The sequence below is a fragment of the Dasypus novemcinctus genome, chromosome 15, assembly GCF_030445035.2.
Source record: "Dasypus novemcinctus isolate mDasNov1 chromosome 15, mDasNov1.1.hap2, whole genome shotgun sequence".
Classification (NCBI taxonomy): Eukaryota; Metazoa; Chordata; class Mammalia; order Cingulata; family Dasypodidae; genus Dasypus; species Dasypus novemcinctus.
In genome coordinates, this window is record NC_080687.1 from 95,374,649 (window position 1) to 95,446,737 (window position 72,089).

At 44.1% G+C, this 72,089-nt stretch overlaps 1 pseudogene; it reads right to left on the reverse strand.

The window, feature by feature from the left end:
- Positions 1–19,666: 19,666 nt before the first annotated feature.
- On the reverse strand, positions 19,667–56,658 carry LOC131273504 (thrombospondin type-1 domain-containing protein 1-like; annotated as a pseudogene).
- Positions 56,659–72,089: the final 15,431 nt, after the last annotated feature.

The following is a 72,089-nucleotide window of genomic DNA, read 5'->3' on the forward strand; positions in this document are numbered from 1 at the left end:
CATGGAAGGGCAAGGGGCATTGGGAACAGCATATGTGAAGTCAAAGAGGTGGGAAAGTGCGTGGCTTGTTTAAGGAACTGAAAGCAGTGCACACAGAATGGGGAATATCTTTGTAAGGGTGGAAAATAGGCTGGATCTTGAAGGGCCTGTGTACCATGCTAGGAAGTCTGATAATTTCTGTGGACAGGGAGAATCAAAAAAGAGTTTCACGGTCAGATAGGCATTTTTGCAAGAATGCTCTGGTGGATTAGGGGAGAGCAAGAGAGAAGCAGAGGACTATTAGAAAGCTAATGAAACCATTTGGGCCATTAGTGATCAGGCAGTGCCACAGGGATAGAGCAAGTGACAGAAACTGGAGACTTACTGGATGCAAAGATAATGGGAAAAGAATTTCAAAGTGCCTCCTATGTTCCTGACCTGGGGGACTGGTTATGTAGAGTGGCTTCACACCTCAATATAGAGCAGTTTGGAGAGAGAAGAGGATCCAGATTAGAATATCCATTTTTGAAGTACGTATTTGAGAATTTTCATCTGAGCTTGGATAAACTTGCCTGGAAGTGTATGTGGCATGACTAGGGAAATGTAGTGACAAGACCAACATGACTAGGAATACTTGAGAGGCAAGATGAAGTGATGCAGCCAAAGGGAAGCAGAAGCAGACTACAAACAGGAGAGGACGCCAGGAGAGAGCTTGTCACAGAAGCCCGGAAAACAAGTGCCACTTGCCACTGAGAGGCCAAGTGGACCAGGATCTGAAAAGGAATAATTTATAGACTCAAGTAGGTGAGTGTATATTAAGCACCTGCTAGGTGCATAGAGTGTTCAAGGCAGTGAGGATAAATTAGTGAACAAATAGAAAAAAAGAAATCCCTACCCTCTAGGCTTACAATCTGGTGGGGGACAGAAATAAATAGTAAAATTACAAAATATTTTTGGATAAGCGCTATGGAGAAAAATATAACAGGAAAGGACAACACCAAGTTGGGATTGGGAAAGATGTGGATATGACTGAAAATAGAGTTATCCAAAAAGGCTTTAAGTGAGTAAATGCAAAGGCCTTGAAATGACAGCAAATTTTACTGGAATCAGTTTCAGTCTAGCAAGGGCGAAAGCTAGATTGTAATGAATTGAAGAGTAAGTGGGGAGGGGATGTAAGAAGAAGAAAAGAGCAATGAAAGTGAAGGAAATGTAACACAGAGAGCAAATAACTCCCCCAAGCAACGTGATTCGAAAGGGCAGGGATGAGATCCATAGCCCTGGTTGAAGAGACAGGGAGAAAGTAACAAAAGAGGTATGGAGCAGGCAGGCTTGTAGGTTGAAGGCCAGGAAGTGAGGCTGCCAAGCTGATGACTCCGGGGGCACCTTCAGTTGTGGGCCTGCTCCTCCCTGGAGTCGTGAAATGAGGTGTCCAAACCCACTCCCTCCATTAACTCCAGTCTTGTTATGAAATAGGAAGAAAGAATATCTATTCAAAGTACAAGGCTATCTGATCATCAATTGCAATGAATGTATCACACTGATTAAAGAAGTTGTGGATGTAGGAGGAGTAGAGGGGGTGGGAAGTGGGGCATATGGGAACCTCCTATATATTTTTTTAAGATTTATTTTTTAATTTATTTCTCTCCCTTTCCCCCCCACCCCCCAGTTGTCTGCTCTCTGTGTCCATTCACTGTGTGTTCTTCTGTGTCTGCTTCTATTCTTGTCAGGGGCACAGGAATCTGTGTTTCTTTTTGTTGCATCATCTTGCTGTGTCAGCTCTCTGTGTGTGCGGTGCCATTCCTGGGCAGGCTGCACTGGGAGGCTCTCCTTATGGGGTGCACTTGTTGTGCACATCAGCACTGCACAGGGGCCAGCTCCACATGGGTCAAGGAGGCCCAGGGTTTGAATCACAGACCTCCCATGTGGTAGGCAGATGCTCTAACTGTTGAGCCAAGTCCACTTCCCTCCTATATTTTTTTAATGTAACATTTTGTGTGATTGATGTATCTTTTAAAAATAAATAAAAAACATATTTTTAAAAAAGTACAAGGATGTCATCAGGCGGGGGTAAGGGTTGGGGTTGACTGGTTAGGACAAAAACAATAAACAAGGGAGTTCTGGGAAGATGGCATAGGAATAGGCAGGCACAGCTAAAATCTCTCACAAAAACAATGGAGAAAGAGCCAAAAGTTGCCTGAGTAACCTGCCTTGGGAATCATCAAAACTCCCAGGAGGGTGAAGGACAGAGAGACAAAGAACTCAAACAACAAACGTGAGTTATGAAACCCTGGCAGCAGCTGGGAAGGCTCCCCTCCTCCACCACAAAGATATTAAGTTTGGTAAAACCCAAGGCTCACTGCAGCTGACTGAGAGGGGAAGAGCCATATTCCTTCCTGCCAGCTGTTACAAGGGAAAAGGGAGGGGAAGGCGGGGGGCTTCTCTTCTGTGAATTTGGCCAACAGAACCCACTTTGAATCACTTTGAATCAAAGCAGAAAATATAAGAAAACAGAGATACACCTCTGTGGAAAGGTGCATTGAGGAGAGCCATCTGCTGACTGGTCTGGAAATTTCATGGACAAAAATTGACAATGGGTTTCTCTGTACCCTAACCCCTGTTAGAAAATCTGTGCCCCATTCATCAGCCCCTGGCCCAGTTTTGATAACTTAAGCTGGGAAGTATTAAAGACTTAGAATACCAAATATCAAATAAGAGCTGTGAAAAAAAAAATAGGCAAGTGAAATTCGCCATCAGAGTAAAATCACCAACAATATTCACATGCTTAGACATCAGCAAACAATTACAAGCCATACTAGGAAACAGGAAGAGATCACCCAGCCAAAGGAACAAACCAAATATTCCGAAGAGATATATGATTTAAGACAATGAATCAATGATTATCACACAACTCTTCTAAATATGTGCAAAAATTTGAAAGAAATATAACTAAAGAGATAAAGGATATGAAGAAGACACTGGGGGAAAAAGAAATGGCTCAGGCAGTTGGGCACCTGCCTACCACATGGGGGTCTTGGATTTGGTTCCTGATGCCTCCAAAAGAAGAAGCAAACTGGCATGGTGATTTGCCACAACAAGATGATGCAGTGAGATGATGCAACTAAGAGACACAGCTAGGAAACACAATGAGAGACACAACAAGCAGGGAGCAGAGGTGGCTCAAGGGATTGGGTGTCTCCCTCCCACATGGGAGTTCCCAGGCTCAGTTCCCAATACCTCCTAAAAAGAAGATGAACGGAGAGCAGATAGTGAGCATAAACAATAGGGGGGGGGGGAATAATCTTAATTTAAAAAAGAAGACACTGGGTGAGCATAAAGAACACTGAAAGCCTGCAAAGAAAAGTAACAGACCTTATGAAAATGAAAGACACAAGAATGATATTAAAAATACAATAGAGCCACGTAAGAGCAGATTTGAGGGAAGTGGCTGTGGCTCAAGCAATTGAGCCCCTTTTACCATATGGAGGACCCAGGTTCAACCCCCAGGACTTCCTAGTGAAAAAAGAAAAAAAAAGCTTCCCAGACGTGCATGGAGAGGCGCAGGTCCCTGCATGGCATGCCCTGATGCCGCAAAGCAATGCACCAAAAAGACAATGACACAACCAAATGGAGGGGTAAAAAAGAGCAGACTTGAATTGCATAAAGACAGAATTAATGGTTTTGAAGACAATATCTGAACTAGAATAGGCAAGAAAACAGAAAAAGAAGAGAATGGAAAAAATGGAACAGGGTCTCTGGGAACTGAGTGACAACATGAAATGTACGAACATGCACATTATCAGTGTCCCAGTAGGAGAAGAGAATGGGAAAGGAGTAGAAAGAATATCTGAGGAAATAATGACTGAAAACATCCCAACCCCTATGAAAGATATAAATAGCAATATCCAAGAAGGACAATGCACCCCAAACAGAATAAACCCAAAGAGACCTACCCTGAGACACCTACTTTACAGAATGACAAATGTCAGAGACAAAGAGAGGATTCAGGAACTGGCAAGAACAAAGCAAAGCATCACATACAAGGAAACTGCAATAAGATGAAGTACTGGGAAGTGGACTTGGCCCAATGGATAGGGCGTCCACCTACCACATGGGAGGCCTGCAGTTCAAACCCCGGGCCTCCTTGATCCATGTGCAGCTGGCCCACATGCAGTGCTGATGCACGCAAAGAGTGCCCGGCCATGAGGGGTGTCCTCCGTGTAGGGGAGCCCCATGTGCAAGGAGTGTACCCCATAAAAAGAGCTGCCCAGTGCAAAAGAAAGTGCAGCCTGCCCAGGAATGGCACCACACACATGGAGAGCTGACATAACAAGACAATGCAACAAAAGAAACACAGATTCCCGGTGCCACTGATAAGGACAGAAATGGTCACAGAGGAACACACAGCAAATGGACACAGAGAGCAGACAACTCGGGGGGGGGGGGGAGAGAAATAAATTTTTTAAAAAATCTTAAAAAAAAAAAAGATTAAGTACTGACCTCCCATCAGAAACCATGGAGAAGAGAAGAAAGTGATATGATGTATTTAAGGTACTGAAAGAGAAAAACTGCCAACCAAGAAGTCTGTATCCAGCAAAATTGTCCTTCAAAAATGACAGTGAGTTCAAAGACTTCACAGAAAAACAAAAACTGATAGAATACATTACCAAAATCAGAATTACAAAAAACTTAAAGGAAAAAACAAGGGGGAGTGACTTGGAGAAGAATATAGGAATGAAATGAAGATTATGAGGAATGGTAAATTAAGGGGTAAAAAGAAAGACAGCAGTATGAAGTAACAACAGAAAGTCATAGGACAAAGTAGATGAAGTAAGTAATGCCTTTACATTAATAACACTGAAGGGTAAGGGCTTGAGCTGCCCAATCAAAAGGCATAGACTGATAGAATGGACTAAAAAATACGAGCCATCTTTTAAGTTGTCTACTAGAAACCCACCTCAGATATAAAGACAAAACCAGGTTAAAAGTGAAAGGTAGGAAAAAGATAGTAAAAATAGTAACCAAAAAAGAGCTGGAGTAGTGATACTAATATTGGACAAAATAGATTTTAAATGCAAATCTGTTATAAGGGATGGATGAGGTCACTATATACTAATAAAAGGGACTATTTGCCAAGAAAAAATAACTATAATAAATATTTATGCACCTAACCTAAGTGCCACAAGGTACATGAGGCACATACTGGCAAAAGTGAAGTGAGAGATAGATGTCTCTACAATAATAGTTAGAGACTTAATACACCTTTTCTCGGTATTGGAAAAAACATCTGGACAGAGATAAGTAAAAAAACAGATTGAATAATATGGTAAATGAACTAGACCTAACAGACATCTATAGAACATTGCACCATGTAACAGTTTGATATTACTGATGAATTAAAAAAATATATATTGGATTATGTTTGTAAATTGATTTTTTCCTCTGGGCATATAAGATTATATTGGATTTAGTAATTAAGTAATCAGGTAAACCTCTTCTGCCAGTAGGACACTGAGTCCTCACCCCTTGGTGGGTGGGAGACTCACAGATAAAGAGCATGGCAAAGGACAGAGTTAGGGGTTTTTGATGTTGGAGTTTTGATGTTGGAGTTTAGTGCTGAAGCCTTAAGTTGGAGCCCTGGGAAGAGAGGAACGCTAAGCCTGCAAAGAAGCAAGCCCTAGGAAGAGAGGAACCCAGGAAGCCTGAACCCCCACAGACATTGGCAGACATCTTGCTCCAACACGTGAAAACAGACTTTGGTGAAGGAAGCAACTTATGCTGTATGACCTGGTATCTGTAAGCTCCTAACCCAAGTAAATACCCTTTATAAAAACCAACCAATTTCTGGTGTTTTTTATCAGTACCCCTTTGGCTAACTAATACACACCCCAAAATAGCAGGATATACAATCTTCCCAAGTGCTCATGGATCCTTCTCCAAGATAGACTATACGTTGGGTCACAAGACAAGTCTCAATAAATTTAAAAAGACTGAAATTAAACAAACACTTTCTCTGATCATAATGGAATGAGGGAAGCAGACTTGGCCCAGTGGTTATGGCGTCCGTCTACCACATGGGAGGTCTGCGGTTCAAATCCTCAGCTTCCTTGACTCATGTGCAGCTTATTTAATTTTTGGCCACTTGAATAGAGCTCTTTTTAGAATTTTTTATTAATTTATATTACCATCCGGAGGTATCAAAATATACACTGACATTGAATGAACAGACAGACACAAAACAATTACAGCACATTAAAGGAAACACAGTTTACAATTAACCCATAATTCTTATTTTCTTCGTATAGCTGTTTTTAAGTTCTCCGTTATATCACATCTTAGATTTCACTTTTTAAGATTTCTTCTGGAATCCATGTTGTCTGTAACATGCAAGCTTGTGCTTGGAAACATTTTTATTAGTTATCAGCAGTCAGTTAAGATAACTTGAGCAGCATAAATGTAGTTAAGCTCTTATTTAGCAGTTTAGACAGACCGCTAACACACATTTTTGGATTATTACTCTGTAAGACTATACTGAGACTTGAAGTTCAGGAGTAAACTATTGATTTAAAACTGAAAATTCCTTTGTAAACCTTGATAAAAATTTTGTACTAATTTTATTATCTTGGTTAAATAAGCCCAATCAGAATTAGCATGGAAACAAAACAGAACACCAATGTTGCCATGTTTTTCTCTCTTTTCAGTGGCTTAATTCTATTAACCCCCACTAGCCCACAGCTACATTGTCATGTAGACAGCAGGGGGATTCAAGAGTTGCTGCCAGAATAGTTTCCTTATCTTAATTAACACTTTTTCAGAGAGTTTTCTTACAAGCCTGATTTCACTAACAAGGACTGTATTTAGTATTTTTACCTGTTTTAAATCTTTCAATAGATTAAAAGGTTTTGGCTCAGGATGAAACTCGACAACCCCTTGCAGATTATTTGTATCTGGTGGTATCACATGTAATGTTACGGGGAAAGCAGATAATAATTGTTTAACATAAGGCAAAGCATCGGCAACATCTGAAAACATTCTAATTTAGACTTAGTAACAGAAGACAATTCAGTAGGTGCAGACGGTTGTACTGGATACACAGAAGGTATTTCATTAGGACACCTCACTGAGCTTTTGTTGATGAAAGGGTTAATATCAGGATGAGGGGGAAAACCTAACGGTTCTCCATTCACTGCAAGCTCCTGTTCTTGTTCCAATTTACTTTCTTTTATTTCAGATTTACTTATGGGCTTAGGAAATACAGTAATTTCATCTTTCTCTCCTTCCTCAGACTGTAAAGGATCTAAGGCTGCCACTATCTGGTGGCATAAGGCCCATACTGATAATGGAATGAATTCCCTTTTTTGATATGCTCTTTGTAAAGCTTTCATTACACATTTCCACTGTTTCAAATTTAAAACATTATGCCCCTGAGGCTGAAACCAACCACAATACTTTTGTATTAAAGCAAACAATTCTACTAACTCACAACTTTTTACAGGCACCCCTCTAGCTTTCAACAAAGTTTTTAACACTTGCAAATATGCTTCCACATGTCCCATTTGATTACCCATTACCCTGATGACTTCGTGGAAATGTTACTTACTTAACCTTGAAGACTCGAGTCACTCTGCTTTGGACATCACACACGACCCTTGATGAGGTCTTTTTCCATGCTCCCAATACTGATTTGGAAGCCTCACTAACTTCTTCAGGCCTGACGTTGGGCACCAGATGTCAGAATCATGGACCCGAAGGGTATCGGGAATGAAAGACAAAGAGAGATTGGGATCAGGGGATCTGAGAGCTTTGAAGCCTCAAGCTCATGAGACAAGTTTATTAATCTCAGGGGCTTCTTCATATACCCCAAGGAATTGCGAGAACCAGCAACTAGTCTAGCTAACTATTCCCATTACCTCAACCTGTGTAACACAATGGATTAAATGCTATGATTATAATACAATGTTCAAAATTACAATGTTCTGTTACATTGTTGAGAAAACATACCCATAAATCTTGCTGCCCAGGTTGTCCTGTTCTACCGAGAGTCCTTGTTCCACCTGAGCATACACATCACCTTGCTAGATTTATGACCTGCACATATAGCTATGGAGACAGCATGACTCAGTGGTCAAGGAAGTAACTTGCTTCCATGGAAACAACATGCCTTTGTTTCCCACATACAACAAAACAATCACAAGTGAAAAGATCGAAACGGTCATCAAAAACCTCCCAAAGATGAAAAACCCAGGACCAGATGGCCTCACAGGTGAATTCTACCAACAATTCAAAGATGATACAATGCCAATCTTACTCAAGCTCCTCCAAAAAACTGAACAGAAAAGACACCACCAAACTCATTCTATGAAACCAACATCACCCTAATACCAAAACTTAATAAAGATAGTATGAGAAAAGAAAAGGCCAATATCTCTAATGAATATAGATGCAAAAATCCTCAATAAAGTACTTGCAAACTGAAACCAAAAACACATTAAAAGAATTATACACCATGATTAAGTGGATTGTATCCCAGGTATGCAAGGGTGGTTCAACACAAGAAAATCAATTAGTGGAATAAACCACATTGATAATCTGGAGAAGAAAAATCACATGATCCTCTCAATTGATGCAGAAAATTTGACAAAATGCAGCATGCTATCTTGATCAATATACTCCTAAAGATAGGAAAAGAAGGAAGATATCTCAGCATGGTAAAGTAAAAAAAAACAAAACCTATAGCTAGCATTGTACTCACTGGTGAAAGACTGAAAGCTTTCCTGCTGAGAGCAAGTAAAGGACAAGGATGCCCACTGTCACCACTGTTGTTCAATATTGTGCTAGAGGTTCTAGCTAGAGCAATTAGGCTAGATAAAGAAATAAAGGGCACAAACAGGAAAGGAAGAAGTAAAACTTGCACTATTTGCTGATGATATGATCCTATATCTAGAAAATCCTGAAAAAAATCCACAACAAAGCTACTAGAATGAATAAATGAGTTGACCAAAGTGGTAGGATACAAGATTAATAAGCAAAAATCATAGCATTTCTATACAATACTGATGATGTGCAATATGAGAGGAAATAAAAAAAAATTCCACTTATAATAGTGACTGCAACAATCAAATATTTAGGAAAAAAACTTAACCGAGGACATGAAGGACCTGTATTCAGAAAACTACAAAACATTGCTAAAAGAAGCCAAAGAAGATTTAAATAAATGGAAGGATATTTCTGTGCATGGAATGGAACACTAAATACTGTTAAGATGTTGATTCTACCCAAACTGATTTACAGATTCAATGCAATCCCAACATCCTTTTTACAGAAATGGAAAAGACAATTATCAAATTTATTTGGAAGGATAATGGGTTCCGAACAGCAAAAAACCTTTTTAAAAAGAAGTTGGAGGACTCTCACTTTCTGACTTTAAAGCATACTACTTAGCTACAGTAGTTAAAAACAAAACAAAACAAAGCAAAGCAAAAACAACAGCATGGTGCTGGCATAAAGACAGACAGATTGACCAATGAAACCTAATCGAGAAATCAGAAATAGACCCTCACATCTACAGTCAAATCACTTTTTTTTTTAAAAGATTCATTTTCATTTATTTCCCTCCCTCCTCCCCCATCGCACTTGTCTGTTCTCTGTGTCCATTTGCTGTGCGTTCTTCTTTGTCTGCTTCTGTTGTTGTCAGCGGCACTGGGAATCTGTGTCTCCTTTTTGTTGTATCATCTTGTCTCATCATCTCTCTGATGTGCAGCCACCACTCCTAGGCAGATTGAACTTGCTTTCACACTGGGTGGCTTTCCTTATGGGGTGCACTCCTTGCATGTGGGGCTCCCCTACACAGGGAACACCCCTGTGTGGCATGGCACTCATTTTTGCATGCATCAGCACTGCACGTGGGACAAATCCACACGGGTCAAAGAGGCCCTGGGTTTGAACTGCAGACCTCCAATGTGTTAGGCAGATGACCTGTCCATTGGGCCAAGTCCAAAGGCTGTCAAGCCCCCACCAGCTGGGCCAGAACAGTCTATTCAAGAAATGGTGCTGGGTGAAATGCATAACCATCTCCAAAAGAAAGAAAGAGGACCCCTATGTCACACCTTACACAATAATGAATTAAAAATGGATCAAGGACTTAAATATAAAAGAAACAACCATAAAATTCCTAGACAAAAATATAGGAAAACATCTTCAAGATCTTGTGGTAGGCAGTACTTTCTCAAACCTTATACCCAAAGCACAAACAAGAAAAGAAAAAATAGATAATGAGACCTCTTTAAAATTAAGACACTTTTGCACCTCAAAGGACTTTGTGAAAAGGTTGACAAGGCAGCCAACTTGATGAGAGAAAATATTTGGCAATCACATATTCGATAAGAGTATATATATATATCCATTATATATAAAGAGATCATACAACTCAACAATAAAAAGACAGTCTACATGATTTAAAAAATGGGCAAAAGATTTGAAAAGACAATTGTCCAAAGAAGAAATACAAATGGTGAAGAAACACATGAAAAAATGTTCAACATAACTTGCGATTAGGGAAATGCAAATCAAAACTACACTGAGGAAACGGACTTGGCCCAGAGGTTAGGGCGTCCGTCTACCACATGGGAGGTCCGCGGTTCAAACCCCGGGCCTCCTTGACCCGTGTGGAGCTGGCCCATGCGCAGTGCTGATGCGCGCAAGGAGTGCCATGCCAGGCAGGGGTGTCCCCCGCATAGGGGAGCCCCACGCACAAGGAGTGCACCCCGTAAGGAGTGCTGCCCAGCACGAAAGAAAGTGCAGCCTGCCCAGGAATGGCGCCGCCCACACTTCCCCTGCTGCTGACAACAACACAAGCAGACAAAGAAACAAGATGCAGCAAATAGACACAGAGAACAGACAACCGGGGGAGGGGGGGATTTAAATAAATAAATAAATCTTTAAAAAAAAAAACTACACTGAGATATCATTTCACACCTATTAGACTGACCACTATACAAAGCAGGTATGTTTTTTCAGGAGGCACTGGGAACCAAACCCAGGACCTGAACCCAGGACCTCTCATGTGGAAGGTGTGTGTGCAACCACTTGAGCCATATCCACTCCCCAGTTTGTTATTTTTTTAAATTATTCCTGGAATAATGAAAATGCTCTAAAAATTATTGAAGTGATGAATGCACAACAACGTTTGAATGATTATACCAAATATCATTGATTGTACACTTTGGGTGGATTTATGATTTATGAATATGTATCAATAAAATAGACTTGTTAAAAAAATAAGTAGATAAAATTCATCAAAAATGCCAAAGTCACAAATGGAAATGGAAGCTGACTCTAGGGGACAAGCAAAATGGTGACCAAGGGGCACTGAGAACTCAGAGGGTGGTCAGGCCACACGCTGGGCTGCTCACTGACATGATCTCACCTAAGCTAATCAGCAGTCTGGTAAGAAGGGATATTTTTATTTTATAAATGAGTAAACTGAAATCCACAGGGGTTAAGTAAGTATAAACTCATGCAGTGGGAAGTGGTAGAGCCAGGATACCAAAGACAATGAGTTTCTTTCTACAGTGCAATCCTTGAAATACAAAGAGAGGATCGCTCTCAAATCTCACATGCTATTGGAAAAACAGGCCCATACATAACTGTAAAATAGTAAGATGAATGCTAAACAGGTTTATGAACAAAGTCCTGTGGGAATACAGGCTCGTAAACTCTCCCAGGCAGAGAGGGAGAACAGGAATGCCAAAGGCAAAATATTAATAGATCCTCATGATGATACCAAGAGTATCCTTCACTGTTCCCTTTTTTTTTTTTTTTCCTATTTTGGGCTTTTTTTTAATTGACTTTGTAATAATATTACATTAAAAATATATATGTGAGGTCCCATTCAACCCCACCCCCCCACCCCCCCCTCTCCCCCCCCCCAACAACACTTGTTCCCATCATCATGACACATCCATTGGATTTGGTAAGTACATCTTTGGGCACCTCTGCACCTCATAGACAATGGTTCACATCATGGCCCATACTCTCCTCCATTCCATCCAGTGGGCTCTGTGAGGATTTACAATGTCCGGTGATTACCTCTGAAGCACCATCCAGGGCAGCTCCATGTCCCAAAGACGCCTCCACCTCTCATCTCTTCCTGCCTTTCCCCATACCCATCGTCCACCATGTCCACTTTTCCCAATCCAATGCCACCTCTTCTATGTACTGTTCCCTTATTTTTAAATACATATCCAATATTTATCATTTAGAACCAGTAATTTGTGAAGTTTGTAATAAGTGGGCTACTATGGGGAAATGGACTTGGCCCAGTGGTTAGGGCATCATCTACCACATGGGAGGTCAGCGGTTCAAACCCCGGGCCTCCTTGACCCGTGTGGAGCTGGCCCACGTGCAGTGCTCATGCACGCAAGGAGTGCCCTGCCACGCAGGGGTGTCCCTGCGTAGGGTAGCCCCACATGCAAGGAGTGCACCCCATTAGGAGAGCCACCGAGTGTGAAAGAAAGTGCAGCCTGCCCAGGAATAGCACCACACACACAGAGAGCTGACACAAGGTGTTGCAACAAAAAGATTCCCATGCCACTGACAACAGAAGCTGACAACAGAAGTGGACAAAGAAGAACATGCAGCAAATGGACACAGAGAGCAGACAACTGGGGTGGGGGAGTGAAGGGGAGAGAAATAAAATAAATCTTTTTTAAAAAGTGGGCTATTATGATCCTTTGTTGCAGATTTTAAAGCAGAATAAAAGAGTTTGAGTTATACATTTAAGTGAAGTCCTTCAAGATACCAGTTTTACATTTTGTGTATGAAATGGGGGAATGAAACCATAAATTAGATATAGATATGACATTTTTACATAAAGAAACACTGGAAGGACAAATCAGAAACCTCTGAGATAAAGGTGTGAGGAATGGAATAGAGAAGGTAAGGATGGAAGCGAGACTTGAGTATATCTTCCTATGAAGTTTTTATTTTTTTGATCTAAGCCACACTAAAACTGAAAGCAAATTGAAATAAATTAACCAAACATGTATCAAATTTGTAAGCTAGCCAAACAAAGAAAAGAATTTTGAATGACTTTTTGAGCATAGTACTCTGATCATACATCTTAGTGCTATATATTCTGAGGGCAAAATGAATTTCAAAAACTAAATCTTAAACTTCGTTCTGTACTTTTGTGTTTAGTAGTAACTGCAGCACTTTGAGTTTGAGACTATTTTGTGCATATTGCAGGATAAAGCATTTAAGTAAATATTTTCATATTATTATGAACCAAGGTTTTTAGTGTAAGAAGACAAATGTCAGATCATAAAAGTCAAGAAAAAAGTGGTAATGTTAAATCTGAACTAAAATATCACTATATACACATGGTTTTAAAATATGTATATATTTCTTAGTGCTGTCCTTTGAAAAGGCCAGAAGAAAGGGCATCCCATAGCATTTCTAAATACTATTTCCCACCAAATAAAACAGGATTCCTTAGAGAAATGGTTGATTTCAGCTCTGGGCAAGGAAACGGAATAAAAGGTAGGACATCTTAATGTGTCCAGAAGCAAGAAAGCTCTGAAAGACTTAACTGGGACATGTCAAAAGGACACAGAAGCCATTTTGAAGATGCTTCCACTGGCCAAATTCAAACAATGTGGACATCTAAAGAAATAACATGATTGAAAAATATTAATTAAAAAAAAATCCATGTGTGCATGGAGAGAAATTATAGCACTGCCTCCTTACTCTGAAATTTAATAATTAAAGGGGAAGAATTAAGCATTTACTCTATCTTGTGAGAAGAAACTATAGTTCATTCCCAGTTAATGAGGGGAAGTCATACTTTACAGAAGAATGCAGTTAATAACAGAATAATAGAAACTAAATCCCCGGATGCTGAGACCATTCAGTAAAATGTGGGGGAATAAGACAGTCACACATCGGAAATGCATTACCTGAGGATTACTTATAAATTGCAAAGGAAAACGTATTGTCAAGTACTGTGAAGGGTCTGAGATTTCACTCTAGCAAGTTGACAGGTTAGGCTGCAAAAACCTTCATGAATGGCAGTAAAAAAGCCTAAGACCCCTGGCTTGGTGATTGTTTCACTCACAGCAATATTGATACCCAGAAAATCATCAGTTTTGTACTGGACCCCAAACCCAATGGGGCAATGTAAAGAAGGCCAGTTAACACCTGCACACACTGGGTTGGAAAACAGGAGAGGAACCCTGAGATTCAGGGGCCCTAATCTTTTATAATTGGCAGAAAACATGCCTGCCCTTTGCATAGGGGAAGGTATTATCTTTATTATTCTGGGTAGCAAGTCTGTGTGCCCTTTGCGCCAGGAGAGTCACCACCTCTGCCTCCCAGGGCTGTGTGCTATCCAAGCATCCTTGAGAAGACAGTCCAGGAAACAAAGGAGAGTCAGTGCCTTGCTCACAAAAGCAAGAGACCCGTGGAGAATTCTCTCAACACATATACCCTTACAGTACAGAGCTCTGGCAACTGCCACCCTCATCAAGGGTTCAACCCTGGGATCCTTACCAATAGGACACCTATACTTCCTGATGTGATGCGATGACACAGGGAAGCATTTGAGGGGAATGCAATCAAGTCTTTAGACTTGACTTCCAAGTTACAAGAAATAGGGGAATAGGGGACCAACCCAGATAAATTTACATTCTACAAAAAAACTGGCACAGTCAACTTAAAAAATCAATGCCTCAGTTGGGCTCCTGTCTACCATATGGGAGGCCCTGGGTTCATGTCCCAGGGCCTCCTTGTGAAGGCAGGCTCGCCTGCACGCCATGGAGAGCCACCCACCCACAAGTGCCACAGAGCACCTCCCAGCCCTCAAGCACTGCAGAGAGCCAACTCAGCAAGGTGATACAGCAAAAAAGGGAGACAAGCAAAAAAACACAGAAGAGCATGCAGAAAATGGACACAGACAGCAGACAGCAAGCAAGCCCAAGGGGGGAGGGGATATAAAATATATAAATAGAGACACAGAACACACAGCGAATGGACACAGAGAACAGGCAGCAAGGAAGCTGCAAGGGGGGAAATAAAATAAATAAATACAGACACAGAAGCATGCACAGCAAATGGACAGCAACAACATGCAAAAAGCCAAAAGGGGGGACATAGAACAAATTTTTTAAAATCAATGCCTTGGGAGATGATGTAGAAAAGAAGACATAATCAAATGCAAAGCATGAATCTTGATTGGATTCTGGGGCTATCACACTCATTTGCAGAACAATTGGGGAAATGTGAACATGGACTGGATATTAGATTATTTTAGGGAATTGTTTTCTTAGGTGTGGTAATAATATTATGGTTTTGTAGAAGAACGTCCTTATTCTTAGACACACTCTGAAGTGCCACGTATGTCTGCAACATAATTTCAAATTGTTCAGCAACAGAACTACATGAAGTGCTTTCTATTGAGCCATTTTTTATTTCAATGTCATATGGTTAAACCTAATAGGTAAATAAAACAAGCATAACATGTTAACAGTTGTTGAATCTGGTGGTAGATATGAGTGTTACTGTACTATTTTTCCAATTTTTCTGATTCTTTGAAAATTTTCTTAGTAAAAACTTCAAAAAAGCTAAGAAAAACAAATGTAGTTTGACATCAAAATTCACTGGGGTAAATCCTGCTATTCTTTTTTTTTTTTTTAATGATACAAGGATCATACAAAATGTTAAAGAAACATAAGAGGTTCCCTTATACCCCACTCCCCACAGCCACCACTCCTCCACATGGACAACTTCTGTCATTAGTGTGGCCCACTCACTGCCGCTTTGTAGCTAAATGACAGCAAGGATGCCAGAGGAAGGAAGGTTTTTGAGGGGGCTGGCTGTGCCGGGAGGCTCCGACCTCTCCATAGCTCCCCTGCCACCCCAGCAGGCATAAAACCCTGACCGAAGGAGTGTGCAAACCTGTTAGCACGAGCCTCCTCAGCACACGCCTCCCAAGCACTAGATTTGGGCTCCTAAGCCCCTCCCTTGGATGCCGTGTGGCCCGGCAAGGTGCCCAATTTCTCCACACATTTAGTATTGGGTAGATCTGAGGGCTAAATGGGAAAGAGGAGTTTGGGATGACTGACAGATTTCTGGCCAGAGCAACACCCCAGGAAGAGGTGCAAGGCTCCCTGGGAGCTCTGGAGTGACTCAGGCCGAAGGTCTCAGGGAGGAAAGACCTGCTTACCAGAAGTGATATGGGCACTCAGGTCATCTAATTTTGATATCAACAAAAGGGGACTTCTTTTGTACCCCCAAGCTGATGAAGAGAAAAAGAGCAATGACATCTGATCTGTTTTTCAAATGTTCTACAATAGCATATCTCACTTTTAAAAATTTTTTTTTTATTTTTAAAGAAGCTTTAGATTACATAAATGTTGCATTAAAAATATGGGGGATTCCCATATGCCCTCTCCCTCCCCTCACTTCTTTTTAAAGAAAAAGTTACTTTTTTTAAAGTGGTTCTATAACATAGAAATTTAGAAACAACAAAAGCTGATACAGGGTAAGCAGAGCAATTATGAGTTGAATACTGAGTTTTCATACATTTGAACTAATAAATTTATTACGATCAATTTATCAAGATGAAATGCTGCCTGGATGTGTTTTGGCAGCAGTGGAGGGAGAAACACAAAAACGCAGTGAGAATCCGTGGTGACACAGCAGCACGGCGGGACGGGGGCACCGGCCTGGCAGCGGAGGGGCACTCAGAGGAGGTGGGCAGGGAGGCAACTGCAGCTGGAGTGTCAGAAGCAGCAGGCATGGCTGGGCAGCTGGGGGTGGGGATGAGCCATCCAGGATCCCCAAGGAAGGGGGAGAAAAATAAGTGGGCAGGTTCAGGGTCCAGGAACAACTCTGGGAGCAAATTGTGCTAAGAGCGCCAAGATGGCTCGTCCAGTATATTTGCAGGCATGAAAAGTAGATCATCTCTGATCCTCCCCACAACCCTGCGAAGTAGGGCTGCTATGTTTGGTGTTTTGTTTTATCCTGGAAAATAAAAAAGGCATAGGCAAATAGTACAGGAGGACTTACAATAAAAAGCAATTGTTCCTTCATTGCTACTTCCCAGGCTCAGTCCAACCATTTTAACCTTCCTGGTTTTTAATTCTGCTGATGGCCTCCAACTGTGTAAATACAATTAAGCTGCTCTTCCATGGTAATACTTACTGATTCTTGCTCTGACAGATAAGAATTCAGCTCACTTAATAGCCCCTCCACCCACCACCCACACAAGGCTATTTTTAGGTCTATTGTTCACTCTTACAACTTCACTAACCTTCAACTTTTGTTTTTAGTTCTATCAAATACACACAGCCTCACTTGGTTCTTCATTTCCTGAGAGGCAGATGTTTGGGCTCCTACTTCTTGACTCCCACCTCCACTTCTACCACCCAACTTTATTTTATTCTTGCTATGTAGCTGTAAAATGATATTGCACACTTTTTAGTTTGGTTTGCTGGATCATTTTTTTACACGAAGGGCAGAGCATTTAAAACTTATGGTATTATGTAAGGCCTTGTGACTCAATGCCAAGCCAGTTGAATCATGGTTTGAACAACAAAACGTCTGACATAGTTAAAAGAATACAGATTTAATCCAGGCCCTTCCTTTTCTAGCTGTGCGATCATGGGCAAATCACTTAATCATCCTAAGCTATTCACAAAATGCAAAATGGGAAAAGCAATAACTATCCAAGCTAAACAGTCTCAGGTGGCACATAGCAAGAATAAAATGAGAAATCATCAAAGTCATAAACCAGCAGTTAGATATTTTGTGGGTCAGGTTGGGGTGGCGTAGAACTTGAAGAGAGAAAATGGCTAGGAACAGCTGGATTACCATTTGGGTGAAGGGGCAGGAGCTTGACACACTGAGAGGTGTCAGCTCGGTAACACCCACTTAAGTAGAAGTCCGACTGGGGACCACTAGGCCCCAAAAGTGGTGCAAACTCTGGAGCATCAAGTGGTAGAGACCACTAAGAAGGCAGGGCTCCACATCCACTTGGGGCACTCTCCATATACATTCAATACTTATTGACAACTGTATACCTGACACTTCAAGAAGCTCCAGAGACCCCTTCACCTCCAGCCAGGCTAAGGTCCCCAAAAGTGAGGATCTCATCACTGGTAGAGAGCTCCAGAAACTAAAATCCCACTTCTGTTAACAGTGGTTTAAGATTTGAAGTGGTAGAGGGACTTATTCCTGTTCCACCTGACCTACAGTTTGAGGGCTTTTTAAGAGCCACCCAGCAAAATTCCCTGAGCTCCTCTCTATACCAGGCAGTGGGGCTAGGACCCAGGGACATAATGGTGAAGAATGGGAGATGATCTCTAAGGAAGTCTGACGTTTATCCACCAAGGACCATGCTGAAAGCATCTACTTTTCTCCTTCTCAGAGGCCAAGGCCAAATTAATTTGACTTTGAAATGTAGAGACTGACTCTTGGTTAGACCATCAGAAAACCACAGATAAGTAGAAGGTGAATGTTTTATACGCAGTATTAGTTCACTGAGTTCTTAATTTAGATGCATGATATACTAGGGAAGAACATAACAGAAAATCTTCCTGTTCTTAATGATTTTATCTATTCTTCACCTTCCCCATAGCAGTTTTGGCCTCAATCTGAAGCCGTAGGGGAATTCACTGTGAAATGTGGAATGAGTGAGCATGTACCCTCTGCTCCCAAAGGCTGGCACACAAGCCTGTGAACTTGAAAAGAGAACAAAGCTTTCTAGGATGATAAACAGAGAAAATGGAAGTTGAAAAGCCTGGTTTCCTCTTCTTTGTATCAGCACATACCATTTGTCAGAAAGCTCTGAATAATCTACCCCTCCTGTTCCTGAAAGTTGGATTGGTATTATTAAAGCGTTTCCAAAAGGAGATGTAGTTTTCTTTCCATAAAGATGGTACAAATGAGGTGGCAATGCAGCAAATAGGAGAGAAACTTGTAACATTACAATATTTGCATTGTGATTTTTTTCCCCATCTAATTCCTTTTCTAATTCTAGAAAAGGAAGATGGAAAACACAGTCTAAAAGGCAAGATGGGTGCGGCAGTTACAGAGGTCACTGTGGAAAGAAAGGAAAGTGCAGTACCCAGCCAATGCAGGTAAGTAATTAGTTTGGTTCAAGGGCTGGAAGGAAGTAAGGCACAAACTACAGAGAGCAACCCACAAGGCAGCTGATGAAAGACTTCCAAGGAAGGAGCCCAGCCTTTAGGTTCTTTTGTTAGCCCTTATTTCCAAACAAAGCAAGTTGCAAGACCAGTCCTAACATCTCAGCAAGCAGCAGAAAGCTTTCTTCCTTTGGGAAAACCTCTTAGGGGCTTCTCTCTATCCCCTCTTATGCAAAAGAGCAGCTTTCTCCTGAAACACCTGGAGTTTCTGCTGCTAGAGGCGACCTGTAAAGGCTGGGATGGCAGAGTATGGCATTTAGAATGCAAATAAGTCCAGGACTATCCAACCCTGGAAGAGTGAACACCTCCCTGACCTATGGTAGGAGACAATAGAAAACAAGCATCATTCTAAATTTCCTCCTCTATCTCTTTCTTCCAATTGAAAATGCTTGAATTGTAAAATCATAAACTAGTCTCCCTGCTTTCCATATACCTGAGATTAATTCATGCATTTTCGGAATGAAATGATACTTATTTTTTAAAACATACATATACTAGTTGCCCAATGACACCATCTTGGGGTCTCCATGGCAGGCTGGTCCAGGGGCATCACGATGTCAGTTTCCTGACCAGCATCCACTACCCATTTTCCAGCTGAAGCATTCTCTGCAGACAGGCATTTCTTTCCAAAATACTATTTGCTCAGAATAGTGATGGATGCATGAATAGGTCTTTATTTGGCCCACTACCTCAATAACCAGTTTCTTGCACTACCTCCCCAAAGCAAAATTGACACATAATTTAGTGCATCCTAAAGTTCTTCTGGAATATCTTGTGGTTTCACCGTGTCCAGGTAGCTTAGCACGTAGGCAGTGATAATTAACTTAATAGTCAATAGAAAACCTATTCATTCTTCCTTTCTATGAGTCAAATTCTTGTGTGTTTATAATTTAATAAATTAAAATTCAGAGTGAACTTTGCTCCAGCACATATTCAGGGTTGAAACAGATTTCTCCATCAAGTTGGAAACTGCTAACATAAGTGTTCAAGTATTTCTTAGTCACGTGTCACCTTGTCATCTTGTCATCCACATGAGAGACCAAGCCCGATGTTACTCTGGTTTAAATTTTGTTGTAGTTATTAGTAATAAACCAATAGAAAGAGGCTGGAAGAAGGAACCGTTGGGGATAAATAGCGTCTTCCTTGTGAAGTGAAACGGAGCACAGGCACCTTCCTTCCTTTGTGTGAGTTACCTCCTTCCCGCCGGGTGTCCTCTGCACAGTTAGGCAAAAATGATCCACCCACCACCCACCTGGGCAGAGGGCCTGCTGTGCAACGCTCCAGGCTGATTCCTGGCCTAGATCACCAGCTTCTCCACACTGAGCGTACTTGTGGTTTCATCCTCTTCCTTTGACCCAAAGTAGCCAGGGAGGTCCAGCATTCTTGACAATGAGGTACTGTCGTAGAAGGCGAACTCAGGGTGTGGCGGGAAGCTCTGGCACTTGTCTCTTCTGCCCTGAGAAGGGCTCAGAGGACTGACCCTCTGGTGGTTCTCTTTGGGGGAGACGGGGGAAGGGTGTTTCCTTGAAACGCTCCTGTGACTGGGGGATGGTCCCCTCCGCGCTCTCTGAGGCTCCGTTCTCTCAGCTCCGGCCACGAGTCCTGCCTGGCAGTCCCCGGGGTCTGCTTTGCTCCCGGCTGCCGCAAGGTGTGAGGCTTGGCGGGGGGCCTGAGAGGAGCGCTGGCGCCCCCCACCCCTTGGAAGCGCTCCAGCTCCTCAGGAAGCAGGCGGGCCCCCCGACTCTGAGGTCCGGGGCAGTCTTCGGCCTGGTCCAGGCCCGCGGCCGGGAGCTGTACGCGGGCGCCTGCCTGGGCGTCAGGGTGGACGTGCTCCTCTCCCTGAAGGGCCGGGCCTGCTTGGCCTCGTGGAAACGAGCCGTCCTCTTGAAATGGGAAGGCCTGGGGCGGCCGCGCTGCGGCTGTCCCCCCTGCTGCCCCGGGCCTCGCCTGCGACTTGCGGAGTAGGGCCTGGCTGGGGCTGAGGGCGCAGCTGAGCGGGGAGGCGCTGGCCGCCAGCCTGGAGGGCGCCTCTCGCCAGCGCTGCCCGCGGGCGGGTCGGGAAAGGGGGATTGATCCGGAACTTGTTGGCCGGAGCGTCCTCGGGGCTCCCCAGGTCAAGGGGCGGGCGGGAGGCGGCGTCCACGCGGTGTCCGTCAGGGGACTCTGAGACACGTGGTGCACTTTGGTGGTCTCCGTCAGCCTTTCTTCATCTCCTTCAGCTGCTGCGGGGCAGGCGGTGGCTGCACAGGCGCGGGAGGATCCTCTGGGCGCTGGCCTGGAAGCTCTCGCTGCAGGACGCGTCCTCCTCCCGCGCCGCCGCGCCGTTCCGCCGCAGGTCAGCGGGAGGCCCGGGGCCCGGGGCCGCCGAGGGCCCATCGCCCGCCTCCAGGGGCCGCGCGCGGCTCGCCGGGTGGCAGCTGCTCTCCTCGCCCGAGTTGCTGCGGCCGCCGGGCGTGTGCAGGGAGCCGCCGCGGCGGGGGGCGCAGCGGGGCGCGCGGCCCGGCTTCCCCACAGCGCGACGAGCAGGGTGGCCGCGTGACGGGCAGGCCAGGGAGGTGCCGGGGGCGCCGCCACGTTGCTGAGGGGCGGGCCCCTGCGGTGAGGCGGAGCCGGGCTGGCGGCCGAAAGCTACAAAAAACAAACAGAAAGGACAAGTGAGCCCCGGGGCGTGAGTTCCCTGAGCGGTTTAGGGTTTGCGAGGGGCTTGTCTAGCACCTGGAGAGAGAAGTGCAGTAAACAAGGGCTAGAGCTTCCGGTTTGGCGTGTGGTGTCGGTTAGTCTCACGTGGGGACCTGGCTGGGCCGCGGTGCCCAGTTAGAGAACCGCACGCTAATCCCGGGGCGGGGCGGCCTGTGCGGCGTGGCGGACGCCTGGAGGGTGACGCTGGGGAGAGCACCGGAGAAACGCTGGCGGTGCCGCGCGCCCGCAGCTGAAGGCCTCAGCAGCAAAGCAGAGACGACATTCTGCCTCCCAGGGGACAGCGCAAAGTCCTGCCTGAGCTTCCCGGTCTCAGGAGACCCTGCCGATTTCCCGCTCGACTCTGCAGCATCAACTCCTGCCTGTGTGTCCAGTCTTCCCACCTGCCTGACGGATTTTGGGGTTGTCCATCCCCATGATCCAATTCCTTTGACTGACTGACTGACTGACTGACTAAATAAATTACTGTGTATGGATATGTATATATCCTACTGGTCTGTGGAAAATTTCAAGATAAAATCAAGATTTTTGTTAATATAAACGCAAGATAGCTGTAGTTGACTTTGAGATGCACAATGGAAAATTCTCACAAGGATAAAACTTAATATGTACAATAATTTAGGTACTCTTTGCACCTCTCAAGAGAAATTAAAGGTGAAACTAAGACATTTGGCAATGTGATGTACTGCTCCCCTCTAAGTACTAGGCCTCTGCTCTCCACTCTTTCTCGATGCAGTCGACTCCCCTTCCTACATTTATTTTCCTACCTACCGTGTGGTGCTGAATTTTCTTCTTCCCTGCTCTCTCAAACTGGCTTGTCCCACAGTCATCAAAACATTGCAGTCACTGCCTGGGCCTCTCAGCCTGTCCTTTTGCCGACACCCCGTGTTTTCGTTTGCGAGGCTGCCTAAAGCAAACACCATGGAAAGGTTTGGCTTGAACGACAGGAACTGATTAGCTGATTAGTTTTGAGGCTGAGAAAATGGGCAATGTGAGGCTGATTTTATCAAGACGATGCTTTCTCCCCAAAGACTAGTACCGGGTGAACCTGGGCTTCTCTACCTTTGACTTCCATGGCTTTACCCTTGAATTGATTTTTTTTTTTCATCTGTCCATTTAGTCCAGGCTGACGGTGGTTCCGTTCACAGAGCTCTCACAAAAAACGTGTAGGGGTTGCAGGTAGTACACAGAGGTTCAAACCATCAGACAGTAGGACCTTCCTCAGTTCCTTCCTGGTAAACAGCATCTCCAGTCCTGACTTGCAGGGAAATGGCTGGCTTCTTCCTTTTTCAATTAAATGCTCCTGTGGAGCACTATTCTCTGGGGACTCACTTTCCAGAAACTCAGAATTTTCCCAGCGATCAATCTGTGGTTCCTTTGTGCCCGGGAGTTCAGATCTTGACTTATCCCTTTCCTCTCGCATTTTACTATAAGCTGCATGGAGAAGCCAGGCTTCACTTTCCACACTTGGCTTGGAAATCTCAGATAAATATCCAAGCGCATCACTCTCAAATTCGGCCTTCCGTCCAACATCACAACACAATTCTGCCAAGGTCTGTGCCCCTTTAAAACAAGGATCATCTTTCATCCAGTTTCCAGTAACACATTCATCCCTTTCTTCCAAGACCTCATCAGAAGTACCTTTAGCATCCATATTTCTACAGTTTCTTTAAAGCAACCTAGGCCTTTTCTATAAAGCACCACACAATTCTCCCCACATCTACTCAATACCCAATTACAGGGAAGTGAACAAGGCTAAACTGATAGAGTGTCCATCTATGATATGGAGGGTCCAGGGTTCGATCTCCAGTGCCTCCTGACCCATGTGGTAAGCTGGCCCATGTGCAGTGCTGCCATGTGCAAGGAATGTCATGCCATGCAGGGGCGCCCCCATGTAGGGGTGCCCCATGCACAAGGAGAGCTGCCCCACATAAAAAAAAAGAGCACAGCCCACCCAGGAGTGGCGCTGCACACGTGTAGAGCTGACACAGCAAGATGAAGCAACAGAAAAAAAAGGAACACAGTTTCCCAGTACTGCAAGATAATGCAAGCAGATACAGAAGAACACACAGCGAATGGACACAAAGAGCAGACAACGGGGGCGGGGGGGGTGCATTATGAGGAAGAAGACAGAAATAAATCTTAAAAAAAAAAAACCAACTAAAGCTTTCCCCACTTTTTGGTATTTGCAATAGCAGCACGCCACTACTCTCTTTGAACCAAAATCTGTTTCAGTTTCCTAGGCTCCTTAAAGCAAATCCCATGAAATGGTTTGGCTTGAGCAGTGGGATTTATTACCTTACAGTTTTGAGACTGAGAAAATGTCCTAATCAAGGCATCGTCAAGGCGATGCTTTCTTCCCAAAGACCAGCTAATGGTGACCTTGGCTCCCCTGCTCACGGCAGGGCACATGGTGGCACCTGCAGGTCTCCCTTCTCTTCTGGGTTTGTTGATTTTAGCTTTTTGCCTCCGTGTCTTTCTCTCTAAATATATTCAATCCATTTACAAAAGACTGCAGTAGTAGGACTAAGTCCCATCCTGACCGAGGTGGGTCACTGCTTCACTAATGTAGCCCCATCAAAAGGTCCTACCTACAGTGGGTCCACACACATAGGAAGGGGTGAAATTTAAGAGTGTTTTTCTGGGGGTTATACAGCATCACACACCACAGCCCTGGAAGCCTCACCTCTTTCCTCCCTGGTCCCTGTCCTCACCTCGAGTTCCCTGTGCTCTCATCTGACCCCTTGTCCTACCAACAACCAGCTGTCGTTCATCTCCTGGGCCCATGCTCCCCGCTCTCCTTTCCACCTACCAATGGGACATGTGACAAATTCCTCAACACCTGTTCCCTTTCCTCAAAGCTGCCTTGCCCCTTGCCTTAACCGAGGCCCGGGCATTCCGCAGGACACCGCTGCTCTCCCATCTGGTCAGTGGAACCAGGGGAATCTGTTACATGTATTTCACGAGGGCCAGCAAAAGGGCACCTTCCTTGATTTCCATGTTCAGTCCTGACATCTGGCATCACTCTAGCACCTGCACTCCCAGTCTTCCTCACCACCCCCTAGCTGGTACCACCCTGGGTGACATCAGTGTCCATCATCCATCGGAGTGGTCCACCCAACATGTCATACCTTGTCATTGTCTGCAGCTCCTCCTCCTCTGAAACCTTAAACTTCACAGCCCTTCCCTGGCTGTACCCTCCCCTCTCACTCACTAGTCAACCTCAATGAGACGTCTGATTCTACAGCTTCTCTTTTCTCTCCCCATCTGTCAGCAACCTCCCGGCCTCACTTCCCCCCTAACAGTCTAGACCCCTGATCCATCACTTAAACCAGTCTTCCCAATGTCCTCAGCTTTCGTGACCTTGAATGCTGAGCCCCACCTCTCTGCCTCCTCTGCAGCCAAAGTCCAAGCCTAGATAAACGCAGACCCTGAACCCTCAGCAGCTGCCCCCACCCTGAGAACTAGCAGTGAAAATCCCACAGCTATGCAGACCAGTCCCCTCCACACCCGCAGCTTCTAGCCTCACCCCGAGCCTGAGGGACGCTCCGTGGGTCCCTCAGTAGCGCTATCTCCCGTTCCCTACACCACCTGCTTCAGCATTCCACCACGTTCCTCAGTCCCCCTAACTCAATGCCCTCCCTCAGGAGTCTCCTGGGTCACCAAAAACCAAACAAACAAAAAATAGAAGTCCTCGGGCAAGCACACCCCAGGCTGCTTCTGCCGTCCTTCCCTCCCCATGAACTTACCAGCAGGCAGAGTTCTAGTTACCTGGTTCTCTACAGAGTCAGCGGGAAGGGGGGCCCAGCAAAAGAGGCTCTTCCAGCCATCCTTCAGGGGATCTTCCCTGTGTGCCGGTTACCTTGAGGCTCCTCCTCTCCTTCCCTCAGCCCAGAAAGATGCTCAAGCCTTTATCGTTTCCACAAGGCCCCTCGACGCACCTCTCGTGCCCACCAACTCATGCTCCTTCTCTTCCCAGCCAAGCTTGGAGAGCCAGGCAGCTATATCTGCTGGCCTGCTGCTTCCACACCCTCAACTCTGAATCCGGCAGCTGCTCCCAGGATCCCAGGGAAGTGGCTCCTGCTCTGCTCCAAGGATTTCAGTCTTTATATTCCTGGAACTCTGTAGCACTGGCTACTCTTCAACACTTCTTGCAATTCTCTTTATCCTGGTTTTGATTGTAAAGATCCTTTCTGTTGTTCAGTGTTGTGATGATGGCTTACTGCCTGCATGCAATCTGTCTCCTCCTCTGACTTCTACAGACGAGCCCACACCTTCTTTGCTTATAAGGACTCCAGTCACACCAGAATAAGGCCCGCCTGGTTTAATCTGGCTCAGTTGGGCCCCAACTTGAAAGGAGCTTTGCAGATCCCATTTACAATGAGTCCACACCCACAGGACCAGGTGTAGGATCTGAACATGTCTTGTGGAGTGTAGCAGTTTGCCAGTGTTTATGAATTCCAAGAAGAGAAATTGGATTATGTTTTATGTTTGTAAAGTGGTCTGTCCCTCAGGGCAGATGAGAGTATCCTGGATTCAGAGGTTTTGGTTTTACTTGATTAAATAATGATTAAGGGGAAGAGGACTTAGCCCAATGGATTGGTTATCCGCCTACCACATGGGAGGCCCGCGGTTCAAACCCTGGGCCTCTTGACCTGTGTGCAGCTGGCCCACACACAGTGCTGATGAGCACAAGGAGTGCCCTGCCATGCAGGGGTGTCCTCCGTGTAGGGGAGCCCCACACGCAAGGAGTGCACCCCGTAAGGAGAGCCACCCAGCATGAAAGAAAGTTCAGCCTGCCCAGGAATGGTGCCACACACACAGAGAGCTAACACAAGATGACATAACAAAAAGAAACCCAGATTCCCATGCTGCTGACAACAACAGAAGTGGACAAAGAAGAACACACAGCAAATGGACACAGAGAACAGCAATGGGGGGGAGGGGAGAGAAATAAATTTAAAAAATAAATCTTAAAAAAATGATTAAGGCTTTGATTGGGCCACATCAGTAGGATATTGAGTCCCTTGGTGGGTGGAGACTCACAGAGAAACCGCAGCATAGAGAAGGAAGGTGGGAGTTTTGATCCTGGAGCCTGGGAAGAGACACAAGCCATTTGCCTGACAGTCTATAGCTGGCCTTATGGAGGGAACCGAGCAGCTGAGCCCAGAGAGGAATGAGCCCCTGGAGGAGACGACACTTGTCCCAGCCTTCAGCTGATATTGGAAGAAGCTGGGACCATGGAGCCAAGAGAGGAAGAGGAAGGCTAAACCTTGGCAGACATCACAGCCATCTTGCTCCAATATGTGGCAACAGACTTTGGTGAGGGAGGTAACTTATACTTTATGGCCTAGTAACGGTAAGCTTCTACCCCAAAGAATACCCTGTATAAAAGCCAACAGATTTCTGGTATTTTGCATCAGCACCACTTTGGCTGACTAATACATGGAAGATGTGCTCCAGTCCCCAAACCTCCATCCACTGCATACTCTGCTCCCTTTGCAGCACCCCTTCCTCACCAAGTTCTCCAGGATGACATCTACTCAGCTCTCAAACTTCAGCTCCAATGCCTCCTCCAAGGATGCTGATGCTTCCAGCATGGATTCTCACCCTGCACATTTCCAGGCTGAGATTCCCTTATCATTCCAGGCCCTGTACTCTATGGTGTCCTAGACCTGGGTGTGTGTCTGTCTAGATACTACACTGTAAACTCCTTTGAGACAGACATGTCTTATCTAGATATTCTTAACCCCAGTAACAGTAACTTTCCCATAGCTGGTGTTCGATAAAGAGGTTTAATTAATTGATTCATTGATTATTAGGTGACAGCAAAATGATCAATATTCCACCAGATATAAGTGCAACAGCAATTAAATCTTCCTACTCACTGTCAAACAAGTGAAACCAAATTAATATAGAACAACATTCAGATCTTGGCATAAAAACATTCGTTCAAAGCCAAACTCGAAAATTCCCAACCGAGTGAAAAGTGGCATACGAGTGCCTTGCTCCCTGGTTTATCTCCTCATCCTTCTGCAGCAACTGCAGGTGGTCTTTGTGTGCACACTTCACACACACTATGCCCCTTCCTCTCTGGCCTCTGTTCCCTCTGGCCTCTGGCTCCCTTCAAAGCCATGCTGGAGAGAAGCCCCCGAGCCGCTGGCCTGCACCTCTGTCTCACAGAGCCTCCCCTCCTTTCCCTGCAGTGAGGGGACTTCCCAGTGCCCAGCAGCCCACAGACAGAATTTACAGTCCCAAGGAGTGGAAAAAGAGGTTGAAGAGGAAAGAGAGAGCAGTAGAAGAAATGAGAGTTTTTATCCATATAAACAGTCATCTGAGGCCACTTACCCTCAAAGTAGGCGTGTCTGTGGCACTTACCTTGCTTCTAATTCATAATATATGCATTTCTAGTTCCCATACAGTATTAAAGAACTAAAGGCCAGAACATGGAACAGTACATTTCCTCAAAAATGGGTGCTAATTCCAGGTTGCTGATCCTGGCAGGAAGTCAGATTGGCCAGTACATGAAGCAAAGTACTAACGACAGGGAGCTTCCTGTGAGTCAGATGGAGCTCCTGCTACTCGCTTCACTACCTGCGGCGTGTCCCTTACCCTCTCAATGACCCAGAGTCCCCATCGGTCATGTGGAGATAAGGGTGTAATACTTTACATATGTGTAAATTCTCAAGTTCTGAACCAGCACACAATCACTACCTTGAGCACTCATTGTAAGGTTTAAATGAGATCATGTACTTAAAGTGCTGGCACACAGCAAGTGGTCAATAAAGACTGATATTATTGGCACCAAGTGCAATGAATGTCCCACGATGATGAAAGAGGTTGTTGATGTGGGAGGAGTGCGGTGAGGGGGTGGGGGGTATAAGGGGACCTCTTATTTTTTTGAATGTAACATTTTTTTGAAAAAAAAATTGAAGAAAAAAAAGAATAGAAGCCATTGGCAGGTGATTGTTAAATTTGTTTTGGAGTTACAAAACTCAGGCTGGAAAAAAAATTTTTTTTAAATTTATTTCCACTTCAAAAAATAAAATAACAGACCAAAGGTAACTTAACAAATTATGGAAGCATTGCATTAAAAAATCCTGTCCAGGCACATTGATCTTATTTAACCCTAAAAACAAACTCAATTGTTTCTCCCGGGTTCAGAAAGATAAGGAAATGAGCACAGACTGGTTAAAGGAATGGCCAAGGTCTCCTTGTTAATGAAGGAAATGAAAATAAAATGCTGGATCATATTCACATCTCATAAAACTAAATTGCATATTCTTTTCTTGGGGGAGGGGGACAACAAATATCTTAACATAATATGCCATCCCAGGAATTAAAGGCAAGGTATATCTGAAGGAAGCGATACCCAAGGGAGGATGATAGAAAGTGAAGGGGACTGATAGAGGAAATGACAGAGAAGAGAGCCTCAGGAAACAGGCGAGCTGTCACTGAGAAAAAGTGGATTCACGGTAAAGCACGCAAGGGGAGCGGGCAGGCTTAGGCTGGCAGGCGCGGCCTGGGGGTGAGGCCGCAACAGGAAAAGGAGGCCAGAACCTTTCTGGGGTGTTGGGAGGAAGGGGACAAGGCCTGTGGCACTGCTGGAAAGAGGAAACGTGAGAAGACTTTCGACGGCCCCAGGCGGAAGCCAGCCGAGATGGTGCCAGGCGCCTGTGATTTTAGCTCAAAGGTGCCCTGAGATCCAAACACGGAGATGCGCCTAACTCGTCTGCGCCTAACTCGTCTGGATCCCAAGGGTGGTCGTTCTGCCTGTTCTGTCTGGAATTGGAGAGGGGCCAAAAGCAGGACTCGGCAGAAGCCCTTCACCTAGAGGCCGAGGCCTGCACCACCGTGCTGAGGCGGGGGCCCGAGTGTGGTGGGGGGGACGGGAGAGCAGGGGCTGGTCAGGACCACGGCTGTGGCGGAGCAAAGGGCGCCACCTGTGCCCATGGAGGAGGGAAGGGCACCGCCCGTGGCCATAAGGGAGGGAAGGGCTTGGCCCCCCTATGAGGGAGGGGAAGGGCACCTGGAGGGGCTGCCTCCACATCCAACCTGGCCAGCTTTGACACATTCACACCTCTAGGAAGGGCCTCGAGGCACCTGGGGGAGGCAAGGCCAGCCTGGCAGGGGGGAGGTGAGAAAAAACCTCCCCTCCTTCCTCCCAGGCCTGGCTGAGAACCCACCGGGCCCATCCACAGATTAGGTGGTGTGCCGGCCCCTCTGGCAAAGCATTGTCTGTGTAGTACCTCAGGCTTCTCAGGATGACTGGGAGAAAAATGAAAGAAAACTGTTTCCCACAGTTTGGCTTGGGGGTGGGGAAACCAGAGGGAGAAACAACCAAAAAAGGGAAGAAATGATCGTCTGCCCCATTTTTGTATTTTTAAAATTATTTAATATAGCTGGCTCTTTAATGTATGTAGCTCTACTTCCCTGTCATTTCCCTATATTCTTCGTTTTGTGAGGCCCCGTCGCCACATTAACGTGTTCTCCAAGTTACTGCTGGTCTTAGATGCAGGGTGAGTCAGAGCCTGAGATGGCTTCTCTGAGGAGAAAGTCACACAACGAGGAAGACCTCCTGGCACACTCCTCTAGGGAACATGGGGAGGTCTCCGAGGACATGCCTGGGCAGCTGGGTCTGGATGGGAAGGACCTGAGGCACACTCGGCCACGCTCTCTGACACCATCGCCACATGTGGAGCTACACTGGCTCCAAGGCTGCCACGGTCCCCACGTTTCTGCAAGGTCACAAGTCATGCTTTCAGGGCTCATTCACTCGAGTATCAATGTTAACTGTACCCAGATGATGAGGGGAAATGCCAGTCGCAGGCCTTGGAAAGTCAATCAGCAAAAATATTCCCCGATGGTCAAGCTAGAAAAGATGTCACTCCTACAACAAGAAAAAGCTGGATAAACTGTTGTAGAATTTGAGAGAAGTTCAGTTACTTGAGTATAGAGAGGCCAGCACTCAGGAATGATTTTGAGAAGGAAAAATGATTTATTGACGGCCAGCTGGACTTGGGAACTGTTTGAATCCCGAGCTCCGAACAAGATTTTTTAGTCCCTTTTATACAGAGAGGAAAGGCCAAATGGTCCTTTTGTTTCAGTTCTCAATAGGCTTGAATTAGCATATATTTCCACATCTTAGTAAGCTTTTAGCATGGACCTCAGGCATTTGATAAGCTTTTAGCATATTTGCTTTGCATTTCCCCTGAATACTTAAAGTTTATAGACCTTGCATTGTTAAACTGTCTCCTGCTTATCAGCAGGACTGCAACCTTTTATCATCCCACACCCACAAGTCACAAATAGTTTAGATTATCTCTGAAGAGACAAGAGCCTGCCACCCATAGCCCACATTATTTCCCCCCTTTGCCAAAGTTTAACTTGTTAAGCTTTGGCATAATTATTGTTGGAGCTATGAGGTGGATGGCTGTTTGTTATTTTGATTGATTATTTATCAATCTTTAGTGTAGCATCCAGGACTGTTTTTAAGAGTTTAGAAGTTTTTATTTTGGACAGCAGAATCTTGGCGCAGGGGCCACCTGCAGTTATTCTGTGGCTACTGGCGCTCACATGGATTTCCAGTCAGGTTTCAGATCCATCTATTAATTTTATTTTACCCTTGAAGAGTTTACACTTTTAATTTAAAAGGGGTGCTGAAGGGAGACGGATTTCTTTTCTGTAACTGCTTCCTGCTGGCCATGGGCTGTAGCCATTGCCTAATAAGGTGTAAAACTCTTAAATTTATTCTAACTGGAGGAAGATGGATCTGGCATTCTGTACGAAGTTGGATGAAGTTTTCATATGGTTAATAAGATGTTCACTTTGAAAGAAACAAACTTAATTAAAAATTTGGAATACCCATTTTTAAAAGAGGACACATTGGATTACAGAGGTAGACAAGGTTAGGTGCCTATAAAGATGGCACTCCTTAAAAGCTGGTGGGAACAGCATATATATATATTTTTAAGTTATTCATCTTTAGAGAGAAATTGCAACAGACACTTAGTTTCAAACAACAGACACTTTGTTTGAAGACACATTCTAAGCTGTTTAATGATTGGCATTCATTTGCTTTGTTAGATGCTCTTGGTGAACTGGCACTCCTTGGGCAACTGGCTTCACTCAGGATTAGAATACTAAGTTGGAATTTCTCTTCGTTTTCACCTGTGGGAGTGACCAGAACTACAGAATAAAGTTTTTTTTATACCTTGGTTTTAATTGTACAATTTCTAGCAATTTTTACCTGTTCAATAGGTGACTTACCATCAGCAAGCAAGCCACACCTTTGCTACACAGCAGAGTACAGTAGAATATAGAAGTTGACTGAGACTGGCTGAGACTGCCACTTTATTCTATAGACATGTTTTTAACTGTTTAGAAAATGATTTTACCAGGAATTTAACATGTCTAATATACTTCTGCACTTGATCTAAAATAGAAAAGATAACGTTATAATTATTAGGCATAGATTTAGTACAGGATAAAAGTACAGCACTTAATATTAACTAGTGTATTACTTAATGCATAAGGATTCAGAGTTGCAATTATTAGTTTTGAGTTTCAGGTTTGTAATACTTTACATGTTATCTCTCCATGAGAGCAGGTCATAATGCCAATTGTGTTTAAGTTTCACTTACTGTATCCTGGTATCATGGCACTACTTAGCATGTTTTTTAACGTGGTGAGCAAGTTGCAGCATTCTTGCCCTTAGAGAGAATTTCCAGTACTCTACTAGACTGGTGCTGCGGCTTGCTCTGTTGGTGGCGGTGGGGTCTGGCTGTGGACGAGGGGTCGGTCCAGCTTGGGATGAGGGGTCGGTCTGGCTTGGGATGAGGGGTCAGTCTGGCTTGAGACGAGGGGTTGGTCCGGCAGCAGACAAGGGGTCGGTCTCACAGGGGTTGCGCGGTTTGGCTGATGGGGTCGCCCGGCGAAGCCGGTGATGAAGGGGTCGCCCAGAGAAGCAGGCGATGAACTGGGGACAAGGGAGGCCAGGCCCTTCTTGGGGGCTCTCAGGACTGGAGGGCGCACGGCAGAAGTACTACTGCGGAGACGAGGTAAACATGCAGGTCCAACTTTATTGAGGAAGTGGCTACAGTCTTATAGGGGCTGGGGAAGGCTGATTGGTCGAAGCTTATGCCATGTTCTGATTGGTTGCCACAAGCAGTTACTGGGGAGAAAGGTCAGTGGGAGGTACTGGAAGGGGAAGGGGTGGTGGTTAGGGATTGGCTGTTGCTGTTGCTGGGGGAAGTGGCAGGGTTTAGGGATTGGGGGCTGCTGTTGCTGGGGTAGAGGGCAGACTGGAGTTTCCCACTTTGCGCCTGGCTGTTCCTGCTGTCGGGGGGGGGGGGGGAAAGGCAGACTGGAGTTTTCCGCCCTGCGCCTGTGCAGGGAGAAAGAAGAAGAAGGGTGTTGCCTCCTAAGGCATCGTGTGGTGCTATCCGGGAGGAGGGGCGGCCACGGAAGCATGGCTGCCGAGAAGGGGAGACCCGAGGGCACTCTGCGCCCATGCCGAGCTCCCTTCAGGGGTGGTGGTGAGTCCGACCAGCCACCCTATTATGGGGGCAGCGGCTTGGAATTAGGCCTACTGCGGCCGCTCCCCCGCCAGGCCAGCAAACCACACTTCAGCCCGAGGGGTGACCGCATTTCCCCCTTCTTTTCAAATAAGGGCCAGGATGGCAGCAGCAACAAGTAGCCGAGGCCCAAGGGTAGTAAGCAATGAGGGAAGTGGGGCTGAAGAGGGAGGTGAGTATGACGGGGATATAAATGTACAATTTGGGGGGGCAGTATCTTGCCGTTGCAAGCAAGGGTGGCCAATGTCCAATTCTCGTTGATCTCGGCAGCTATAAGGTCCATCTGCTATTAAAAGTCCAGGATGACAGCACGCTACAGGTAGTTGATCTCTTCTTGGCGGCGAAGAGCGGCAGAGGCAGACTGTGTGATGGTCTGGAGGATTGCAGCTGTGAGGACAAGTCGCATCAGGGCACCAGCGGCGGTGGTGGCGGCAGCGTCGGGAGTGGTGGAGACGTAGGCGAGGACAACAGGAAGGCCAAAATCTCCATGGGCGTGAAAGAGGCCGATGTTAATGGGGCGGGCTGACATGGGGCGGCCCAATCTGCAACGCAATGGGGGTTCAAGCAAAAAAAGGGAGGGGGCGGGGGACGAGAAAGGACACTTTGGATGACTGAGAAGAGGAGTGAGGTCGAGACAGGAGGAAGCTCCGCAGAAGTATGGGGAGGCAAGAGCAGAAACGTTATTAGATGCTAGAACGTCATTAGATGCTAGAAAGCAGGCCGCGGGCCGGGGAAAGTGGGTTGTGGGCCATTTAGCGGGGCTGGAGCTGCTTGAGAGCGATGGCAGCATGGGGGGCCATGGTTACAGAAGACTTGGGGCACCTGCAGGAAGAGTGAGCAGGAAGAGGTCGGGTAGGAGGAGGCCGAGAAGATGAAATGGGGGGGGTGTCCTCGGCAGTGGTGAGTCGCTGATAGCTGACCTGTACGTATGTGCTAAAAATTGCATTAGCCTGATCCTTGGTGAGTTGGATGGTCCTTCTAATGGCCCATGGTCCGACTACCAGTGTGAAAAGGACAATAATTAGGGGGCCTACGAAAGGGAGGATGTAGGGGAGGATGCCATTGAATCCCCAGGAGAAGCCTCCTTGGGATTCTCTCTCCCTTTTTCGTTTTTCCAGGCCGGCCCTGACTTGGGCCAGATTGTCCTGAATGAGACCAGCTTAGTTAGCATAGAAACAGCACTCCTCGCCGAGAGCGGCACAGAGGCCTCCCTCTTTGAGGAGGAGGAGGTCTAACCCCCTACGATTTTGAAGAACCACTTCAGATAGGGAGTTAAGCAATTTTTCTAGGTGGCAGATGGATGTTTCAAGGCGGGCGACATCCTCGTCGACGGCTGCCCTGAGAGATGAGAAAGCGGTGCTGTGAGTGGTGCCAGCTCCTACAAGACCTAGAAGAGAGGCGATAGTAATGGTGGTAATGATTTCTCTTTTCTGCACATGGACTGGAAGAAGATAGTGCTGCCAGGGGGAGGCGGAGCCGGGGGGGGGGCCGCTGGCACGGAGGGCACGAGAGGAGCCATTGCCCATGCGGTGTTACAAAATGGCTGCGGGCCGTCCCCAGCGGTACTACAAAATGGCGGCGGGCCACAAAATGGCCGTGGGCTACAAGATGGCCGTGGACCGCCCTGCGTGGAGGGGTAAAATGGTGGGGAGGGACTTTCCGGCCCACCCAGGCAGGAAGTCGTCGGGGGGAGGGAGGGGTAAAGGGACCTCCCCTTTTCGAGCGAGGAAGAAGGCGGAAGTCCGCCATCTTGAGAGTGCCTCCCCTTTTCGGATGGCGAAGAAGGCGGAGGCCCGCCATCTTGGGAGTGCTTCCCCTTTTCGAGCGAGGAAGAAGGCGGAAGTTCGCCATCTTCACCGGCGCTCAGCACTGCAAGATTACACTGTTTAGGGGGACAATTTTTGAGCGCGTTATTAAGGCGCTCGACAAGTGACTCAGAGTCGGAGTCGGAGCCGGCATCAGGATCACGATCAGGATCCCGGTTAAAGTCGCCGTCGTGACAATCACGGCGGCGGTGGTGGCACGGCCGGGGGCAGTCGATGGTAGGGGCGCCTTGAAGGCAGGAGTGGATGGTAAAAAGCGCCGGTAATAAGCCAGGAGGGAATCTTTTACCTTCCTGCTCCACAGCAGAAGTGACCCTATCTATAAGGCGAGTATAGGTATCCGGATCCCAAAGCTGACACGTGGTAAGCCACGGATTAAAGGGGAGAAGAAGGTCCCAATATACTTGGAGCTGTTTCAAAGAGATCTTACACCGGTGAGTGTCTAGGAGACCAGCGAGGGCCCGAACTTGCGGGGCTTGCTTAGCAGAAAGGATGTTACCCATTGCTAATGGCCTTTTGGAGCTGATAAGAGAAGGGGCCCTTACCTTGAGAGCATGGCGATGGGAGTCGAGGGGCACGGTGAGACAAGGGGTCAGAGCCGGTGGGGCTCCGATGGTGGTCGTGGGCCAAGAGAAGGCCCTGACGAGGGGAAAGCAGAACTAAGAGCTCCTTAGGGGAAGAGGAGAACGACGAGAAGTGGAGCAAGGTGAAGGGGGTCCTAACCCTGCCCCATGTTGGGCGTCAGCTGCTGCGGCTTGCTCTGTCAGTGGCGGTGGGGTCTGGCTGCGGATGAGGGGTCGGTCCAGCTTGGGACGAGGGGTTGGTCCGGCTTGGGATGAGGGGTCGGTCCGGCAGCAGACGAGGGGTCGGTCTCACAGGGGTTGCACGGTTTGGCTGATGGGGTCGCCTGGCGAAGCCGGTGACGAAGGGGTCGCCTGGAGAAGCAGGCGACGAACTGGGGACAAGGGAGGCCAGGCCCTTGTCGGGGGCTCTCAGGACTGGAGGGCACACGGCAGAAGAACTACCGCGGAGACGAGGGAAACACGCAGGTCCAACTTTATTGAGGAAGTGGCTACAGTCTTATAGGGGCTGGGGAAGGCTGATTGGTCGAAGCTTATGCCATGTTCTGATTGGTTGCTGCAAGCAGTTACTGGGGAGAAAGGTCAGTGGGAGGTACTGGAAGGGGGAAGGGTGGTGGTTAGGGATTGGCTGTTGATGTGCTGGGGGAAGTGGCAGGGTTTAGGGATTGGGGGCTGCTGTTGCTGGGGTAGAGGGCAGACTGGAATTTCCCGCCTTGCACCTGGCTGTTCCTGCTGTGGGGGGGGGGGGGAAGGCAGACTGGAGTTTTCCGCCCTGTGCCTGCGCAGGGAGAAAGAAGAAGGGTGTTGCCTCCTAAGGCATCGTGTGGCGCTATCCGGGAGGAGGGGCGGCCACGGAAGCATGGCTGCCAAGAAGGGGAGACCCGAGGGCACTCTGCGCCCATGCCGAGCTCCCTTCAGGGGTGGCGGTGAGTCTGACCAGCCACCCTATTATGGGGGTAGTTGCTTGGAATTAGGCCTACCGCGGCCACTCCCCTGCCAGGCCAGCAAACCACACTTCAGCCCGAGGGGTGACCGCAGCCTGGTGCATAATACTCTCTGGCACTATGGAATAATGCCAGTCTGGAGGCGATATCCATTGTACACTTGGCTGTATCGAGTCATTATTGGCTGCTGCAGGAGCTTGAAACTGCAACGTAGTTTCCATTGACTTCAGGAGCAGAACCAGAGGCTGATATAGCAAATATTTTTAATTGAGGCGTTAGTGACCAGCCTAGCCAATAACTCACATGGAGAGGCCACCTGTAATGTATTCAAGGCCTGGTTTGAATGCACAAGAGTTTGACAATGTTAAAGTTTATTCTTTGTTTTTATATATATTTTAAACAACTTAATGCAACACATATATCAAATGACTGTTCATTTACACAATTTTACTATGAAGATAACAGTAGGTACTTTAGTAATAGAAGAAAAATATTATTTTTCATTGTTAAAATGAAAACAGAAGATTTCTAATAGAATCAAGATAACTTTTTATTACCATTTACTTAAATATGTACTTTGCGGTGGCCTTCAGACAGGTTTTATTATCATTAAGTTATTTCTGCTACCAATACCAATCTAAGTTTTAGTTAACAATGACTTCTAGAACTAGAACTATTTAAACATTTTCAGCTTGGCAGATGTTTTACAACCTCCTTATAATTGACTATGACTACATTGACTAGACACCTCATGTTTAAATAAACTTATTAAATTACAATTACTAAAGAAATTTACTCTATTTATTTAAGAGAGCATATTTACAGTCTTTTTCCTTTAGCCAAATTTCACCAATGTGAACTTACAATTTTCATTACTCTGAAGATTTTGTATATATAATGTTAATTTAGTTTATAAATTAACTATGGGAGATTACACTCAAGTTAAATAAAATTGAAACCATAATAGTTTATGCAAGGAATGTTCTCTTTTTCCCTTACAGGAAGCTAAAAGCTTCTTTTTTTTAAGTTATGAAAATTAATAATTGAAAAGCATTTTGACTACCAGGTTTTAAAACACATTACACAATTACTTAATTTTTTAAAAATCATAACCCAGGAAAGATTTTTTCATACTTTTTATGGACTTTCCTTTACTTACTAAAGTTGTTAATAGAGCCACTAATTACTTTTATTTTGCTGGAAAGAAATCTTTTGGAAGAAAATAAGGCTTACCAGATTGTGGAGAAGAAAAGAATTTATTCTCAGTCTTGCAAGAAGGGGCAGAGAGCCAGATATGGCTGGTGCCCCGAACGAAGAAAAATGACACAATTTATACCCCTAAGCCTAGCATGCAAGCTTTTCTTCTGTTTTTCCATAGATTGGATACTTCAGAAGTTACATCTTATCTGAGATTTAACTTTCTCACCCAAAAGTTTGTGATTTAACTGCTTCCTCTATTACATTCCAACCATTTTAGTTTTTACCTGCTCCCTTTTGTCAAATAAGGAATAGAATTTAGTGCTGAAATGGCACCGACTTAGCTCCTTCTTGGGCATCCTTTTACTGCCCATAGGACTGGCCTAAACTGGTTTCCTCTACTGCTGTCTAACCCGGGAGTGGGAGACTGAGGCAGCAGGCTGCCAGGTTATATCAAAATTTTTTTAATGTGAAAATTAACCTAATCTTTGGTGTTTTTTTTTACATTTTATGGCTTACAAAAGGTTTAAACTGGGAAATTACCAGGCAAACTGATTCTTAATTCCCTAGCCTAGTAGATAGGTTTAATCTGCTACACCCAGTCTTGCCTTAAAAGCTCTTGCGAAGAGGAGGCCCTTTCCCAATTGTTTCTATAATCAGATTTCTATGACCTTTTCATCCTGCTTAGTTTAATTTGGGCTTTAAGAATATTTATTTACATATATAACTGCATATTTAATTAACAATTTGAATAGAGCTTTTTTAAGAATTTTCATTTGTTAATTTGATATTATTATCTTGATGTATGAACACATACACTGAGCAAATGGGCAGACACAAAGAGTTAGACACAGAAACAAAACTCATTGATATTACTTATAATTTGCATTATTTTATATACTGTTTAGCTTAATTTGGGGTCCCAAAATATATATTACTTATAACTGCATATTTAACTTCAACAATTTGAGCAAATAGGCAGACATGAATAGTTTGACACAAAAACATAACTTTAGTTACTTTAAACTTCTAATTCTTACAAAACAAGTGTGACTGCAAAACATTTCAAAGACTCCTGAAACCCTTCTTAATTTGACTATGACTGTGCAGTTTTATACTACGTCTATGCACTTTTACACAAGAATTTTCTTTCTTAATGGATTGTAACCAAAATGTTCTCAATGCTTTAGCACTATTTTTTGTTTCAGAACTTTATATTTTACTTTGAATTTAGCAGAATTTTGGATAAGCAACAAGATTAATTTTATATATATTTACTGAGGCTATTTGAAGCTTCAGGGAGACAGACTGGTTTCTCTCATGAATTGCCACTCTTAGGAACACTGACTGTCAAGGCAGAAGACATCTCCCCCTCTACCCCCCTTTTTGATTTTGGAGATAATAAAACTCCAGTGGTCATTTAACCTTATTCCATCAGGCAGCAATTTATTTAGTTTACACTTGAATTCATGAGAGAAAGGGTTACTAATACTAGGAGAGGAGACAGTGATGTTCTAGCTCTTTTCAATTATGAAATAACCATAGGCAAAGAAAGGCAAAGGGTGAGGTTCGGCTGGAAGTAACCATAAACAAAGGAAAGGTTAGTTTAGAATTTACACTTAAATAATAGTTTTAAGGTTAAATTTACCCAGCTATGATTTCAGTTATTGTCTTTTACTGTTTTATAATATAAATGCATTTATAAATGATTTTAACTCTTAGTTACAGTTTTTATTAATTTTTTAAAAACGTATGAATTTTATAACACCTTTAAAAACCTTTCATTCAACTTATAACATATTAAATGAACTTAACCATTACTTTAATTTTTTCTTTAAAGTAAAAGAATAAATCTCTTGCAGTTAGTTTGAAATAAAAAGCTACCTTTCAGGATTTGATTTCTAGAACATAAATGTTCCTTTAAAAGAGGTAAGACTCTTCTTCAAACACTGAGGAAATGATGAGGTTAAAGCACTACTCTTTCCAATAATCAATTATTTTATCTTAGGACAAAATCATTTTTTGTTTCCTTAACAATAAAAACACACTCCATATATCCCACATACTAAGTTACCAGGCAAACTTCTTACAACATATAATTGCCATTAATACTAAACAAGTTTGTTTAAAATAATGAACCTTTTTTCACTTTAAATACTAGTAGCATGTAATATCAGAAACAGTTTTTTGGGAAGCAAGTTGGCAGGGGAGACTGGCTGCCAAATAAATTTGTTATAAAATTGCTTTTTATTATTATTATTATCAATTCAGTTTTTGTTAAATAATGACTTTCTGCAATTGGCCATTTAAATACCTTAATTTAAACAATGCTTTGTAAAACTTTTATAATTATTTATACCCTTAAACAAATTTTACCTTCACAGAACACATTCTCTTACTTAAAGTTACTATAATACCTTCTAAGAACCTGGGAAGAATGCAAAGGTATTTTGGCTTTGACACCCTGGGGAGGGAACTTTATTGCATTTATTCTGATTCTGCTTTTCACCCCCTTCATGGCAGTCGCGTGCACAGCAATCAAACAGGAATGCAGCTTATGAATAGAAGGTGTGGACTCACTGGAAAGGGGCAAGCAGCTCCCCCCTTTCCAGCTTTCAGGCCAAAATGGGCAGACAGCAACTCTCCAGGGACCCAGCCACCCTGACTTGGGCAGCCCCAACAAACTTGGGTGCGTGGCACGGACACAGATGGCCTCCAAGCCCCGGCAAAGGGCCAGACCAGAGAGAAGACAGCAGCAGAGCATGCACAAACATCTAGACTCCGCAAACATCCAGACTCCTCAGTTTTGCCCCATAATCATTTCACCCCCTTGCCAATGGCAAGGGAGGGCTCCAGCTCAGCTGTAATTCTACTTTACATAAGGACACAACTCCAACACTAGCATTGAGCTGACACAGAAGCACAAAGGTCACTAATCTGACCCACAAGTTTATATATATTTTCACCATGGCTGCCCCCACAGCCATCACAAACCTCAGAACACTTAACATTTGGTATAAAGTGAATTCATTCACAATTTAGCACCCTAACAAAAGATTTCAGCTAGACTTTTTCTACTGTTTAAACTTTACACCCAGACCAAGCTCCACCAGAAAAGCTGATCCATTTTCCTGTAACCAAGTTTTATTTTTTGTTTTTTTTGTTTTTTTTTTAATCTATACCAATTTCCAGGGCATTAGGACTCGAACCTATAAACAACCCTTCCTATTAAAATCAAGACTCCACTCCTTTAGTGGATATAAGACTAGTACCAGATTCTAACATGCAGTTAGACAAACCCAAAACACCAGGGCCTTTCCCGGTTTTTCTCCTTTTCCCAAGCCTAGAGAGAACGGCTTCCCCCCAATTTTCTGGGGCTACTAGGGTTCTCTTGGGAGGTGATCAGCCTCCCCTTCCTAGCAATTAAAGCTAGGGCCTTCCAGACTGTGCTCACCCGGGGCGTCTTACCTTCTTCCATGTTCAGAGTTCTTTTTCATTCCCAGAATCTTTCTCTTCAGAACTTCCATTGCCCTCGATTTTTGTCGGGAAGATTCTGGTGGAGCCCACATCTTTTCTGGATTAAATTTAATACAGGGGTGCCCAGATTTGGGGTTCACCCGAGTCCTCCCAGCTTCCTCAGGGATTTGGAAGGGGCAGCAAAATGCTACCATCTCTGGCCTTCGTTTGTTGTCCTGCCCCGGTTGCCAAAAATGTTGTAGAATTTGAGAGAAGTTCAATTACTTGAGCATAGAGAGTCCAGGACTCAGGAATGATTTTGAGAAGGAAAAATGGTTTATTGATGGCCGGCCAGACTCGGGAACTTTCTGTTTGAATCCCGAGCTCCGAACAAGATTTTTTAGTCCCTTTTATACAGAGAGGAAAGGCCAATAGGCTTCTCAATAGGCTTGAATTAGCATATATTTCCACATTTTAGTAAGCTTTTAGCATGGACCTCAGGCATTTGATAAGCTTTTAGCATATTTGCTTTGCATTTCCCCTGAATACTTAAAGTTTATAGACCTTGCATTGTTAAACTGTCTCCTGCTCACCAGCAGGACTGCAACCTTTTATCATCCCACACCCACAAGTCACAAATAGTTTAGTTTATCTCTGAAGAGACAAAGAGCCTGCTACCCATAGCCCACATTAAAAGCACAAGCCATACCTTTCCAGAACTTCTTTCTCAAGGCCACCAACTAGTCTCAAATCTAAGGTAAGACAGGCTCCTCTGAGGAAAGATGGGACATAAGCACTGGTTCACCTGAGGCAGATACAAGGAACCATCCAGGCTTGTGAGAAGACTTCAGTTGAAATTCTTAATGATTGCTAGGAGCCTGGTGTGGGCTAGCACGGAATACAGAACCCCGAGAGCCATAGACACAAGGAGAACTGGACCCAATTCAGGGTCCTCTCCAGAGATCTCGCCCAAAGCTCCCAGGAAAGGCTGAGGACTGGTTAGACAGGAGACACCTTCCTTGTGGTGAAGGTGGGAGGGAAGCAGCAGCCCTGCTGGAAAGACACATGCTTCACCAGATTCTTCTCCCCAGGTTCACCTGAAAAGCAAAAGCCTTAAACCACTGGGAGAAGGGCAGGATACTCTGTCACCCTAAGAGCCTCAGTGGAGACCCATGCTGCTAGGAATAGAAAAAGAAAAGGCTCTCCACACTTTGGGAAGGGCAGGAAAATATTCTAGGTTCAGGGCATTAGAGATCTTCTACCACCAGGGAGGGGCAGGATCCATCAAGAAGCCACAGCTGAGACCCAGGGACACAGCACTGGTGAGACTAAGGCTGAGTTGGAACTCAGAGAAGCCTCTTCCACTTCCTACCCAAAGGCCAGCAAGCACCAACGACCAAAGAGCAACTGTGTACTGCTGGGGGGGATGGGGAGAGAGAGAAGGGAGAGAGGGAGAGAGAGAGGTGGGAAGCTCTCTGTTGTGCAAGAGGAAGCCTGAAGATTACAGAAACACTGGGAAACCCTCTGGTAGTCCATCCCTTACTCTAAAATCAAAGAAGGTAGAAAAATGTAAAGTCTGTGGTACCCAGAGGATAGCCAGGACAGAAGCGACACCCAAACCCAGCTGGACATCAGACTAGCCTGACTTAATCCCCATACTCAAAGCCTAGCAGAAGGTGTGCCCCACGTAAACACCACTAACTCAGCATCTGTAGGCCTAGTCAAGATGTTCTGTTTTCAACCAAAAATTACCAACACACAAAACACCATCCCACTAAGCAACAAGGCCATCAAGAAAATACACTAAGATATGACTCAATCCTGGAACTCTCAGAGAGTGAATTTATAATAACTATGATCATTTATGTTAATCATATGCTAAAGATTAAAGTGGAAATTGTGAACAATGACCATGAACAGATGGGAAATTTCAGCAGTTAGAAACTAAAGAGTCAGGTGGAAATGCTAGAAATTTAAAAAAAAAGAACAGAGATGAAGAATATCTTCTACAGGCTCATGTGTAGATTTGAGAGAGGTGAGGACAGAAACAAATTTGAATATAGGTCAACAGAAGTCATCAAAACTGAAACACAAAGAAGAAAAAACGGGCAGGTAAAACATAATACTCAAGAGCTGTGGGACAACATGAAAAGATGCAATTGGAATCCCAAAAGAAAAAGAGAAAGACAAAATAAATATCTGAGGAGATACTGTTAAAGAATTTTCCAAAATAATGAAAGACATCAAATCACAGAAAACACCAACCAGGAAAAATACAGAACAAAACAAAAAGAAAACCTTAGGCACATCATAGTCCAACTGCTGCAAAACAAAAACAAACAAAATCTTTAAGGCTGGCAGGGGAAGGAATGTGTGTGGAAACACATCACATAGAAAAGAATAAAGATAAGAATTACAGCAGACTTCCCAGTTTCAAAACTGAAGGAGACAGGGAGTGGATGTGACTCGAGCAACTGGGCACCTGCTTCCCACATGGGAGGTACCAGTTTCAATTTCTGGTGTCTCCTAAAGATGATGAGCAGATGTCACAACAAGCAGACACCACAAGCAGCAAGATACCACAACTGGTAGACTCTACACCCTGCAGATATCTCAACCAGCAGACCCACAGACACCCTAACCAGCAGCTGCTGCAATGGCCACAATGAGTAGGAACTACAACAAGCAGACACCACAACCAGCAGATGCTGCAACCAGCAGGGAGTGGAAGTGGCTCAAATGGTCGGGCACTCACCTCCCACATGGGAGGGCACAGGCTCAGTTCCTGGTGCCTTCTAAAGAAGAGGAGCAGACAGACTAAGAAGGCATCTCAGGGGGAGGTGGGGGGCTTAAAAAACAAACAAACAAACAAAAAACCAATGCAATTGTTAAAAAAAAAACTGAAGGAGAAATAAACACCTTCAAACAAACAAAAAAAAGCTGTCAGAATTCATTACCAGAAGTCGTTCATCTCAAGAAATGTTAAAGAGAAACCCTTCAGGCAGTGGCAACATACCAGACTAAAAAACTTGGATATATACAAAGAAATGAAGAGTGCTAGAAATGGCAACTTTGCTTATTTTAAAATGCTCTAAAATATAATTGGCAGTCTAACCAAACAGTACCAGTGTCCTATGGGTTTATGGCTTATATAAAGGTAAAATAGATGACTACAATCACATGAAGAATGGAAGTGGAATGAATTTGGAATGTGCTGTTAAAAGGTCATTACAGGGAGCAGATGTGGCTCAGTAGTTGAGCACTGGCTTCCCACATATGAGGTCCAGGGTTCAATCCCCAGCCCTGGTCCCTCAAAAAAATTAAAATTAAAATTAAAAAAAAAAGGTCATTACATATAAAGAGATACTACAACTCAACAATAAAAAGACAAACTACCTGGTTAAAAAATGGGCAAAAGACTTGCAAAGGTTGCCCAAAGAAGAAATACAAATGGCAAAAAAACATATGAAAAGATGTTCAACATCACTAATGATTAGGGAAATGCAAATTAAAACTACAATGAGATATTATTTCACATCTATTAGATATGGCCATTATTAAAAAGACATAAAACTCAAAGTGTTGGAGAGGATGTGGAGAGATAGGAACACTTACCCACTGCTGGTGGAATGTAGAATGGTAAAGCCACTGTGGAGGACTTTTGGCAATTTCCTAAGGAAGTTGAATATCAACTTGCCCTGGGACCCATCCATACCATTACTAGGTATATAGTCAGAAAAACTGAGGTCAGTGACGCAAACAGGTATCTGCACAATGATGTTAACAGCAGCGTTATTCATGATTGCCAAAAGATAGAAACAACCCAACCCAGGTGTCCATCAACCAATGAATGGATAAACAAAGAGTGGTGTATACACAGGATGGACTACTATGCAGCAATAAGAAGAAATGAAGTCGTGAGGCAGCATATGACAACAAGGATGACCCGGGAGGACATTATGTCAAGTGAAGCAAGCCAGACACTAAAGAACAAATACTGTATGATTGCCCTATTATGAAGTAAATATATTGTATAAATTCATGAAGTTAATAATCAGAATATAGGTCACCAAAAAGAATGCGGGAAGAGAATGGAAAGCTGAGGGCAATCTGTGCATAATTGTTAAAAAAGGTTGTTTGTAAATCTTTGGAAATGAATAGAAATGGTGAAAGCACATCAGTGTTTGTAACTAGCAGAGCTATTATATGGATACAATATTTTTGAAAGGGAAAGTCATGTATACTACTAGAAGGAAAGCTAAAAAATGTAATGGGACTGTTTAATACAGTGAAACCTCATGTGAAATACAAATATGGGTGTAATTGCACATACAATATTGTTTTTACAAAATAGAAATACAAATATTTAAAATGCTAAAAAAGAGAGAGAGAGAGAAGGACAATTAAAGGCAATACATGATCCTGGACTGGATCTAATAAGGAGCAGAAAATGCCCAAAAGGACATTACTAGAACAACTGAAAAAAAATTGGAAAATAGACTTTATGTTTTTTATCAATGTTAAATTTCTTGAACTGGATAACTGTACTTAATGTGGTTATATAGTGAGTGTTATTGTTCCGAGGAAATATACATGGAAGTATTAAGTGTTCAGTGAACACAATGTATACAACTACTCACAAATGCTTAGAAAACAGATACACAGATGATAGAAAGATGATAGACAGCTGATAGATGGAGAGACAGACAATATAACAAATATGTCAAAATGTTAAAAGTTAGTCAATTTTGTTATCAGAGTAGCAGCTCTATTGGAATTCTATGTATTGGTTTTATATCATTTTTGTAACTCTCCTGTATGTTTGAAATTGTTTGAAAATTAAAATTTAAAGAAAAAAGGTCATTACACTACATGTGAAGAAATATATCATTTGAAAGTAGACTGGGAGTAATTGAAGATGTATATTATAAACTTTAGGATGATCATTAAAAGTTGTTTAAATTATAGATAAAAAACCAAGAGTGGAGATGAAGTAGACCACAAAAAAATAGTCACTTAATCAAAAAGAAGGCAGGAAAAGGAGGAGGAAGAAACAAAGAACAGATGAAACATATATATAATTAACAGGGTGGCAGATTTTTAATCCAACCATATAATGATTACATTACATATAAATAAAAATAATCTAAACAAACCAATTAAAAGGCAGAGATTGTCAGATTAGATTTAAAAAATGAAGACCCAACTATATGCTGTTTAAATAAAGCCCACTTTAAATATAAAGACATAAGTAGGTTAAAAGTAAAAAGATGAATATACCTTGCAAACGTAATCAAAAGAAAACTGAAGTGGCTATATAAATATCAGGCAAAATGGGTTGCAGAACAAGACATATTATGAGGGATAAAGAGGTACATTACGTAATGATAAAGGGGCCAATTCAACAAGAAGCCTTAACCCTAAATGGGGCCACACTGAACACCAGAGCTTCAAAATACATAACCTTCCTAGAACAGTCATTCTTGACTTACAGATGCAAACCTCTCTTCCAGGTAGATATGGAATCACTGCCTGATGAGAGTAACTGAATAGTCCCCTATAAAGACCGACCCTAATCCCTTCTCTATCAGCACCCATCGAACCTGGAGACCCATCAGGTAATGCCAACACTAGTCACCAGAACACCCACTGCATAAAAGTCTCTTCCCATCCCACCTCCTCTAGGGCAGCCCAGGGTATATGAAGCACTACACAAAACTAAGGGGGACGTGTTGGGTTGATGTGTTCTCAGGTCAGCCAAGTGGTGCAGTATTTGGGGTGAGTCATGGAATATAGGTTCTTTGCATCAATCAAGTCCCCAGAGATTTCACAAGAGTGGGAGCATTAGAAACCAGTATCCTGGACCAACATCAACTGAGGTGTGGTCATGATGCTCCAGCCAGAGGTCCAACGGAACACAATGTTGGTTCTGTGCCTCCCAACTCACACTGCAGCTCCTCACGCTGCAGAACCAAGAGCTGGCTTTGTCCTCGAGGTTTCTGGGCTGCTCAGATACTACGCCCCCGGTGCTTGCAAAGCTTCAGGAATCTCCTAATTCAAGTCCTCTGAGTGAAAGTAGTGATTTATTTTTGAAAAAATCTACTTGGAATCCCACTACTCTGAAACCTAATTTGAAAATTAAGTCCACAGTTTATCTTCCCCTTGTGCTCATATTTAAGACCACAAAATACAGAATTATGAATACTATGAAACTTTTTGTTATGCTTTCTTAATTCTTCTTTTATTTTATGAAAATATAATTTATTTAATACATAAAGTCATTTGTTATAGACTAAAAACAAAAATTCCATTAGTTGGGAATCAGGAAAAAGTCAGTTTTATAAAAGCATGAATATTAATGTCAAAAATCTCATTTTTAAGGGAAGCGGCTGTGGCTCAATCACTTGGGCTCTGGTCTATCATATGGGAGGCCTTGGGTTTGCGTCCGGGGCCTCCTTGTGCAGGCAGGCTCACCCGCACGGTGCTGAGCGCAGCGGAGTGCCACCTGGCCCGCAAGTGCCTTGGAAAGCTGACTCAGCAAGGTGACGCAACAAAAAGGGAGACAAGGAAAAAAAAAACAAACAGAAGAGTGCACAGCAAATGGACATAGAGAGCAGATAGCAAGCAAGCCACAAGGAGGGGAGGGGAAATAAAAATGCATACAGGGGAAGTGAACTTGGCTCAATGGATAGAGCACTCACCCACCACATGGGAGGTCCACGGTTCAAACCCTGGGTCTCCTGCCCCTTATGGAGCTGGCCCATGCGCAGTGCTGATGCACGCAAGGAGTGCTGTGCCACGCAGGGGTGTCCCCCATTTAGGGGAGCCCCACACACAAGGAGTGCACCCTGTAAGGAGAACCACCCAGCATGAAAGAAAGTGCAGCCTGCCCAACAATGGCGCTGCACACACAGAGCTGACTGTTGTGTCACGACAAAAAGAGATACAGATTCCCAGGCTGCTGACAAGAATTGAGGTAGACACAGAAGAACTCACAGCAAATGGACACAGAGATCAGACAACTGGGGCGGGTCAAGTTGGGGTGGAGCAGGGGGGAAGGGGAGACAAATAAAAAATAAATCTTAAAAAAAAAAAATGCATACAGACCCAGAAGAACACACAGCGGATGGACACAGAGAGCAGATAACATGCAAAAAACTGTGAGGGGGGGATAAAAAAATTAAAAATTAAAATTAAAAATCTCATTTTAAAATGTTAGATACTGGGGAATGGATGTAGCTCTAATGGTTGAGCATCTGCTTCCCATGTACAAGATCCTGGTTCAATGCCTGGTACCTGCTAAAAAACGAACATACATACATACATATAGTACCTTTTCCCTGGGAAATAAAGTCACAGCTAGTCCAATAATCAACAATAAAAAATTTTAACTACACTTTTATACCTCTCTATCTCTAAATCAAATTAAATCACTTTAATTCGACAGGAACTCACTCAGATAAAGCAATGAACAAAGTCAATCAGGGAAGTAAAAAATGCCTTAAGTAACTCTATTTGCTCTCTAATGATCTCTGCTAGTAACTTGGAGGAAAATAGTTGGCTAAATGGGAACTCATTAACTGTAGCTAACATGCTAGAAACAAGATACAGATGACCAATATGCCAAACAGTCTTACTTCACGAGTGAAAGGGGCTTTTTGCTCTGTTTTGTCCTGTTCACATGTCCAAGCATGGACTCACATCACACAACAAACTTATGTGGCCAGGCTGAATGTCTTCAGGCCACTGTGGAGGATATTCATTCTGGATGAACAAAACTTGTCTGGAATGTGAAAGGGGTTACTTTTCTCATCCCTAAGAATAAATGAAGGGATAACAGCCTACACAATATTCAAGTCTGCAAGACACTTTGCTTAAGAGACCAAGATAACTAAACAAAACATGCTAAGAAGAAAACTCTATAGATGTGAGTGACACTAAAAGTAGCAGGAGGAACAAAGGCATCTGAGAGAAAGAGCTCCAACTTCTTTTTCAGAAAACAAGGCTCACTTACTTTGAACCAATCACGCTTCTGCCTTGGCCAGTGGTCTCCAAAGTGGGCTTTGTGTCTTTCAAGAGGGGCGAGGTCACTCAGATGAAACACTGAGATGGGGAATGAGAATATTAAAAAATTTTTAATCTAAAAGCTTTGTATTAAGATTGATCCTTGGTTGTAAGGGAAGCAGTCTAGAAGAGCATAAAAGCAGCCTCGGGAGCCAGGCTACCTGGGTCTGTGTTCTGGCTGTACCCCTTAAACACCCTGACCTTATTTCCACACGCCTGTATTACCTCGACTTCATAGGGTTCTCAGGAACAAACGGGCTAATGGTCATAAAGCAATTCGGCCAGTGCCTGGTGCCCCGTAATCACTGTGTACACACCCCCATCCTCAGGATGTCAGATGCCCACATGCCACAGTCATGCCCTAAAGGAACCCAAAGGCCGAGTGGGAGCTCCGCTATGTGGAAGGGTTTGCTGGTTCTTCACTTTCAGAGAACCGTGGAGGGTGTCACAGTGTCCAAGGGTCTGATTATACTAATTTTCAGACTGTATCTTCTTCCTTGAAGTAAACTGACTCACAAAATGAGTTAACTTTTTAAGTGGCTTAAAAAGATTTGGGCAAAACAAAACACAGATTGCAAAATCTTGCAGCAAGAGGATAACAGGGTGGCCGTATGCCTTGTATACCACCCTTGGTAAAAGTTCTGTTCTGTCACATTATGAAGTAAAGACAAGCCTGTCTAATCCAGGGGTCCTTAACTAGAGGGTCTGTGGAAAGACTGTAGGGGGTCCATGAGCTTAAACTGAAAAAATTCAATTTATTGTCTTTATTTTCTCTGACCTCTGATTTTGAGTGTCATGAAACAACCTGCTGCTCCATTCTGAGAAGGGGCCCCTGGTTTTCACCCGACTGGGGCAGGGGTCCACGGAACAGAAAAGGTTAAGAATCCCCAGCCTAATTAGACAAAAAGAAAACAGCCAAAATTTTTTAATTGTTAAGACAACTAAAGAATATGGATTTATACCTACTCTCATTAGTTCTAAACTTCACCTCAAGTGCATATTTTGCCTTGAGATACAGAGTCCATAATCCCTTATCTGAAACCCTTGGGCAGAATTGTTCAGAATTTAAAATTTTTCAGACTTTCAAAAGTTATTACAGTGCCTGTGCTATATACTACCATTCCCCCGGGGGAATCTCAGGCATATGCCCATAATCAAACAAATTAACCTTACCACAGAGAAAAATATGAATGTTCACACTAAGTAGGATAAATGCCATAAGGTCATTTTTGCAACATTTATTATATATTTGATATAAATTATTTACCTATCATCAGGTCCTAAGACATATTTAGAGTAAGAAAGAATACATAAACCAAGTCATTCCATTTTAAAAAAAAAAAGGAATTGAGCGAGTGAGTGACACACAAGTGAACTCACAATCATGGTGAGCTCAGGGAGGTGCCTGAACGGTGCCATTTGGCAAGAGCCTTTACTGCTCAGAGCTGTCTATTTCAATGGCAGATGAAAAGAAGGGAAGGCAGCTGGGTCATAAATTTATATACTGAAAACACGGGAGGGCACCGAGGTTCCTGTCTCTAGTGTAAGTTTCATTCATCAGCCAAACAGGCAAAGCCAGTGTGTGTCTGTGAAAGCCCATGTGCGCTTTGGGCACCTGCAGGTTCCTACTTACTCTTTCAGTCCTGCCGTCTGGCTTGTGTCCCGCTGCTGCTGCATGGGTAGCCCCTGACCACCTGGGCAAAATGCAGAGTAACCCCCACTCTGTCCCTTTCTAGAGTCTAACCCCTGCTGTGGCCACGGAAGCTGCTCTGAAAAAAATCCAGCCATCAGACATGCATGGGAAGAGCCTGTGGGAAGTCCAGCAGCTTTGGGTGGACTCCTGCCCCCAAAAGCCTTGAATCTAACGGCCTATATGTCTAACTTCCCTTGGTTTGTTTCCATTAAATTCAGCATAATAAAATTCTTCCCCCTTAACAAGGATCTTCTTTTAAAAAGATGAGCATATCTTGGATGATCAGATTAGCACAAATGCTTTTTCTACTAATACCTAGCTGAGACCAACTATACCCCAGGTCAACTTTTCAATTCAACAGGCAAGTTTTGAGCACCTGCTAACATGCCAGGCATACTACATCAGACAAATAAAGGCCATTAATGGCTTCACAGCAACACGAGTCAGGGTTGCCACCAAATGCGCTCCCCCATATCCATGGGAGAGAGGTGCCCGGGGAGAAGATGGTAAGCAGTTACGCAAGTGCGAAGTGCCTTGAAAAAGGAAGTGAAGGATGCTCTGCTGGCTCAGGGCAAGGAAATTCAACCCATCAGAGGCTGAGGAAAGTTACCCACATGCTGAGTGAGGGAGGGAGGACAGCATCCCAGCCTAGGCCGTGAGGATGCCTGGGAGGTGGGCAGTTAACCACGGAGGCCCTGGCTCAGGGACAAGCTGTGGACTCACATCCTCACGTCACATGAGTTGGCTGCGAGCATTGTAAACAGTCCCTCTGGCTGCAGTGAGAGAACCAAGTAGACAGAGGGGACCACTTAGGGATCCACTGCCAGGGTCCAGGCAAGGGATGAAAGAGGCTTAAACCAAGGGGTGCCAGTGAAAGAGAAAAGTGTAGAGACCCCAACACCAGGAGACATAATCTACAGGAAGCAGTGGTTTATTTCTGCAGGAGGGAAGGAGAGAGGAGGAGGAGATTCCAGTTTGAGCAAATGGGATGAGTGGTGGGGTCATAAACTGAGGAGCAGGATTAGGGGACACGGTGAGGAGGCTCAGGCCAGGCATGTTGCTTGTGAGGTGCCTGGGAGACATCTGAGGGCGCAGCTGCATACGAGCTCATGGGTGCAGGTAAGGGCTGTGGACAGATGTCGACCTGGGGTCAGCAGCATCAAGAGAGTAACTGGGGCCAGGAGTGTAGACAGGATGACAACTGTGACAGACTGAGAGCAGGTGGGCCCATGCCCTTAAAGCTAAGCCATCCTGTGGCTGGAAACCCATCATGGGTGGGACCTTTTGAGTAGCTCACCACGCTGAGGGCCTTTGATTAGACTGCATGGCCTGCAGTGGGTCTTAATCCTTTTACTGGAGTCTTTCATAAACAAGGAATAAAAAAGTCACAGACACAGAACAGGAGCAGACACAGGTGCCTCCAGAAGTTAAAACCAATTAGACCTGGAGAAAGAAAAGCCACAGGCAGAGCAGGGTCCAGCTGGCGACAGAGAGGCTGGGATGAGAGGAGGCCACACCGACTTGTCGCCCACAGCGGCAGCTCGGAAGAAAGCATCCCGGGTGGTGTCTTGAGGTGGACACTCATGGCCTCAGAACTGCAAGCCATCGCAAAAGCCAAGGCAATTCGGGCATACTGCTCCCAACAGCGTTTAGCAAACAGAACAGCTGCCAAGCATGGGAAGCGTGGTGCAGGACAGAGGAGAGCCCAACACTTCCGGGATGGGACCAGGGACCATGAGAGAAAGCCAGGGGTGGAGGCAAACAAGGCAGGTGCGGTTCTGCAGAAGCAAGAGGTGGCTGTGTCTGGAGACCACGGCCAGGGAAGACCAGGACTGCAGAGTGTGGCTGTGGGGACCTGGAAGGCACCGGCAGATGCCTTGGTGAGGATCTTTCCAGGGGAGGGATAGGAGGCAGAGTGGGTTTGGAATGGGTTGAGAGGGGAATGTGAGATGAGGTGAACCTCCAAGTGTAAGAAACTTTCAAAACACTGGAAAGAGAGACAGTGATATGTGGGGGAGAACGTGGAGGGGGAGGAGAGCTGCTGTTTTGTTTTTAGATAAGAGAATTAAAAACACTTCGATGCTACTTGGGAACTGCACTGAAGGTGGTCACCTAATGAATATCCTTGTTCTTAGGAAATATACATGGAACTGTTAAGTGTTCAATGAGCATGATGTATACAAACTATTCTTAAATGTGAATAAAATTAAGAGATACACAGAAGGATAGAGTGATCCAGCAAAATGTGGCAAAGCATTAAGGGCTGGTGGATTTGAGACCTGGATGGGAATGTGGTAGAGTTCTCTGTATGGGGTCGTGTTATTTTTGCAAATGTCCTGTAAATTTGAAATTATTTCCAAATAAAAGGTTGGGGGGAAAAAACCACTTCAATGCTAATAGGAACAAAACAAAATAGGAGGGAGAGAGAAGGCAGAGAGGGCTAACGATTAAGAGAAGAGTCCAAAAATGAGAGGGGCCGGCCCTAAATTAGAGGAACAATACCTCCCCCATCATGACAGGGGAGGAGGAGAAAATTCCAATGCCTGTGGAGCTGCAATATTTTGGCAGGAGGGTGAGTGAGGGAATGCCCACCAGATGGCTTCCAGGAAGTGAGGTCAACTCAAGAGTTTAACAGGAGGCTGCTGGAAGTGGACTTGGCCCAGTGGTTAAGGCATCCATCTACCACATGGGAGGTCCGCAGTTCAAACCTCGGGTCTCCTTTACCCATGTGGAGCTGGCCCATGTGCAGTGCAGATGCGCACAAGGAGTGCCCTGCTACGCAGGGGTGTCCCCCACATAGGGGAGCCACACACGCAAGGAGTGCACCGTGTAAGGAGAGCCGCCCTGCATGAAAGAAAGTGCAGCCTGCCCAGGAATGGTGCCACCCACAAGGAGAGCTGACACAACAAGGTGATGCAGCAACAACAAAAAAGAGACAAAGATTTCTGGTGCCGCTGACAAGGATACAAGTGGACACAGAAGAACACGTAGTGAATGGACACAGACAGCAGACAACTGGGGCAGGTGTGGGGGGAAAGGGGAGAGAAATAAATGAAAATAAAAAAAACAGGAGGCCTGGAGTGAAGTCTGCAAGAGCCATTGTGCAGAGAGGGAGCAGAGGCCGGCCGGGACCCCGCGTTAGGCTGAGCTGAGCGTGGAGGTGTGAGGCAGCCAGACTGCACCCCCTGCCTGGGGGGACCTTCTCCAGCAACCTCAGCAGCCAGGGTGGAACAGGCGGGGGATGACGGCTGGGCTCATGCAGAGCTGGGGGCATCAGCAGCACGACAGGGTGAGGCAGTTTAGGATCTTGGTAGGAGAGTGGGTAGAGGGACGGGCCAAGGGATCTAAGCCAAAGAGAGAGGAAAGTGCAGGGGGGCAGATGACGGATGGACAGAGGGTTGAGGGGGTACTTTTGGAGCAGATATCACATGGAGTTATAGGCAAACATAGCCAGAGGCTTGGGGCAGTAAGGGGGCACTGGGCTCGGGGAGGCTGAGGAAAGCAGCATGTCTGGGAACCAGAAAATCTCAGCTAAATTAGACCACTTGCCAAGACCAGGCTTGCACCCAGGAAATGGAAAAGAAAGGCACTTACACTTTGTGATTCAGTAGGGCATGCACACGCAGAATCTGGAGAAGTTTTAGTTAAATTGCTTTGAAGTCTCACTAAAGAGGTTCAATTCCTGTAACGAGCGACTGAGGAGGGAAGAGACGCGCTCGGCCAGAGGAAGCCAGAAGCTACGAAATCCAAGGAGGCGAAGCTTCCCTGTGGGATTTAGCTTCGACGTCCAATCATTCCTGCCACAGACTTGCCATATGATGTAATATATATACGTTTTTAGTCTAATGTAACAATAGTTAACTTTTACCAGGTACTTCCTATACACCAGGCACTGTGCTAAGAACTTTACAGTCTATCTGACTCAATCCCTACAATTCTCTGTACTTTTATTATCTCCATTTTACTGATTGGTAAAGTGAGAACCAGAGAGGTTAAGTGGCGAGCACAGTCTCTGCCAGGACTCTGAATTTTCACATCAAGATGATAACCAGGACATTACGAAGAGTGAATCACACAAACAATAATACAATTCAAGAGAAAATTACGTTCATCTAAATTCTCAATCATTTTGACATGACACCAATTTGATATTTTAAAAAACAGCAACTCTCAATACCAACCTCTATTTCTCTGAATGAGCATGCGCTCTTCCTCCTTTGCAGCATTTATTCTTCCCCACGTGGAAGAGCGTGCAGGTGAAGACGGCGGTCCTCGCTCCCGCCTCAGGCTGCTCTCCGCCAGGCTCACGGGCTTCTCCCCAGGACGCCGCGGCGCCTCCTTGAAGAGGGCCACCGCTCCCTGCACAGCGACGCACGGGGGCGGCACCACCTCCACTCCACCGCAGACTCACGCCGGAGCTCCCGCGCCGTCACCAGCCGGTACCCGCACTTCCGGGCCAGGGCCATGGGGCCCGCGGCGGTAATGACCGAGCGGCGCCCAGGAGCCGCAGCCCCGCGGTGACCGAGGCTGCGGGGCCCACCGGGGCGCAGCGACCTCCACCCACTGGCTCTGAGCGAGCGCTCTCCTCTGGCTGCGCCTCACTCCAGCGGCCGGCCCTGCCGAGCGCTCGCCCCAGGAAGGCTGCTGCAGAGGGTGACGTCCACCTCGACGCGAGGCCTGTCCCCGGGGAACGGGCACAGCGGCTGCGGCGTAAAAAGCCCCACCCGCAAGGCGCCTCCCGCGGCCTGGGCCGTCCAGCTCAGGTCCACGTGAAAGACGGGCCACTCCACCTGGAGAAAGGCGCTTTTCTCCCCCCGGGGGCGGGGGGAGGGCGGCTGGCCGCGGCATCTGGGGACATGGTGAACCAGTAGTCCCCGGCCTCCTTGAAGTGGAAGCACTCAAACTCGAGCGTCCCCTGCGCCTGGCTGGTCAGGAGGTGCTTGGTGGCGACAGTCCGGTTGGTGCTGGCCTCCACCAGCAGGACGGAGACGTTCCGCAGTGTCCCGTTCACCTCGTGGACGTACTGGAAGGCCACGGACACCGAGCTGTTGCTGAGTGCGACATGGCCTGGCTCTCCCAGGAGGAGATACTCGGCGTCTCCGAGAACTGAAACGAGATGGTCAGACCTGGTGTTGAGAAACGAGGAGTGGAACAGTGCCATCGGATAACACCAACGAAGACAGCGTTTCAGACACGAGAGAAGGTGGAGCTGAGCTCAGGCTCATGTAAGATGGAGGTGAGGGCGGACCTGGGAGCTGGGCCCTGCACTGTCCCCATTTAAAGGGAAGGGTTCCTCCATCTTCACCTCTAGAGCTCATGTTTAAAATAATTCATTGTAAATACTTGGGGTTCAAAAGAATCAGAATAACAACTGACACTTCTCAAGACAAAAATCCAACCCCTCACATTTCTCATTTTAATCAGGTTCCAGTCCTTAGGTCTTTGAGGAAAATGGACATACAGGGAAGTGAGAGAAAGCTTGATTCAAGCAACACAACGCACACTTCTCTAGATCACTTAAAAGGTAAGGTGCGACATTTACTTCAAAGCTTTTATTGTCTGATACTCAAGACAAATACTTGGGAAATTTTACACGCAAAGGAACCAGTGCCCCTTGGTTCGTACAGGGCGGCAATTTGTAGACGGGTAAGCAATGTTGGCACTTCATTCTAACAGGCCAGCCGAGGGCTGGAGTGGGCTCTCAGAGACTGACCGGCTCTAAAATAACTAGTTTTGTTCTTGGAAGTTTTAGCCTCGCAAGTATCAGTCCACTGGGATAAGTCCTATCTTTTTAAAAACATACCCACCAGAACGGCTGAAGTGAAAAGTGGAAAGAACACAGCACACACAAGAATGCTTGTTTCTGCTTTGAACCCTATCCAAAGACACAGCCAGAGAGACAGAATTTGGCACTGTAGTCATTGGCCAGCCCACGGCTAATGTAAGAAACAGCTCTGGATTTAAAGCACTGCAGTGGGAGTGAGGCATTTTATATTGCTTTTTAAAAAGAGCTACAACATTTAAAATGATATCTGAATCACTCATGCTGAACCCCCGAAGCTCCTTAAGAGCGCCCGCGGTCGCCAGGAGCATGGCTCTATTTCTGTTGTTGTTCTTAAGCAGGCACCGGGGATTGAAGCTGGAACTGCGCACGCACAGGAAGGCGCTCCACACTGAGCTGCACCTGCTCCCAGGCCGCAGGTGAAATGGCACTGCCCACAGACCCGCCCCTGCCGCCTTCGTGAAGGGTCGTCAGCATGGGTACATGTAGAAGGCTCACGCTTACGTTCCTTCCGTACCTGCATTAGGTGCGCCACACTCACCGTAGGCGCAAGGACCACCAAGAGGAAGTTTGAAAAGTCTTTCAACATCTGTTTCATTCTGATCAGCGAAATCCCAGGTCTTTGGTCTCCTCATGTCCTTTCTCACAACCAAATCACGAATGTTTTTCAGGAACACCTGAAATTAGGAACCTCAGGTAACGACGGCTCTGTCCCATGGGAGTCACAGACTAGGATCATGACATGACAAAACCGTTCGAAGGACATCAGCTTCCTAGGATATACCAACAGGAAAATGGGGAGGAAACAAACTCTCCCCGGGGAAATAACCTGCAGTCACAGATGCCCCCCCACTGCATTACAGCTCACCTGGTAAGGTCACCCGGTGTACTCAGCACCCAAAGACGACCTGTGCACAACACCACGTCTCTTACCTTTCGAGCACACCCTTAAGTGTAGAGTTTTTTATTTGTGTCACGTCTGGGTAATATATTTTCACATTGTTTATCTGATGAATTTACAAAATTCGGCCAAACTTCCGGGTGGCACTGTGCTGGGTAGACCAGCCCTCCGTGCCCTGCCTCTACAACTGAGCTTTCCAAATGTTCTCTTGCAAAACTGATGTGCCATCTGGACTGCACCATCGCACATGTCTAGGCGCCGCCTCCAACACACCCAGCCATTTAAAGGAAAGGCCAGCTGAGCACTGCACCGCGGGGTGAACCAGGGGCCCTGCTGCGCCTTCTCTCCACGGTCAGCTGAAGAGAAAACACATCAGTCACGACCGTCCCCCAGTACCTGCTGCTGCTGACGGCTGAGGAGATGGGCTCCAGGCAGCAGTCTTCCCGGGCCCCTTGGCGGGCAGGAGAGGCTGGGGGGGCGGTTCAGTTACTGTGAGCAGAGGCTCCTGCTCTGTATTACACACACGCAGACTAGACAAGACGCAAGGACATTTAAGGGGCGGTTTCCTCACACTCAAGTCGTGTAGACTTGGGGCTACCAAGCATAGTTTACCTTAATGTTTACATTCCCCGACTGTCCCCCACTGTCCAGAAGCAATATAGTTTAAGAAGCAAGTAGATATTTTCCAAATAAATATATGCCACATCCTTTCAGACAACAGAAAGGAGGAAAGGAGGGCTGACTGAAATAATCCAAAATTCAATGAAAAGGAAACCGTTGTGTTCCCATCAGCTTTCTTTCAGTAGGAGTTGATTGAACAAAGGAAATACTGCGCTTCCTCAAAGGGAAGCAGAGATTTGAAGTGTAATTATGCTGATCATTAGCATGGCTTTCACCTCACCCCCAACAACAACAAAAAATTCCATTTGCTGGAAGGGGCTGTAGATCTGAGGGAACCCTTCTCGGGGTCACAGAGAGGGAAAGCTCTTCAAAGGCGGCTGGTGAGACCTTGGCACAAGGGGCTCTTACCTCTCGGGCACGGGTGGGGCTCTAGGGCTGTTAAAATGCTTCTTTACAGCCACTGATACTCGGCCACCAAAATAGGGAGACACAAGAGGCCCCCTAGATCCCAAAGGGTGGGCTTGCTTCTCCCCACTTACTTGCTCCCTCATGATAGCCACTTTTCAAAGAAGTTCCTAATCACAACTGATTGTGTGATCATCGCACAGTTTTCTTCCTCATGAAAATGAACGTAAAATTGTGTAATGATCTATATTTAGGATATTTTATAAGTTAAATGGAAGTGTAATTATGAAATAAACCAGGATGCCACCTATAAATTACAATATGGATTTTTTTTTAACGAAAGAAGCAAACCCACCGAAACGCAGAGCAACCCAAGACGCGACTTGTCGAGGGTCCCAGGATCCTGCCCGCGCCTTGCTCGGGACCGCCGGGTCCCCCCAGCCCCGCGCACGGGAGGCGGGAGGCGGGCGCCGAGCAGGTCGGTCCTCCGCGGAGGAGAGCCCCGCGACTCGTCCAGGGCGCCCGGGGCGCCGTCGGGCCACGCACACGGCTCGGCGCCGCGGGCTGGAGCCTCGGGCTGGAGCCGCGGCTGCGGGGCCCACAGCGCCGCCGATCCCCGCGGGCGCCCGCCGCGGGCTTCTCCTTACCTCTGGGTGCCCGGCGCGGAGGGCGAGCCTGGGGGGCGGGCGGGCCGAGCATCCCGCGGGGCCCGACCGCGCCCCGCGCCCCGCGTCCCGTGTCCGCCCCCAGCTGGCCCGGCCCGCCCCGACGGCGCGGGGAGGGCGGCACGGAGGGCGGCACGGAGGGCGGGGGCGCCCAGGGCGAGGTCCGCCGCCTGCCCCCCACCCCGGGCAGTGCATCCTCTGCTCCCGCCCGCAGCGCGCCCGGCGCTGGACAGGAAGCCCGGCGGGGAGAGGGAGCGGCCGTCCAGGGCCCTGCTGGGAGGGGGCGCAGCCCCTACCCCAACACACCCCACTGCCACGGTGGTGCCGGGGCTTTCCCGAGACCTCGTGTGCAAGCACTTGTCACCATGTCATTCTTTTTAGAGGGCGATCACAAAAATAAGTCTTTGAAGTGGCGTAATGTGTAAGCTTTCCCCCAAAAAACTTGGTTTCCCAAATGTCATTTAAGAGTTTCAAAGGAAAACGGGTAAAGTTCATCCTCATTTTTCCTCCCCTGGAACCGGGATATTTAATTTAAATTAAAAATAACTAGACATTTTTAGAACTCTAGTCTGCAAGTGTTAAGGTTGTCTTTTTAAAAGAATACAAGAGGATAGAGGTCCATCTTGTTTAATGGCTGCACGCACTTGTTTTTGGGTACGCTAATGTGTGATAAAATTTGTTTGCTTTTCCACAAAATATAACATTAAACAGACAAAACTATTTTGCTGTGCTGGAAATCAAAGCGCAGTGGGGCGCCTGGGGAGATGTGATTGGAAGAAGCCCAGTGGAACTTTCTGGAGTGACAGATATTGTTGTATTGGCTGGAGTGTGAGTTACATGGGTTTATACATTAGTCAAAAATCATCCTGTTATGATCTGCGCATCTTACTGTATATTTTGCCTCAGTTTTTAAAACTTAAAACATGTCTCCCCCTCATATTGGTTTTGCTGTGTGCTGGTCTTCCTTTAGAAGGCAGGGAGGAACAAACCCAGAACCTCCCACGTGGTAGGTAGCAACCCAGTCACTCGAGCCACTTCTACTTCCTGTCACTTCATCTTTTCAAACACCAGCACCAGTATTCACTTACATGATAGCAGAGATGCCAGGTTTTCTAAGTACCTATCTTGTCAAATAACGCACACTAGTAGTACGAATTCCATCCAAAGTTTCAAAAAAAGCTTTATGATTATCATCCAATTTCCCAGAACTTAATTAGGAAAACTCTGTTTTTAGTTTTATAATCTTGAAATTATCTAGTCCAATATGCTATTCATCGAGGGAATTCTTCTTCAAACCCTTGCCCAAGTCCTGGGCATTTTCAGTTTTGCCAGCAAAAACTCAGTGCAAAGAGGAGGCTTCAGAGTTAGGGAACTCTGACTTTAAACTCCAGCCTTGCCTTTGTAACCTTTGCAAATTATTTAAATCCCTCCCTCCCTCCACTGAAAAAGGCAAAGAATAATTACATTGAAGTCTGTGGTAAATAAGTGACAACCTATGGAAAGCAGCTTGCTCACCAAGAACCATGTACACGCTCTTCCTGTGGAGAGCCACTCTGCGAAGAAGGACCTATGTCTAGTACAAGGGGCTGCTGCATTGATACGCTTGGTCATTTTTTAAATAGCTGCTTTGAGATGCTTGGTTGTTCTTGTCTAAATCAGAATCCTTGCCAAACTGTATTATTGTCTTTTCTGAGCAGTTATGATATAGTTTAACCTTCTCTAAAAAAAGACAAATGAATGGTGAAGGGGAAAATGCTTTTAAAAGAACAGTGGTGTGGTCGTGTCAGCACTGAACTAGCACTAAGATGGCTGTGAAGACAACTTCACTCTTTCCAGGCGTCTGGTCCCGTGACCTTGTGTGAACGGAGTAAACTTTACACATTCTCTCTCTCAAGAACTCCCTTCACACCCATGGGGAAACCTATTTCCCCAAGTAATTTGTGAGATAAAAGCTGTAACTGATGCTTGATGATTAGGACACAAGGAAGAACACAAATGACCCAGTTTTCACACTGCAACACAACAGCTGGTAATAACACTACCTGCAGGTACATAACCTGACTTTTCTGGGGCTTCCCACATCATGGATAGGTTCCATACCATGGAATTTGAATAAGACAGAGTAGATCTGATAGTAGACCTCAGACAAGTCTAGGTGAGAAGCATTTTGGGAAGAGGGGAAAGCACACAAACACAGGTTTGCCTGGTCAACACAGTATCACAATCACAAAATCACACAATTCAGTTAATAATTAATAGGAATCTACCATGTACAGTCAATGACCTAGGCCAGTGAGAATTCAAAAGACGTGCTGTATGACAGTCCTTGAACTTACAGGAATCCAATTTTTCTATTTTCTGTATCAAGACAATGAGAGAACAAGACAAAATGGTTAAATTCATTCATAGGTATTTGAGTCTTTTTGTTGCGATTGTAAATGGAATTTTCCCTGATTTCCTCCTCAGATTGTTCAGTACTCAAGTACAAATAATTACTGATTTTTGCATGCTGATGTTGTATCCCACCACTTTGCTAAATGCATATATTAGCTCAAGTAGGTTTGTCATGGGTACTTCAGAATTTTCTAAATACAGGATTCATGTCATCCTCCATTCGTATTTGGATTTTTTTCTCATCTAATTGTCCTAGCTAGAACTTCTAGTACCAAACTGAATAACAATGGTGACAGTGGGCATCCTTGTCTCGTTCCCAATCTTAGAGGGAAGGCTTTCAACCTTTTCCCATTGAGTATGATGTTGGGTCTGGGTTTTTCATGTGTGCTTTTTATTATAATGAGGAATTTTTCTTCTATTCCTATCCTTTGAAGTGTTTTTATCAAAAAAGGATGTTGGGTTTTGTCAAATGCCTTTTCTGCATCAGTTAACATGATTGTGTGCTTTTTTCCCTCCAATTTGTTAATGTGGTGTATTACACGATTGATTTTCTTACATTGAACCAAGTTTCATACCAGGAATAAATCCCGCTTGGTTGTGACATATAAATCTTTTGATAAGCTGTTGGATTTTCTTTGCTTGAATTTTGTTGTGAATTTTTGCATCTATGTTGCTTAGAGAGATTGGTCTGTAATTTTCTGTTCTTGTAGTATCTTTATCTGGCTTCCTTATTAGGGTGATGTTGGCTTTGTAAAATGTGTTAGGTAATTTTCCTTCCTCTTCAATTTTTTGGAAGAGTTTAAATGGGATTATTGTTAATGCTATTTGAAGTACTTGGTAGAATTCACCTGTGAAGCCATCTGGTCCTGGACTTTTCTTTGCTGGAAGATTTTTGATGACAGATTCAATCTCCTTAAATGTGATTGGTTTGTTAAGTTCTTGTATTTCTTGTAGCGTCAGTGTATGTTACATGTGCATTTCTAAGAATGTGTCCATTTCATCTCTGTTGTCTAAAGAGTTTCTCATAATATCCTCTTATCCTTTTTATTTCTGTGGGGTCAGTTGTAAATTTCCCCTTTCATTTCATATTGTATTTATTTGCATCTTCTTTCTTTTTTTCCTTGTTAGTGTAGCTAAGGGTTTGTCAATTTTATTGATCTGAAAGAACCAGCTTTTGGTTTTGTTCTCTATTGTCTTTTGTTCTCAATTTCATTTATTTCTGCTCTAATCTTTATTATTGCTTTCCTTCTGCTTGCTTTGGGAATGGTTGTTGGTTTTTTTCTAGTTTCTCCAGTTGTTCAGTTACTCTTTGATTTTAGCTCTTTCTTCTTTTCTAATATAGGCATTTAGGGCTATAAATTTCCATCTTGGAACTACCTTCACTGTATCCCTTAAGTTTCGATGAGTGTGTTCGTGTTTTCATTCATCTCGATATATTTACTAATTTCCCTTACAATTTCTTCTTTCACTCACTGATTATTTAGGAGTGTGATGTTCACCCTCCACACGTTTGTAAATTTACCTCTTTCCCATCTATTCCTGATTTCCAGTTTCATTCCATTATGATCTGAGAAGGTGCTATGTATAATTTCAATTTTGTATATTTATGGAGACCTGTATTGTGACCTAAAATGTGTTCTATACTGGAGAAAGATCCAAGAACACTTGAGAATAATGTATGACCCCTGAGTGTGGGTACATTGTTCTGTATGTCTGTTCTGTCTAACTTCTTTATCATATTGTTCAAGTCCTTTCTTTCCTTGTTGATCTTCTGTCTAGTTCTAGCTAATGATGTGAGTGGTGTGTTGAAGTCTCCAACTCCTATTGTAGAAATGTCTGTTTTTCCCTTCACTTTTGCCAGAGTTTGCCTCATACATTTTGGGGTATCCAAAATATATGCACAGTATTTATGACTGTTGTTCCTTCCTGGTGGATTGTCCCTTTTATTAATATATATATAATGTTCTTCTGTACCTCTCATAAATTTTTGCATTTAAAGTCTGTTTTGTCTGATCTTAGTGTAGCTACCCTTTCTATTTTTTTGGTTATTATTTTTGTGGAGTATCTTTTTCCAACATTTCACTGACAGTTGGTTTTATCCCTGGTTTAAGATGAGTCTCTTATAGTCATCATATGGATGGCTCAAGTTTCTTTTACCCATTCTGTCAGCTTATATCTTTTCATTGGGAGTTTATCCATTCATAGTCAATCATATTACTGTAAATGCATTATTTGTTTCTCCTATTTTATTCTTTGGCTTTCATATGTCATATCTCATTTTTGTCTGTCTTTTTACTCTTTTGGTTAACCTTTCTGCTATTCTTTCTTCTATACTCTCCTTCAAGCATCCCTCTCCTTTCTTTTTCTTTCAGTTTGTAAGGCTTAATTTACTATTTCCTGCAAAGGTAGATTCTTCTTTATGAATTCTCTTAGTTTCTGTTTGTGAATATTTTAAACTCCCCTTCATATTTGAAGGACAATTTTACTGGATAAAGAATTCCCCTGCTGGTACTTTTTCTCTTTCAGTATCTTAATTGTATCATTCCATTGCCTCCTTGCCTCCGAGGTTTCTGATGAGAAATCCATGCTAAGTCTTGCTCGGCATCCATTGTATGCGATGGTTTCTTTCCCCCTTCCTGCTCTGAGAATTTTCTTTATCTCTGACATTTGACATTCTGAGTAGTATGTGTCTTGGAGTAGTTCTATTCACATTTATTTTGATTGGGGTTGCTGTGCTTCTTGAATATGTAAGTTCATTTGTTTCATGACCATTGGGAAAATTTTAGCTATTATGTACTCACATATACTTTCTGCCCCCCTTTCCTTGTATTTTCCTTCTGGAACTCCCATACACATATGTTGTGTTTCATGCTATCATGGAACTCCCTGAGCCCCTGCTAAATTTTTTTCCATTCTTTTCTCTCTTCTTTTTCAGCGCTTCTGTCACCTATATCATATATCCTTTCTTTTATCATTTCAAGTCTGCAGTTATATGCCTCTAATATGTTGTATTTTAAAATTTTACTATCTTGTCTTTCATTCTCATGAGTTCTGTTATTTTTCTTTTAAAGTTTTCAAATTCTTCTTCATGCCAGCTCAGTGTCTTCTTAATCTCTCTAGTCATATTGTCTTTCAACTCAGTAATTTGATTTTGGAAATTTGGGTGCATCTCATTGCTTACTTTTCTCAAATCTTGAATCTCTCCTGGTGCTTTGATATGTTCCTTTTCTTGGGGCCATTTCTTCCATTGTATTAGTATGGCTTGTAGTGTTTTGATGATGTCTAGGCATCTGATTAGGATGGTGAGATTACTCAGATGCTCTCTTTTTCTCTATCTTTTATAGGGATTTAGCAGTGGGAGGCAGGGTGTTATGGTTCTATCTGTTCTGTGTCTTTAGGGTTGTCCTTATTAGTTGCTCAGATCTGGGCACTGGACCCAGTAATGCAGATTAGCTCCCCAGATCCTTGAGGGGAGAGAATGTAAAGAACAGAAAAAACCTCTCAATTCTTTACTTTTACTTTTCTCATCTGCAAATCCTTGGGCCACCAGAAGATGGTGCTCTCTAATGGTCCTCGCAGGCCAGTGCCTGACTGGAGTGTGTTTTCTGCAACATGGACAAGATCAGTTTGATAGATAATCCTGCTTTCAGCTAAGTAGCTAGTAATTCAATCATTCTCAGAGGAAGTTCTCCAACTTTTGCAATTTATTGCCCTAAATGCCTATATTAAAAAAGAGGAAAGAGGTAAGAATGCAATACTTGATTGAACACCTCAGGAAACTAGAAAAAGCACAGCAAACCATTCCCAAAGCAAGCAGTAGAAAATAAATAATACAGATTTTAATAGAAATAAATGAAATAAAGAACAACAATAACAAAAAAAAAAACAATGTAGAAAATCAACAAAACCAAGAACTGATTCATTGAGAAGATCAATAATATTGATGAATCCCTAGGTAGAATAACAAAGAAGAAAAGAGAACATGCAATAAATAAAAAATCAAAGGGAATGTTATGACTGACTCCACAGAAATAAAAAGCATCATAAGAGGATATGAGAAACTGCATGCCAACACACTACACAACCTCGATGAAATGGACAAATTTTTAGAAATGCACAACTTACACTGATGCTACAAGACCTACAAGACATAAACCAATCATATTTAAAGAGACTCAACCAACCATCAACAATCTCCCAGCAAAGAAATTCCAAACAAAAGTGCCTTCAAAGAGAGAGTCTACCAAACATTTCAAAAAGAATTAACACCAATCCTGTTTCAATGTTTAGAAAAAATTGAAAATAAGGGAAAATTACACAGCATATTTTATGAAGCCAACATAATGTAATACCAAAGCCAGGTAAAGATACTACACTAAAAGAAAATTAGAGAACAATATATCTAATGGACAGAGATGCAAAAATTCTCAAGAAAATACTTCCAAATAGAATCCAGAATGATATCAAATTATTTATATATCATGACCAGATAAGATTTATTCTTGGTATGCAAAGGTACTTCAAAAAAAGAAAATTAATTAGCAAAATACTCCACATTAACAAATTGAAGGAAGAAACCACATGATCATCTCAATTGATGAGAAAACATATTAGACAAAATCCAGTCTCCTTTCTTGATAAAAACATTTCAAAGATAGAAATAGAAGAAAAATTCCTCAATATAATAAAAGGTGTATGTGAAAAACCCACAACCAACATCGTACTCAATAAGAAAGGTAAAAGTTTTCCCTCTAAGACCAGGGACAAGAGAAGGATGCCCACTGAAACCACTGTTATTCTGCATTGTTTTAGAAGTTCTAGCTAGCGTCATTAGAGAGGGAAAAAAGGTAATCCAAATAGGAAAAGAGGAAGCAATATTCTCACTATTTGCAGATGACACGAACCTATACTTGGAAAATTCTGAAATGTCTGTGACAAAGCTACTTTAGCTAATAAACAAGTTCAGCAATGTCGCAGGATAGAAGATCAACACACAAAAATCAGAATGTGTTCTACACTAGTACTGTACAATCTGAGGAAGAAATCAGGGGAAAAATTCCATTTACCATAGCAACAAAAAGACTCAAATACCTAGAAATCAAATACCAAAGACATATAGGACTTAAATGCAGAAATTTACAAAACAATGTTAAATGTAATCAATGAAGACCTAAAGAAATGGAAAGACATTCCACATTCATGGATTAGAAGACTAAATATGAGGGTGTCAAATTGACCCAAACTGATTTGTAGATTCAATGTAATACCAATCAAATTCAAACAGCCTACTTTAACAAAATACATAAGGCAATTACCAAGTTCATTTGGAAGGTGAAGTGCACCTGAAAAGACAAAAGCACTCTAAAAAACAAGAATGATGTGAGAGCAATTTTACTGCCAGACCTTGAAACATAATCCAAAGCTATAGTTGTTGAAACAGCATTGTACTGGCAAAAAGATAGACTCATCAATCAGTGGAATAGAGTTGACAGTCCCAAAACAAGTCCTCACCTCGATCACAAACTGGTTTTCTGTAAACCTACCAAATGCATGTTAACGTGAGGAAACAGTCTCTTCAACAAGTGGTGCTGGGAGAACTGGATATATATAACCAAAAGAATGAAAGAGAATCCATATCTCACTCCCTGTACAAGAATCAATTCAAAATGGATCAAAGACCTAACTGCAAAAGCCAGGACCAAAGAACTATTAGAAGGAAATTTAGGGAAATGACCTTTTGATAGGTGGTTTCTTGGATGTTACACCCAAAGTGTGAGAAAAAGAAAAAATAGATAAATGGGACCTCCTCAAAATTAAACACTCTTGCACATTAAAGGGCGTTGTCTAAAGGGTGAAAATGTAGCCAAATCAACAGGAGAAATATATGGCAATCACATACCTGACAAGGGCTAAATATCTGTGATATATAAAGAAATGCTACAGCTCAAAAGAAATGGGCATAAGACTTGAATAGACATTTGTCCAAAGAAATACAAATGGCAAAAAAACATGAAAATATGTCCAGCTTCACTAGTGATTAGGGAAATGTAAATCACAGCTAGAATCAGATATCATTCCACACCTATTAGAATGGACACTAGTAAAAATACGGAGAACTACAAGGGCTGTGGAAGATGTGGAGAGATAGGAACACTTATTCATAGTTGGTGGCATTAAAGAATGGTATAGCCACTCTGGAGGACTGTTTGGCACTTCCTAAAGAAGTTGAATAGCCCAACAGTACCACTACTGGTTATACACCTAGAAAAACTGAGAGCATTGATAGGAACAGACATCTGTGCACTGATGGTCATTGTGGAATCATTCATGATTGCCAAAGTTGGAAACGATCCAGGTGTCCATCAGCTGAAGAATGGATAAACAAACTGTGGACTATTATTACAGTGGAATACTTTGCATCTTTAAGAATAAATGAGGGAAATGGACTTGGCCCAGTGGTTAGGGCATCCATCTACCACATGGGAGGTCCTCGGTTCAAACCCCGGGCCTCCTTGACCCATATGGAGCTGGCCCATGTGCATTGCTGATGCGCGCAAGGAGTGTCCTGCCATGCACGGGTGTCCCCCATGTAGGGGAGCCCCACATGCAAGGAGTGCCCCCATAAGGAGAGCCACCCAGCACGAAAGAAAGTGCAGCCTGCCCAGGAATGGCACCGCCCACACTTCCCATGCTGGTGACAACAACAGAAGCGGACAAAAGAAAGAAGACGCAGCAAATAGACACAGAGAACAGATAACTGGGGGAGGGCGGGAATTAAATAAATAAATAAATCTTTACAAAAAAAGAAAAAAGAATAAATGAAGTCATAAAATATATGAAAACATGAATGAACCTGGAGGATATTATATTGAATGAAGCAAGCCAGGCACAAAATGAGAAATTCTATATGATTGCTCTACTGTGATCTAAATGTATTGTGCAATCCCATAGAGTTAAATCACTTGAATATGGGTCAACAGAAAATATGTTAATCTTTGCAAATGAGGAGAAAAGGTAAAAGCCCAAAATCATGTTATTAACTAACTCTGCTATTAAGTGGGTATGAAATTGCTTTAGATGGAATGTCTATCATGTATATTACTAAAAGGAAACTAACACTGTAACAGAACTGTAGAGCACAAGAAATGCATAAGTGAACTATGACTATGGGTTAAATTGCATATATAAAGAACATCTTTCTTTGAAAGTGAACAAATGTATTACGATGAGATGTTAGTATCAGACCAAAAGAAAAAAAATCCACATTATGTGAAGTGAAAGAAATCAGACACAAAGTACAACATATTGTATGATTTCATTTATATAAAATGTAGATATAAATCAATTTATAAAGATAAAATTAGAGTAGTGATTATGTAGAGTAGGGGAAAGACTGAAGGGTGGTATGGAATTTTTCTTTTGGAGTAATGTAATTGTCCCCAAGAATTTTTGTGGTGATGAATGCACAACATTGTGATTATATTAACAGACATTGATTATACTTTAGGTAGATATTATGGTATGTGAATAAACAAATAATTGTGCAATAAGAGTCAGAAATAGTAGCTGTGTACAGCAGGGGAATTCACAGAGAGATTGAGAAGTGAAGACTTTTGTTGTTTGTCGGTTTATTATTATATTACTGAAATAATGAAAATGAAAAGGCTCTAATAATGACTGAAGTGATAAATGCATAATTAGGTGATTTTACCAAATCTCATTGCTAGTACATTCTGCATAAACTGCATGCTTTATTAATATGGATCAATAAAAGTGACATGATTTAAAAACATGAAAGAGATAAAAATCTTGATTAGATTTATCTTGATTGACATCCAAGTTAATCAGGGTGCATTCTTCGGATTATATGACTGAAGAGATTGTCACATGCACAAAAGGAGAATTCAGCATTGAAACTGTTTTATTCTAGCAAAAGAAGCTGGGATCTCAAGTATAGTGACAGTACCAATAATGAAGACTTGAAATCTTTCATTTATCCCATCTATTTTGGTTCTTTTGAATACTAGGGTAATTTTCACCAGGGTTTCTTTCATTTTTTAGATAAGTTCTTATCAATATAAAACTGTTTAATCCAACTACAGGCACCTTGAGTAGGTCTTCTGAGGACAGGCTAGGTAGCTGTGAGCATATTGCTCCTCATTTAAATGCATAGGTAGAGAAGCAGACTTGGCCCAGTGGATAGGGAGTCCGTCTACCACATGGGAGGACAGCGGTTCAAACCCTGGGCCTCCATGACCCATGTGCAGTGCTGATGCACGCAAGGAGTGCCATGCCAAGCAGGGGAGCCTTATGCACAAGGAGTGCACCCTGTAAGGGGAGCCGCCCAGTGCAAAAGAAAGTGCAGCCTGCCCAGGACTGGCACCACACACACGGAGAGCTGACACAACAAGATGACAGAACAAAAATAGGCACAGATTCCCGTGTCACTGACAACAACGGAAGTGGCCAAGAGAACCTGCAGCAAATGAACACAGAGAACAGACACATGGGGTGGGGGGAAGGGGAGAGAAGTAAATTAAGAAATAATAATAAAATAAAATAAAATGGATAGGTAATAGTCACAGGGAATCTTGTCTCATCTTAGCATTTAGGTTTGATTTTTCTGTGATCAGATCAGTAAGGGAGGCAGGCTATACACAACACCTACAGACAGACAGACAGACAGGAACATTAGAGTTTTAATTAAGTCTAGGGGGAGCAAATGTAAGGGCTATCATTGGGGGAGTTCATTGAAAGGATATCTGAGGAATTCTCATTTCAATTAAGACTGAAAGAAAATGAGTATGGGGGAAGCAGTGTGTTGCGGAATGGGGTGGAAATTAATGTAAAAAAGTGATTAGTTCTTTTCACAAGACTTGCATGCTACTTTATTGGAATTGTAGTTGGTGCTGGGTTTAAGATATATGTAGGGGATTTGAATCTCTGGACTGATAATATGACACCCAGGCCCAGAGCCTCAACAGACTTCAGCTCCTACACTTTGACTTATTGGACTTACTCCACTCAGCTAACATGGAGTTGAAGAAGGTCAACCACCACAACATGGAGCCTAGAGTGTCTACAACTAGAAGCGGGAAGAGTGCATCCAGTACCCATGTGGAATCTAAGCCCTCACTTGACATAGGTGTGCAATGGACACAACCAATCCAATGTCCACAGAGAAAATGTGGAATGGGTGTGGGAACGGTAGCCATGGGGGCTGCTGGGTGTGGGGAACGGGAGGAAGAGATGAGATGTGGAGGCGTTTTCGGGACGTGGAGTTGTCCTGGATAGTGCTTCACGGACAATTACGGGACACTGTAGATCCCCCCAGGGCCCACTGGATGGAACGTGAGAGAGTCTGGGCTATGATGTGGACCATTGACTATGGGGTGCAGTGATGCTCAGAGATGAACTTACCTGGTGCAATGGATGTATCACGATGATGGGAGAGAGTGTTGCTGTGGGGGGAGTGGGGGGCAGGGGCGGTGGGGTTGAATGGGACCTCATATATATTTTTTAATGTAATTAAAAATAATAATAATAAATAAATATTTAAAAAAAAAAAGAAGCGGACAAAGAAACAAGACGCAGCAAATAGACACTGAGAACAGACAACCAGGGGAGGGGGGGGGAATTAAATAAATAAATAAATCTTTAAAAAAATAAAATAAAATAAAGTTTTATCAGAACACACACACACACAAAAAAAGTGATTAGTTTAGACAGAATAGCACTGTTTAGTTGTCTTTTTGTAGGTTTGAGAGGGCTTGCAAAGTATCGGTCTCTATGCCTGGTGGAGACCTTAACCAAGAGTAAAGGAGGCGTAGTATTTCTATTTTAGGGGAGAGCTTATGCTATGAGAAGTATTCCATATTAAGTCCATGTAATTAACCAAGTAGCAATGACAGCTCAGAAAAGGATTCCATATAAGTGTTTTGTCACTTTCATCTTAGGAAGAGCAATGGAAGAAATGAAAAGTAAGTGAATAAATTTGGGAAGATGTAAGGATAGTTTACAAAAAAGGAGAAGAGAGGGTACTAGGATTTAGTCAAACTGTTGTTTGATTTGTTCTTTGCAGTGACCATAGTTTGAAAAAAGTCAGAAAAATA